Source organism: Artibeus jamaicensis, unplaced genomic scaffold (genome assembly GCF_021234435.1).
Source record: "Artibeus jamaicensis isolate MK-2021 breed Jamaican fruit bat unplaced genomic scaffold, CSHL_Jam_final contig_482, whole genome shotgun sequence".
Lineage (NCBI taxonomy): Eukaryota > Metazoa > Chordata > Mammalia > Chiroptera > Phyllostomidae > Artibeus > Artibeus jamaicensis.
This window is the reverse complement of record NW_026521857.1, coordinates 4,074,236-4,146,324: the sequence shown is the minus strand read 5'-3', so window position 1 is coordinate 4,146,324 and position 72,089 is coordinate 4,074,236. Positions and strand designations below refer to the sequence as shown.

Below are 72,089 nucleotides of genomic sequence, written 5' to 3'. Positions count from 1 at the left end.
CCTATACCAGTGGCTCTCTCCCCAGGTTCAGGAGTGATTCCTCCCTTTGCGCCTTCAGCACTTAGTTTGGTAACAGCTCCTTGCTCTTGCCAGCTTCCGTACTTACAGTACCATTCCTGGTAGGATTCCCTTAACCCCAACCATACATTTGTAAATAGCTACACTACCTTCAGTCTCAGTGAGCTCTCTGCACACTGACTGAAACAAGTAAATTTTTGGTACATTTTTAAAAAATGTCTTTATTCTACCCCCACTTTTGGGTAGAGGATTTTAGGTTGAAGTTCATTTTTCCTTAGCACTTTAGGGACATTCTGCCTTTCAGCTTTCAGTGTCACTTTGGATGACAGGAGTATGATCTTGATTTCTGACCCTCTGCATGTGACTTGGTTTTGCTCTCGGGAACACCTGAGGGTCTTCTCTTTATCCCTGGTACTCAAAACTGTCATGATGAAGTGCCTTGATGCACGTTTTATTTATAGTGCTGTCCATTCAGCGCCCCTTTCAATCTGGAGAGTTCTTGATAGTCTCATTATGTTGCTTCTCTGATAATTTTCTCTCTCCCTTTTGGTTTTCTCTGTCTCTTTTGAACTTTTTCAGTTGAAAGACAAATCTCATGGACAGATAATTAATTCTCTTAAGTTTCTTCTTCTATTTCAACTCTTTTTTTAGTGTTTCAAGAGACTTTACAATCTAATCCATTTCATTTTTATTTGCTTATCATAGTTTTATACTCTCAGTTTCCTTTCATGAATGCAACATATGTAATAGTATCTGCTTTTGTCTTTTCATGGTTGGGAATTTCCTCATTCAGAATTGCCATTTTATCTTTAAGGATAAGACACCAAATTTGTGACTGCAAGCTCTGTTTGCATGAGTGGGGCTTATTAACTGTTGGATTTCATCTGGATGATTTCTCTGCCAGTCTCTGCAGGTCTTTTCTCTCAACCTGGTCAGTCTCCTCAGTGCAGTGTGTTTTAGTTCACTACTGTCTAACAGAACCTGTGGTGATGGAAGCATCCAAAATGGTAGCCACTAGTCACATGTGGCTAGTGGGTACTAACAATGTGGCTACTGAGACTAAAAAAAGTAAAGTTTTAATTTTATTTAATTTTACTTAATTTAAACTTAAATAGCTATCATTTCAAATAGCTCCACTCTAATTTTTTATCTTCCTGCCAATCTTCTCCCATTCAAGGTAGAGGAAAATGGGGGTCTCTCTTGTTCAGAGTGTAGCCTTTCACCTGAATTTCCTTTTTGTAATAAAGCTCTCATTGTGTCTTACCTATTTGGAGTCCAAAATCTATCTTGTTCAACCTCTCTAAACTTGCAGTCTTTTGAGGCAATGGGGAAAGAATAATCACCTGAAACTGGGTTCAGAGTCTGGGGAAGTAGGTGCTCCATACAAAGAAACAACTAAGTCTTTCCAGGATTCTTCAGGGGGAACCAGGTAGTTTTTGTGGCCTGCTCTGCTGAAGGCTTAAGCATTAGCTTTCCATGGGTCTATAGAGTTGACTGCAATCTACCTTCCAGCTCAAAGCTTTTGTTGACATCAATTATGTGCTGTCATCTTCTTTCTAAGTCTCTTTGTTCATGTGGGTTTGAGCCACATTTTATTTCTTGCCTGCATTTTAGTGAGGTTTCAATAGGGAGAGAAGAATGGGTATGTCAACACCTCCATACTGGCAGCTGATTACTTGGTCTAACATTTCTGCCAAAGGCATGGGATTGTTTATTTTTCCAACAGATTTTTTTTTGATGTTCTAAAATGGAGCTATTGTACTAGTTGCCATTACATTATTTACTTTAGCAATTTGTGCGCTATCTGGTGAGATAGCCAGAGTGTGTTGTTTTATTTTTATGGCACTATCCTCAGACTTCATCTGGTGGCTCTAACAAGATAGTCTAGGGTGTTTGTTTAACAGAAACGTCTCAGTCTTACTTGTCTGCTCGTACAAGTGAAACCATGCTTATAAAAAGACTCTCCCTAACTGCAGAAAACTGAATTGTTTCCAAGATTCTTTTCTTAATTATTTTTTTCCCCTGAGTATCCCTAGGGATGCTCACAGGTGTTCCAAAATCAGTTCTGGTCATTTATGAACTTATTGCTGGCCAAGCCAAGACCACACAATAGCTCCAGGCAGGAAATTTCCACTGGGCTGTCACTGTGCAGTCAGAATCTTTCTACCATGGCCAGTGCAGAGAGTGGTGACATTGTTGGTGAAAATGGGCTTGCCTTCACCTTCTCCTAAAGGCAGAGAAACTGGAGCATCTCTCTTAGCCCCCAAATCAGTCATCTTGGGAGGTGAGAGACAAGTTCCAAGTTAAAGCACTTGTGACTGGAAGTTCTCAGATCTTTCTGTGTTAAGGCTTACCTGGTACCCTGATGTGGCTGAGCTTTGACTTTCCAGGTGAAGCCCTGACAGACCTGTAGGGACAGGGCTCCGACCAGGCAGTGACCCCTACATGCTCTTCGTAGATCTTTATCAACCTGTCCAGATAAAGTCTCCATGGTAAGATAGAATACTCCCTTCCCAAATTCTACATTATATTATCAGGAATTGTGCAGCAAAACTGCACAATTGTCCTGCACAATTATCTATATCCTAGACTGGATATAGTCTGGCTCTATCAACTCATACAATACTTAGGCCTCCACCCCAGCATTTACCTTCCTCTCACTTTTCACTGAGTTCCCTATCTGAGACTCTGTGCTCTCTACCCAGCTTCAATCTGGGACTGCTACTGATTACCAGACATGCTTCAATATTCTATAAATTCAAGGAATATGAGAGCCCAACTGCATTGTCCACCATGGAGCTCCTTAATAGTTCCTACATGGATATCTAAGTATGAATAGACTCAGGGAAGACTCCCTCACTCCCAGCCCCTCTGTCCCAATGCCACCAGCCAGCCATGTCCCACTGGTGAGTCCAACTGAGTAAGTGGAGGGTAATTTTATCTAAGGCAATGGTCTCCAAAGTGAGCTTCATGAGATGATATGATCATTGAAAATAGAATTTATATTTATTTTTAATGTTATGTTTTAAATTTTTTCTGCATGCAGATGTAAATAAACATCCATGAATGTTATAATACCTGGTCAAAGGTTTTTCCCAATGGGGTACAGTTTTATTAAAGTAGGCAAATCAGTAGTGTTCACAATATGGACTTGGAGGACCCAGAAGTCTCCCAGATACTTCATTATGTTAGTGTACTTAATAATTTACATTTGAAGGTCACTGTGATACAGTTTTGTGTGGATATTATGCTGTTTACCCTTTCTTATTTATCAATAGGGTGGCAAAACTATTTTGCATTCAACTTTCAGAAAATTTACACAATGTTTGTCTACCAAGAATTTTAGGTATGAAAGCAAGATTAAAATTTAAAACATAACATTTAAACTTATGCTATTTTTACTGTTGGTACCTAAATCTCACCACCTGTACTGAGATAAATTTTCAGTATTTTTTCAACTTGTGAAACAACTCTTTCCTTTATGTTTCTTTATACTTACTGTGTGGTTAATTCTTTTTAGTTTCAGAAAGCCTATTGTTTATCATTTCCTCTTTGAATTAAAGCTTCAAAAATTGGGACAACCCTAACAAATGAACCCATTCATCATAGTAAACTAAACTCTATCCATATTGAGGTCCACTTATATCCTGCTGAGTGGAGGTTCCCAACTTACCAGACCCTGGGGCTAGCTTACTGGGGTAGAATCTTGTGAGGTTACTCTCAAGCATGCAAGAACTGATTAAGTAGAACAAACACTGAGCCACAGTATCAATATGACAAAAGAATGTGTGTGGAAAGAATGGGAAGGGCTTGACTTTGTTAGTTACGTAATACCTTAAAGTCAATGACTTATATGCCATCAAGGACAAAATTCAAGGTTTCTTCTGTCTAGAAGTGGTGTGTTTCATTCCTTACCAGCCTCCAAGAGAGTACCCCAGAATCCCCACATCCTGAGACTCAGACCTTGTATTGTCTCCTTCCACACTGGACTGTGGGTGATCTATGTGGGCAAGACAGAATGTGGCAAAAGTGACAGTGTGCCACATCCAATCTGTGGATTTTGTCTTGTTTGTTCTACCTCATTTTTTTTTCGTCTCTCAGACCATCCATTTCAGCAGAACCAGGCAGCCATGTGTCAAAGATGTGCTAACTACAGGTATACACAGGTAAGACACATGCCCTCTTTTTAAAATAATTCAGTCTCATGGGAGAGGCAAAATGTTCTCAAGCAAATGCAGTGCACTCTACTAGATACGATAGCACTGGAATGAGCTAACCATCCATGGAGTCCTAGGGAAGCCATGTTTCAGCTCTGCTTTTCTGGAGAATTGCCTTTTGAATGGGAAAAGAAGAACATAGATGCCCTTGAGGCAAATGAATAAATGGGAGGAATAAGGGGGTCCTTTCAAGCAGACACCTGGGTATGTATATAAAGGCAAGGAATTGGGTTCAATGAATATTTATTGTGAATAAAAGAAGTTATTAAAACTTTTGCTCATGGCCCCCTTTGAGAAAAATAAAATATGTATGAGAGAAAAATGTCTGCCTTCTGAATTCATGTATGTTACCAAGACTTGAAGCCATGAGCTCACTTGAAACTCTTAGACTGATGCTGTTCAATATGGTAGCCATTAGATACATATAGCCATCTGTTCATGAAGCATGGCTAGTCCTAACTGAATGTGAGGTAAATATAAAGTACACACCCGAACATGAAAACTCAACCCTAAAAAAGGTAAAGTATTCAGTAAATTACTTTTTATATTGCTTGCATATTGAAACGATAGTTTTGATAATTTGGGTTATATTAAAATGCATTGTAAGATTTCATGCTTCTTTTCGTGTTTTTAAAAGGTGGTGCCAAGTTGGCATTTCTCTGTGTGGTCTTTGTGGCTCTTATTTTCTCCCTTTTGGACAGTACTGGTTTTAAAGCTGCTTCTGAAATAGCCTAAGAGAAGCTCTGACATCAGTACTGTGGATGAGAAAGAAGGACTGGGTTCAAGAGATGCAGAGAGCACCACAGCAGATGTACTCTCCCTACATTCACTCTATGCTGATAAGGTCTAGTGTGAGGCCTGGGGAAAGCTTATCTGGAGACACAGTAGTTTCAAGGCTCAGAATCCAGAGGTTTTTGTGTGGGCTGAGCAGCCCTATGACATGTGGTGTTGACATGCATTCTTGGAGAATAGTGTGTGATAATGCTTTAATTATCTGCATCTGAAGCTTTTTAGTTCAGAATGCTCTGGAGCATCTGTTTCTCTTTTGCTTCCAATATTATAGCATGGATGTGAGGGGGAGAGAAAAAGTCTGTCTTCTTTGGACGAGTTGAATATCTTCCTGGACATAGTCCACTTATTCTTCTGGAATTTCTGAGATTCCAGCAAATGTCTATCACTCTGTAGAGTTCAGATTCTTGCTAGGTAACTTCTGGGGTAACCCATACCTTTTTGACTTCTGAGAGACTAGAACTGGGTTTTACTGGGCTGGCAGAGACAATGGTGGCTTCCTAGGCCTAAAGACCCACTGGCCCATACCTCAGAACTGACAAAGTTAACTAGTGGAGGTCACTGGGCCATTGATTATGCTCTGCAATGAGCATAAATTGATTCTATCCCAATTTCTGGCACAGTTTGCTATGGGACCTTGCCAAAATATCTTTCTGTGTCTTTATATTCTTATTGGTTAACCAGTTTCCAGATCTGAATAGCCAGAGTGCTCTGCAGATTTACTTCACAACATTTTTTAAGTGCAGTGTCAATAAGAACATTATGCTTTTTCCGGTACAGGGCACTTTGAGGGAGAATAATCATTGGTATTCCAGGACCCCTCTGTGAAACTGAAATATTAATAGAAGAGGACAGTGTTTAATTCTGGGAATGTTGCAAGGGGTAGAAATGAACTTCATGTCACAGGATCTCTCTTGTCCCCTGCAGCTCATTCCAGATAGTTAAGGAATATGTGGTCCGTCCTGGTTCCACACAGCACATCCAGGTATGCAGTCTCTCCTACTGTGAAGACATATGTAGAGTTGTAGGGAATAACTGTTGTAGGCTGTTAGGGCTGCCATAACAAAGTCTCTCTTCTTGGGTGGCTTAAACAACAGGGATGTATTGTCTCACAGTTCTGGAAGCTGGAAGCCTGAAATCAAGGTGTAGACAGGATTGATCCCTCTGAGGGCCATGAGGAGAATCTCTTTCATGCCTCTCCCCTAGTTCTGGGTGGTTTGGTGTCCCAGGGATTGTCCAGATCTCTGCCTTCATCTTCACATGAGACTCTCCCTTTGGGCACATGCCTGTGTCCAAATTTTCCCTTTTTAGGAAACACCAATCATGTTGAATTTTGGCCCGCCCTAATAACCTCATTTTAACTTGATTGCCTTATGAAATAAGACCCATCTCCAAATTAGGTTACATTCTGAGATACTAGAGTTAGGACTTCCACATGTGAACTTTCAGGAACACAATTCAACCCATAATAAACTCTATTCAAGATTAGTATTGATTTTTTTGCCTTATGTTATTTTTATGTACACACGGTGGATTTGATTAACTTCCCTTTGTTGAAGGGTGAGTGTGAACTGACCTCACTTTTCTATAACTGCTACCATTTGTGTTCTCTCAGTCCCTTCTGCTCTGTGTCCTGCTTCTTTAAGCACATTTTACTTTGATTCCTCAACATTTTGTTTATTAAAATGGCCTCATTTGGACTTTGTGTTTGGTGGTATGATAAGTATGGTAGATTCCTTACAGCACTCCCCACAGTGAAACAACTAAAATATTGATTTTTAAAAAGAAACATCTTTTTAAGTGCACTTGAAAGAAAAAATCATCAGAGTTTTCTTTTTTTTCAAAGTCTTCCTGTTTTTTTTTTAAAGATTTTATTTATTTATTTTTAGAGAGGAAGGGAAGGAGAGAGGGAGAGAAACATCAATGTATGGTTGCCTTTCATGCATCCCCTGCTGGGAACTGGCCTGCAGGGAACCTGCCTGCAACTCCGGTATGTGCCCTGACTGGGAATCGAACCGCAATTGCCTGGTTCGCAGGCCCATGCTCAATCCACTGAGCTACACCCCGTGTTTTTAAAAATTAATTTATTGTATTTTTAGACAGAGGGGTAAGGAGGGAGAAAGAGAAGAAGAGAAATATCAATGTGTGGCTGCCTCTCATGTACACCTTACTGGGTACCTGGGCCAAAACCCAGGCATGTACCCTGACTGGGAATCAAACTGGTGACCCTTTTGTTCACAGGCTGACACTCAATCCATTGAGCTGCACCAGCAGGGAAGACTTTTCTTCTTAAATAATTTTTTTAAATTTTAGAATAATTTTAGGTTTACAAAATTTGTAAAAATAGTAGAGTTCCAGTTCAGTTTTTCCTAAAGTTGTTACCAACTTACATCCTTATGGTTCATTTGTAAAAACTAAGATAATAACATAGGTATATTACTATCAGCTAAACTTCAGGCTTTATACAGAGTTCACCAGTTTTTCCCATTCCATAATCCAGTCCAGGGCACCAAAAGGCATTTAGTCGTCATGCTACTCCCTGCCTCTACCCCCCACTTATGAAGCGTGGAGCCTAGGGAGCTACAGGCCCCATTAGATTAAAATAATCTTCACTGATTAGGGACAAAAAAAGGGACAACTAGAAAATGTGTCTGTCACAAACCTAGGGTAGAGAAAAGAACATTTCTCATGAGATCTGTAATGAAAAGCCAACCTTTACATCAATTTTCAGTAATTCACACTATCCATGTGGGCTGAAAAAACTCCATGCATAAAAATGTAATTTAACAAAATCCTGGGTTAAAATCACCACTAGGTATAGTCAGTATTATACTTAGTGTTTATTAGTATTTATTTAGTATTATATTTAATATTTATATAGTATAATATGTAGTCTCTCTATATATCTCATTTATGTAGCATAAATAGTCTAAAAACAAAAAATATATAATGAGTGAGATTTTTAAAAATCAATGATTAAATCAATGATAAAATCATTTTTAATCAATGATTAAAAAATTGAGAAACTTAAACCAGAAGATTGATCCTGACAAATCATTCAGTCTGTGTTCCTGTGAGACAAAGATTTGGAAAATATGAAAGAAAGGTTAAGAGAAAATAAGAACAAAGTGAGAAAGTCAACCAGTACTGTCTAAGAGAATCTTCTCTGCTAATGGACAGTTCTCAGTAGCCACATGTGGCAAGTGACTGCTCTGTTGGACAGGTCTAACCGTGTTGCAGTCAGTACGCCAGAAGAAGGTAATTAGAATGGTGAAGAAGTACATGCAACCAGATAATGGCTGAGGATTTTTCCTTACTGAGAGACAGCAATATTTATTCTAGAACTTTCCCCAAAATTTAAGCAAGATAAATAAAAAGAAATAAGTACCATGGTCCATCATAGGCAAAATGCAGGGTACCAAAGGAGAAAAAGAAGGCTTGTACAGAGTAAGCAGCCAGTGGGAAAAGCCAGATAATCCACAAGGGAATGCTGATTAGACTGATGTCTGCTCCTCTCAGCACTGGTGAAAACTGCTGGACAAAGGAACATTATCCTCAGTGTGTTCAGAGAACGCCTGTCGATTTACAGCACTTTCTCCAGTGAAACCACCTTTTAAGGGTGAGGATAAAATAAAGACATTACAGACAAACCACATCTGACAGAGTTTACCAAGAAAAGACCTCCACCACAGGAAATTCTGAAAGATTATTTTAGGCAGAAGGAAAATTATTACAGGTGAGAGGTCCAAGATCCAAGTAGGAATGATGAGCAAAGATGCTGATAAGTCTAAATAAAGACTCTAAAACCATGAAATGATGTCTAGTTTCTGTGGGAAATTAGATTAACTAAATTAAAATATCACAGAACAACAGCATATAAGTTGGGAGAGGCTTGATGAGAGAGAGTGAGAGATATAAGACCATTATCTTATTGGAGATGAAAAACAGACCACCACTTTTAAATTTTAAACATTTATAGGCTAAAAGTAAAATAGAAAAAGGAAACAATAATAACCCATCCAAGGGATGCAGAATACTTGGGCAGCACAATTAGCAACCTTGATCAAATAGACCTACTTAAAACAGGGCACCTTGCCATAGGAGAAAATACTTCATTTTCAAATACATGGGATATTACTGCAGATTGCTTCAATGTTAGGCTCTAGAAATGGATCACAAAAGTCTACTCACCCTTAATGTGGTCTCAGGCAAAAATACATGTTGAAATAATATAGTGAATACAATCTAGAAAAAATCCATTCATTTGGAAATTAAATGTACATACCTAACATATATACATAATTTTAAAAAAGCTTATGGGTCAAAGAAGACACACCAATGAAAAATTTAAAATATCTGAGACTGAATAATGAACACATCATAAATCAAAATTTGGGAATGCAATTAAACCAACACTTGGAAAGTTAATGTTTACATTAGTAAAGCAGGAAGGATCAAAATATGGAACTAACCATCAAACTTAAAACATAAGAAAAAGAACAGCAGAATGAAACTTCCAAAATAGTAGAAAAAAAACAGATATCTATTAATATGACATGGTTATTATCCTCCTTTATTCAACCAATACTTACTGGGCACTTGGTACATAATAGGAAACCACAAAGTCCCTTAACCCTCAAGGATCTCTTTTGATGGGAAACCAGATAGTACATTAAAAAAATGAATGAATGGATGAATAGCATAATCTCAAGTAGCAAGAAGTACATCAAAGCTGAAGAACATACAGCAGAGGAAAGCAGTAGAGGGTGAGTTAGAGGTGGGGAGTTGGTCGTGGCTATTTTAGACTTCAGGATTTTTTCCAAGGACAGGAACTCATGTAGCATTAGGAAATGGAAAAACCCCACATCCTAAATAATAGAATAATGGTGGGCTTCTAGCCCGATGCCTCTGCATGAGACCCTTTGCGGCTGGGCCAGGGCTGTAGGGAGGGAAGTTGCCAACATGGGTAACAGAATGTGACAGGTAGATAATGGCTTTGAAGGACTTAAGATCCAGAAACTCTTTCAGAGCCCTCTCCCTGATTCTCTCCTTGCTGTCTCCCATGTCCTCATATTGCCCCTGGCTGTACTGACTCCTTGGCCACTCCCCCGCCACCAGCCTTTTTTGGAAGCCCTTCACTCTCTGACTGTTGCCCCTCTACCTGCTTCTGTCACAGGCTGTGTCCGGCTTCTCCAGGAGCCTTGTGGAATGTATGGAATATCAGAAGGGTAGTCGTAGCATTTGGTTCTGAGTCCAGCTTTGTGACATTGGCTAAGTCACCTGCTAGGCCTCTTTCCCCTCATCTATCAAACATGTTGATCAGTTCATGATCTGTAGGAGCCCTTCTAGTGCTGTAGCCCTCAATGCTGGAAATTTAACTGGTGCTAAGAAAAACCTGAAAAATGCAGCAATGTGGGGAAATGCATATCCTTCCCAGAGCACATTTACATTTTTAACAATGTGTTTCTACACCTTAGCCTACAGAAATGGAGCCCCATCACCTTTGGGGTAAAATGAAGAAGATAGGAGAGAAAAAGATGCTGCTGCCTTTGTGTGTAACCCAATGGCCTCCCCAGAGAAAAGAAGCCACAACATGATTGCAACAGGAGAGATCAGCAAAGACTTCACACAGAAGGTGGCATTTGAGTAGGGTTTTGAAGGACACTAGAACTTTTATAGGGGAAAGGACTTCTAGAATAAGGGAGTGATGTAGTCAACACCAAGGAGGTAGGGGAGTGGGTGGCACACATGCTCCAAGCATCCCTGGGCAGGGCAGGCAGCAGGCCAGCAGCAGTTGAGAGTTGCCTGTAGGAAGTGTATAATAACAGCAACCTTTGTTTTCACGCCAGGTACTGCTGTGTGATTTACATACTTTTAAAAATTCAATCCTCAAACTAGTTCTATGAGGTTGGGTACTACCATCATCCGATTTTACAGATGATAAAACTGAGACCTAAAATAATCTCTGAAGTGGTAAAGCTTGGATTTGAATGCAGGTCTAATTATAACTGACACCAGAATTAGAGAATTCAACAGAGCCGAGAGGTATGAGAGCCAAAAGAGCAAGCAAGCTAGGAATTTGGGGCGGAGAGAGTCAGCAGATGTGAAGAAATGCTGGGTCTGTGTATGATGTGACCAGTGAAGTCATGAGTTGGCCAACTTTGGCAGTTTGGTGCCTGTTTTGGAGTAAAATGTTCATAATGGAAGTTCTGCTTGACAGATGATGGCTCTGGAGGGAATCATGAAGGAAGACAAGTATGTACTCTGCATATTCTAAATGCAGTTACTGGAGAGAGAAGAATGGTGCCAGACTTGTCATTCTGCCTCTCCGGCAGGCAGCCGTGGTCTGTGCAATGGTACGCCACTTTCTGAGAGATCAAACACGCACACATATACTCATACTCCTGAATTTGTAGCATTAGCTGACTTCATAGCGTAACTCTCCCGCATAGCTTATTTCAAGGTAACAGCATGATGTTACTAAACATGACAGGTTCACAGTCACCTGAGAACCTCTGAAAGCAGGTCAGCACCCCCAGGGCTATGTCATAGGTCTGGGTGAGGTGGTGGAGTGGTGGGCTCTACAGTACATTGCTGTTCTCCACTATATCTTCTTATCTGATAGAATGCCTCTTCTGTGGAAGGATTTGCTGGGGGCACAAAAGGTATGAAACTGACCCTGGATGGATAGTTCAGTTGGTTAGAGTGTTGTCCCCATATGCCAAGGTTGTGGGTTCAATCCCTAGTCAGGGCATATACAAGAATAGACCAATGAATACATAAGTGGAACCACAAATCAATGCCCATCCTTTCTCTCTCTTTCTCTTCCCTCCCTCCCTCTCTCTCTCAAATAAATAAATAAAAATAAATTATAAAAGAAGATGTGAGACTAAAAAAAGGCAGAAGTTAGATGCTCAAGAAATAAAAATTGACATGAATGAAAGAATGAACAAATGGCCCTGCCTCTGAGAAGATCAAACTCTCTCTCAATGTGTGGCTGTGCCAAAGCTGGCATTTCCTTCCACAGCTTAAGGATGTGCCTCCAGGAACTTGGAAGAAACTATATTCTCTAGTGGTCAAGAGCACAGTCCTGGATGGAGACTGCCTTGGTCCAAGTACAAGTCTACCACTAAGCACAAAGTCTACCCACCTATTTTGTATGTGACCTCAGACAAGTGCCTTAAACCACTGTTTCTGCCTCAGTGTCCTCATCTACAAAATGAGGATAACGTGCTCACATCACAGGGCTGTTATTAGGGTTAAACTATCACCTGTAAAGCCCTTAGAATGGTGCCAGGCATGTAGTGACTCTCAAATCATTGTTTTCATCATCATCATTTGTGATTATTACTCTCATTTGCTGTTTTTCTCTTTTCTGTGTAAGTGAAAGCTATAATTAGCTCACACAAGTTACAGTTTAGTGTCATTTTTGCTTGACTTAAAAATACCCCAGGTTTAAAATAACTTCTTAAGTTGAATATTCCTTAAATATAACTTTTCCTTTCTGGGGCTCAGAGTTGGCCATCATAGCCCAGTGTTCCAAGCATTTGATATGAGCGCTTGGGCAGTGAATGAATGATTAACATTTTAGCACAGAGCATTAAGTTCAGCATGGTTTAATAAATGTGCAGACATGCCCATATCTTGTGGTAGTGGGGGTCTAGGGGATAATCTGGATAAATTAAATATACTAATAATCCCCAGGCCTTATTTGGCCCGTACTTCACTGTCTTGCTCCTGATAGGCTTATGAGTTTTCCTAACCTAGAACATCAGACAGATGGTTTAATAACTGGCTTTGTAGGGTCCTCCCCTCACCCCACTGCTGAGTGTTTTGGAACTGCTCTAACAAGCAGCAGGCGACTGGGAGATTTTCCACGTGGGACAGAGAGCCATTGCGCAATTGAAAGTTAACTTAACTTCTGATGAAAACCCTGCTTCATTACCAAGATACCTGGAGAACACTCTCACATAAGCAAAACGTGTAGTGGGGTTCTGTTCAAATTAGCTAGTGTGTTTATGACACCCAGAGACCTGGTGATATCAGAAAAGGCAAGTGCCATTTTTCTGGATTAGATGGAGCCAAATACACCTAATCAGTTTCTGACATTTTCACAAGCTGGTAGGGGTGGTGTGGGTAGGTAGAGTCATCTTCTTACTGTCTCAAAGGCCCTACAGTCAGGCTTCAAAGGCTCATTTGTTCAACAAAATGTTTGTTGAGCCAGAGAGTTTTGGGCACTGACGACAGTGTAATAGATAAGACAGACAAGATGCCTGCCTTCACAGATGTTACATTCTAGAAGAAGAGACCAGAATGAGTAACAGATCAATGTAAAATATGACCTCAGCTGGTGAACTAATGAAGAAAAGGAAAGCAAAACAAAATGGAGAGAAGGGGGATATGGAGAACTATTTAGATGTGATGGTGTGGGAAGGCCTGAAACCTGCATGGAGACCTGTGTGAGTGAGGAAACAGATCACCTGACAAGCTATGTAAGAGAGAATAACAAGTGTAAGGGCCCTGAGGCACAAAGGAGCTCAGTATGCTGAAGGCATAATGCAAAGGCCAGCAAGGCTGGAGCAGGGTGAATGAGCAGAGAAGAGCTGGTGCTTTAGACGAAGGAACTGGAGCTGCAGGCAGGGCCCAGAACATGCTGGGTATGGGAGGGCAGGGGAGGCAGTCTGGATTATCTTCTAAGTGTGAGTGAAAGTTTTGGGGAATGATGAGTTCTGATGTATCTTTTAGGAAGCTCCCTCTGCCTACTGTGTAAAGAATAAGACCAGAGAAGGACAAAGTGAGATAAGTTATTTGGTTGTTTTAAGTGTACCCAGGATTTGTTTTAATTAGATTTGGTTAAACACACGGGTACAGAAATGACTGTCTTGGGAGAAAAGTTTATATTCACAGTTTTTTTTTTTAAAACAAGAGGTATAGCATGACATGCAGGGACACGTGGGGAAATACTGAGGTTGGTCAGAAGGAAGAAAAAAGGGGGGAAATGTAGGCATAGCATTCTTTGTGGTTTTCCCGGGAAGAAATGGGAAAGGCAAGTAAGGAGACTTAGGATTGGCTAGTCTGAATCATTTTGATGAGCTCTGGGCATAGGGTCTGTCCCTAGTTTTCTGGGACATGGCCCTGGAAAAATTAGGGTAGATGGAGCATGGACCACAAGTAGAAGGACACAATAAAAGATGTAGTTGAGGACCTGAGATTTAGGTTGGTTAATTTGCATTTGAAAAGTGTGGTTGCCTGTGAGTTGATTACTATCTCTAGGAGTTGGCTCATCCTGAGAGAAGTCCCTCCAGAGTCAGCAAGCCCCCAGATGTTAAAGCATCTGAATGCAGGAAATAAGAGATATGGTTAACACAGTGGGAAATGATGGTTTTTAAAGACCCTGCCAGGAAAGAGGCAATTGAATAATAACATAGAATAATAAGGCATTGTTTTCCAAGGAATGAGACAGAGTCATGTCTGTAGGAGAAACATGCATTCCTACACTTGAATTCTTGGTGTTCAGCAGATGCTTTGATGTTTTTTCAGTGTTAGGTGTATTTTCTTCAGAGTCTTTCCAGAGAACATGGCCAGAGTCTAGTCAGTGGAGAGAAATCAAGCTGTAGGTAAAATCAACTTTTCATTCCTTACTATGTGTCCCCATAAGAACTCCTGTTTCCATTTCCTTCCAACCTGTTTTCACTGAAGAGCCGGCAGGCACCCCAACTCTCAATGGAAGAATCTACTGACAGCCAGCTGAAGCTTGAGGCAGCAGAATCTTCAACCTGCAAGAAAAAACTGGACTCTATTAATGTAAGGGTGCAGGGGCTCTGAGGAGAAGGGCTTTAAGAGTATACTGTGAGCAAGACTAGAGGAGATAGGAGATGTGGGGAAGAGGGAGATGTCCATGTGGTCTCCCTAAGGAGGGTGAGAGAGTAAGCATTTGTTCCACTGTGTGGAATAAGAGAGAGAAGCTAAGTCAAGGTACAGTTCCTATCTCCACCCAGCCCCAACTCTGAGATACTAACTAATCCCTTTAATCAAAGATCAACTTAAATCTCCATTGGCATTCACTCTATATTTACTCTGGCTACACTGGCGCAGTGGAATTGGGAAAGGGATAGCCCCTTTTCCAAAGTCATCTAGTAGTCAATGACTGGCCCACTTTGGATTGCTGAGTGAAGAGCATAAGACTTTGTTCTGGTTTTCTACCTAACCCCAACCTCACTCTAGCTAGAAATACTCACCTTTTCCCAGCAACAGAAGTGCTATACAAGTCTATTTTTTATTCTTAGAGTCACAATATATCAGGATCTAAATGTCTCCTAAGGCCATCCAGTTTCATTTGATGCCTGATTTTCCTGTACATCATCTCTTGTAGTGAGAACCCAGCTTCCAGCCCAATATAGCCAGTGATGGCGAACTCAGCTTCCAGAGGGGGCTGGTTTGATTTTCAAATAGCTTATTGCTAAAATTTGGTTCTGAATATGGGAAGTCTTTCAACCTTCTGAAAGCTTCTAGTGTAATCACTTTGGAACAGACAAGATAAGTTTATTTCCCTTTGTATAAGACAGTCTTTCAATTATTTGAAGACAGGACTCATCCCTCTATGTCTTCTCTTAATAAGCAAGACAATTCCTAATTTTTTTTTGTTGACAGCTTGGTTGTATGTTTCTTTTCACCTTACTGGTTATTCTTCCTAAAATATATTCCAGATTTTATGCCTCACTTTTAACATATGGAACCTAGGAATGGCTACAAAACTATCAGGTATGATCGGGGCAGCACAGAGCGCAGGTTGTTTGTGCTCCTCTTCACTAGAGATTCTTCACTTATATTAAAACTGTAGGTGGTCACTTTCAGGTGTTTTTGCAATCATATCATTTTTAACTGGCATTAAATTAATTGCTTACGAGGACTCTGAAGGCTCTTAAAAATGTCATCTGCCTTCATGTTGAATTTCTGTCTACGTGTACAGTAAGATTTTAGGACTCAAGTGCTGGCCAATTAACCCTCTTAAATCTAATTATTTTGGGCTTTTACTTATCATTACAGTCCATCAAAATCTTTTTAGATTTTGATTCTTTTGTTAAATATCTACATTATCAACCTAATCTATGCATCCTGTAAAAGTGATGAGTATGTCTTTTGAATATTCATGTAAGCCACTGGTAAAAACATTGAGCACACACAGAGCTATGAACTATTTCTTTGGCAGATCACCAGGACTCTAGGAAGCCCTCACTAGATATGACATAGATCCATTAATGAGTATTCTTTGGAAATAACTTCTGAATAGTTAATAACCCACTAAAATGTTCTAGCATCCAACTCTTTTTTCTCTATCTTAACCACAAATATGTCATTAGAGATATCGCCAATTGTTTTGCTGAAGTCCAAATGTCTGAATGGAATTGTGTATACACTGTCTTTATCAGCTACCCCCCACTGAGGTTTGCAAATGGGCTGGACTTGCGCTTCAGAACCCATGCTGAGTCCTATAATCACTTCTTTGTCATTTGGGTGTCTATTATAACATTGCTTTAGTAATACATTCTGGAATCTTGTCTGAGATCTATATCAAGCTCAATCATCCATAGTCTACAGAATCCATTTTCTATCCATTTTAGAAAATTTGAAAGATATTTACTCATTTCTAGCCTTCTAAGCTCTCTTGTCTTCTTTCCAAATAGCATGCCTATCCTGTCTCTCTGCTCTGCAACTAGTCCCAAATATAGCTGAAAAAATATTTTGTTTTTGTTGTTTTATTGGTTTGCTGGCCTTCTGTCATTTTGATAAAATTCTGTCTGTGTCACTTTCTTACACACTCACTTGGTTTATGTCCTTCTTCCTACCCTGTCCTTTAAAATCTAAGCTTCCACAGCAGTGGTTTGCAACTATGATTGGATATTGGTATCACTTGGGGAGTTTTTTAAAAGTGGCTCGTGCTGGAGCCTGGATGGGTTGCTCAATTGGTTGGAGTGTCATCTCCATACACCAAAAGGTTGGGGGTTCAATTCCAGTTCAGGTCACATACCTAGGTTGCGGGTTTGATCCCTGGTCAGGGTGTGTACAGGAGGCAACCGATCTATGTTTCTCTATCACTTCCATGTTTCTCTCTCCTCTTCCTCTCTTTCTAATAATCAGTAAACATATTCTTGGGTAAGAATTTAAAAAATGACTTATGCTTGTTTCTCACCCTACACAAATAGAATAAAAATTTCTGGGAGTGATGGGAGCATTTGCATTTTTTTGAAGTCCCCTAATGGACAGCCAGTGTTGGAACTAAAATGGAGTGACATACTCATTTTGTTTGTTTCTGTTTTTATTTGCTGGTTTTTGTTATTTTTTATATTTGCCTTCTTTTTATCATTTACTTGACCTGTAGCTACATTGTGAGATTTAAATGTTGGGGGGAATTTCTGAGACATTTTGAGTACAATGAACCTTCCTTTTTCATGCTGCAGAATTATGCTTTTCTTTACCTTTGAATTTTCATCTCTGAATTGTGCTATCTTCATGTCCTCTGGCTCACACTATGTGAGCTCAGTGACCTTTTCCCTAAGACCTCTTTGATAAACGTTATTCTAGCAGGTCAAAATTAAACCTGGGAAGTAGTTTTTCCATTTGTGTGCTTGTCTTTTTAGGAACTTAGCAACACAACTTTTATGTTGCTAAATGAGGCTTCTAATAGATGTTTATATCGTTGAAATCCCCCATCATTACCAAATATGCCAATATGGCATTAAAAAACACTGTGTTAGGAATCCATCATCTTTTTTATTCACCTGGCCCAAGAGCCCAGTATGTATATTAAAGATTCACACACAAAATCGATTCCCAGAACAACTTGGAGAGTTGTAAAAATACAAATTTTAAGATCCAATCCCTGAATTTATGATGTAGTTGGGGCTCAAGAAATTGCATCTTAAAGGTTTCCTAACCAATTCTGATGATTGGATAGATTTAAGATACACTGAATTGTTTCACAACAATATCCCCTCTATTTCTGTCCCTGTATCTCTTTGCTCATCAGCATGCATCCATCTTCAGGTTCATGGATTTCCACAAAGATGTCTGTCTTCTTGACATAGCATTCTCGTCAATCTTTTTTTGAACAGGCCTATTTGTCTTGAGTAGAGCATATGCTTCCATCAACATATTTCAATTTTGTGTCTCTTCTTTCCAAGCTTGGTGAGACAAGTTCATGTTTATTGCCCTATGCTGTAAGAATCTCTTTTAAATTATCTCCAATTCGTTTTTTTATGCTCTGCTGACTGGCATAAAGTAAGACTTCTAAGATTATAACAATTTTTTTCAGTCTCCCACCCCTACTCAATTGCTTTCTGCTTAAAAAAGTAACCAGATACTTTCTAATTTTTTCTGTGCTATATCTTCTAATTTTTGCAGCAATTGGTTTTACAGATTTATTTGGACACTTTTATTTCTTCTCATCTATAGTTAATGTTTAAGACATTCTTTTCCCCCTTTCAGTTCTCTTTCCCTTTAAAATCTTTTTATTGTGAAAATGCTAAAAATAAAATTACAAAGTACAGAGAATAATACAATGAACCTTCGTGTATATTACTTGGCTTCAGTGGTATGTCCGTTGATTCCTTTGTGAAGCAGATGTTGAGATGGAGTCAGGAGAGTAAAAGTCTAATTGGGAAGTTATACCCATGGAAGAAAATGGGAAGAAGCAGGATTGGGCAGAGGGAGCCACTAAACAGTGATACAAATCTGACAAAGTTTGTCACAGCCCAAGAGGATGTCCAGGACCAATACTGTCTTTGGAGGAAACTGGCAGAAGTGGCTGTGCCTTTGTACCACAGCACAGTCTTATTTAATCATTGGCTGTGGCCACCCTGATGAGACTGTGATGTCTGATGTAAAATGCCTTCAAGGTTTATTCATGGTTTAGCATGTATGAACAATTCCTTCCCTTTTAAGGCGGAATAATATCCCATTGTATGGATATACTCCACTTTGTTTTACACATCCATATATATCACAAAAATAAAATAAATATGCAACTTCTGAGAAATTATACACATCTAGCAGTATGCTTTATTTTATTTTAAATTATATTATGTTTTTTCTTTTTTTAAATTTATTTATTTTTTATTGATTATGCCATTACAGTTGTTCTATTCCCCCCTTCATTCCCCTCCACCCTACCCCCCGTCCCCACCATTACCCCCCCTTTAGTTTATGACCATGTGTCTCAAGTTCTTTAGATTCTATATTTCCCATACTATTCTTGCCCCCCCCCCGTCTATTTTCTATCTACTGTCTATGCTACTTATTTTCTGTACCTTCTCCTCCTCCCACTCCCCTGTTGCTAACCCTCCTTGAGATCTTCATTTCTACGTTTCCACTCCTGATCTAGCTGTCCTTTTAGTTTGCTTTTGTTTTAGGTGTGGTTGTTAATAACTGTGAGTTTGCTGTCCTTTCACTGTTCATGTTTTTTAACTTCTTTTTCTCAGATAAGTCCCTTTAATATTTCATATAATAAGGGCTTGGTGATGATGAACTCCTTGAATTTGATCTTATCTGAGAAGCACTTTAACTTTCCTTCCATTCTAAATGAAAGTTTTGCTGGATAGAGCAATTTTGGTTGTAGGTCTTTGGATTTCATGACTTGGAATACCTCTTTCCAGCCCCTTCTTGCCTGTAAGGTCTCTTTTGAGAAATCCACTGACAGTCTGATGGGGACTCCTTTGTAGGTGACTGTCCCCTTATCTCTTGCTGTTTCTAGGATTCTCTCCTTCATTTTAATCTTGGCTAATATAATTATGATGTGCCTTAGTGTGTTCCTTCTTGGGTCCAACTTCTTTGGGACGCTCTGAGCTTCCTGGATTTCCTGGAAGTCTATTTCCTTTGCCAGATTAGGGAAATTCTCCTTTATCATTTGTTCAAATAAGTTTTCCACTGGTGGCTGTTCCTTTCCCCTTTCTGGTACCCCTATAATTTGGATGTTGGAGCGTTTAAAGATGTCTTGGAGGTTCCTAAGACTCTCCTCATTTTTTTGAATTCTTGCTTCTTGACTCTTTTCTGTTTGGCCATTATTTGCTTTCTTCTGGTCCACTCCATTGATTTGAGTCCCAGTTTCCTTTTCATTGCTATTGGTTTCCTGTGCAATTCCATTCATTTCAATTAATTTCACCTTCATGTGTTTCTCTAATTTGTGGCTATAATCAACCAGATCTGTGAGCATTCTGATGACCAGTGTTTTAAACTGTGCGTCTGAGAGTTTCACTATTTCTTCATTGCTTAGATTTATAGGCTCTGGGGCTTTGATATCTTCTTGAGTCATTTTTGGCCTGTTCATGCCCGTTAAGTATGAGGAGTGGAACCTTGGACTCCCAGGTCACTGGTTTGTGACGCTGTATGTGGGGGCGGGGTCAGAGGGGGGAAATGGTGGTGCCCTCCACTGCTGCTCGCCACTGGGGCCTGCTGGATCCCGTCCAATTGCCCACTCCCTCGCTTGTCTATCTGCGCATGAATGCGAGACCACAGTCAAATCTCGGCCCTGCTCCCTGGCTGTTTCCTCGTGGTCGCTCGCTCAGTCACTCACTAGGTCCAACCCTGTGCCTGGGATCTGGCCACCTAAGTCCACCTGACCGAGTTTTCCTGTGCAACCCCTCTCCGCCAGATGCCGGTTTCACCCCTCTTACCGGTCAGGCTGAAGAATTTGTTGTTATCAGACTTCCGAAAAGTTCAATTTTCTGTGTTCTGGCTGTGTTTTCTGTTGCTAATATTTAATTGTCTCTAAACTTGGTGGTGTGAGAAAGCACGTTGTCTCCACCTATGCCTCCATCTTGGCGGAAGTCCCTCATTAAATTATATTATGTTGATTATGCTATTACAATTGTCCCAATTTTCCCTCTTTGCCCCCCTCTACCCAGCACCCTCCACTCTCTTAGGCAATTATTCATGTCTATGGGTCATGCATATAAGTTCTTTGGCTACTCCATTTCCTATGCTGCACTTTACATTTCCATGGCTATTCTGTAACTACCTATTTGTACTTCTTAACCCTCTCACCTCTACCAGGTCCCTCAAATTGCCCTCCCATCTGGCAACCATCCTAATGTTCTCCTTATTCATGATTCTGTCTCTGTTCTTCTTGTTTGCTTAGTTTGTCTTTTGGATTCATTTGTTGATAGATATATGTTTAGTGCCACTTTGTTGTTCATAGCTTTGACCATTTTCTTTTTTCTAAATAAGTCCCTTTAACATTTCATTTCATAATGATTTGGTTATGATGAGCTCTTTTAATTATTTCTAGTCTGGGAAACTCTTTCTCTGCCCTTTGGTTCTAAATGATGGTTTGGCTGGGTAGAGTAAACTTGGCTATAGGTCTCTACTTTCCATGACTTTGAATATTTCCTGCCAATCCCTTCTGGCCTTCAAAGTTTCTTTTGAGAAATAAGCTGACAGTTTTATGGGGGTTCCCTTGTAGGTAACTAATTGCTTTTCTCTTGCTGATTTTAAGATTTTCTCTTTCTCTTTAACTTTTAGCATTTTAATTATGATGTGTTTTGGAGTGGGCCTCTTTGCATCCATCTTGTTTGGGATTCTCTGTGCTTCTTGCACTTGCATGTCTATTTCCTTTACCAAATTAGGAAAGTTTTCTTTCATTATTTTTCCAAATATAGTTCCAAATTCTTGCTCTTTTTATTCTCCTTCTGGCACCCCTTGGATTGCTTGAATGTTGTCCCAGAGGCTGTTTACACTATCCTTTTTAAAAAAAAATTCTTTTTTCTTCTAGTTGTTCTGATTGGTTGTTGTTTGCTTCCTTATGTTCCAAATCATTGATTTTATTCTCATCCACTCTACTGTTGTTTCCCTGCAAATTGTTCTTTATTTTAATTAGTGTATCCTTTCTTTCTATCTGGATCATTTTTATGTGATTAAGGTCCTCACTAAGTTCCTTGAGCATCCTTATAACCAGTGTTTCGAACTCTGTATCTGGTAGATAACTTATCTCCATTTTATTTTTATTTTTTTTCTGGAGTTTTGATCTGTTCTTTCATTTGGACCATGTTTTTTTGTCTCTTGATTTTGGCAGTCTCCTTTGTTTTTATGTTATTTGGCAGAGATGCTATGACTCCCTGTCTTGGTAGCAAGGCTTAATGAACTAGGAGTCCTGCAGAGTACAGTGGCACAGCCTCCCCTATCACCCAAGCTGGGCACTTGAGGTGTGTCCTTTATGTGACCTGAGTACACCTCCCTCTTTCAGTTGAGCCTTGATTGCTGTTGGCAGATCAATGGGAGTAATTTACCTAGAGGCCAGTCAACTTCAAAGATTGGCTTGGTCCACTGACCACCAACCTCTGCCCTCCATGGACAATGAGCTGTGCAGGCGTACGGCAGTGGTGCTCCAGCATGGTCTGTATCTGTCTATTGGGTGCACAGGCTCTGGGATTTCCTTGGTGGTGCAGGCCAAGGTCAGCCCCAACCTATGTTCTTCCCAGGGCCATCCTGCCTGAGCTATAAAACAGTCTGAGATGGCTGCTACTTATGCTGGCTCGGATATTTCCAGGAGAAGCTAAGCTGTGAATCTAGGCTTGTTGCTGCTAGTGCTGGTCCTGGGGCCACTTAGCTAGAGGTATGGGGATTGGGGGTTGGGAGCTCACTGAAGCTGGGTGTTACGTGTTTGAGAGGATTTTGGAAGTTGCAAGGCTTGAGCCAAGACCAGCCATTCATATGGAAAAGTAGCTTGGGTGGGTCCATAAATTGGGTGGAACAGGGTCTCAGGGGATCTCTAAGAAGGGACAAACAGTGTTAGCCAGGTTAATGGAGTCTCAGATATGGCACTTGCCTGCCAACTTTGTGGCTCTGTTGGAGAGGGTTCAGAAAAGGGTCAATGGCTTCTGCTTGCCTTTTTGTCTGGGAGAAAGCTATCTCCCAGTTCTTGGCTTGATGTCAGACACCTTTGTTCTTCCCTGTATGCCACTGGTGCCTCTAAAGCTGCTACTCTGGTGCTAGAGCTCAGATGGAGTAAGTCTGAGTAAGTCTGCATGTGGGTTCTTAAGAAGAACTGCTTGGGAATCCAGCATTTTCTTCCATCAACTCAGTCCTCGCTGGTTTTTGCAGCAAGTTATGGGGATTAATCTTCCTGGTACTGAATCCTTGGGCTTAGGGTCCTGGTGTGATGCTAGGACTTCTCATTCCCCAGATATCCTTGCAAAATTTTTATCCACCACAAGTGGATGTGGGACCAGCCTGTTCTGTATCCCTGCCTGTCTTACCGATCTGGATGGATGTGGTTTCTTTAATTTTGTAGTTGTCAGACTTCCATTCAATCTGATTTGTGACAACTCTAAATGATGGTTGCTCTATAACTTATTTTTTATTTTGATGTGGTTGTGTGGGGAGCCATGTTTACCCATGCTGCCATCTTGACTGGAAGTCTCACTCCATTCATCCTTTGTGAACACATAGTCTAAACTGCATAATATTGCCTGCTTTCACTGGACCTCTCCTGGTACCATCTCTGGGAAGCAGATGCTGAGTGAAGTTAGAATGCAATACATCTGTGAAAGGGAAGTAGGGAAAGTAGGAATTGGTAGAGAAGCTGTCAGACTCCCACACCTGTCTGATAGAGTCTCTGCCTTCCCAATGGAGAGCTTTGGAGCAAAGATTGTCCATAATAAAAGTCACAGTTAAGTTTAAATAGATAACCCCTTGCATCACAGTCTTGCTCAGCATTGGCTGGGGCAACCTAGAAGAGAGCACCCAGAAGAGAAGAGCATGGCCTTGGCTCAAAAGCTGAGGTGGACCTAAAATAGTTAACTTCTGAAGGCTGTCTCTAACCTCCCTCTTTGCAGCTAGGCCAAGAGTTCCTTTTTAGTGGTAATCAGCATACCTCTCTGTCTTCCCAAAAAATATTGTAAGCATTTTTCCAGTCTTGAATTATTAAAACATTCTTGATTGGTCCAGTGAGGCTCTGGAAAAATTCTTTATCATTTTCATAAAGTACGTACTATCTTCAGCCAAGATGCCATTATTCTGGTATCTTAAACCATGGCCCAGCAATCTAGATCTTGCCCACATTGCCACCTGCAGAGCCAACTGATCAGCTCTTCAGTTCCCCCCTCCCATCTGAAAACCTAGCTACTGATGTAAAGGAGCAATGAAAATACTACCTGGGCTTCTAAGTCCTTCAGTTCTTATTTCAAATTTCATAACCCTTAAAAATATATTCCTGGTGACTTTAAACGACATTATATATATCCCTAGGAATAGTAGAGATAGATGAGATTTATAAATATAATAAATCTTGGAGGGCTTTTGGTCATCCAACATACTTGATTCAAGAAATTCAGTCATGGCCATTCTACTAGAAATTCTCTCCATTCCTCAACAGAGTTTCAATCCCATAGCATGCATGCCCTTTTTGCCTTAAGCCATCAGGGGATTCCCTTATCATTATCAAGGATTGGTCAGACTCTTCATCATTTCACTTTTTTTCCCTGTATGTTTGGGTCTTACCTTCACTAGATAGTTTCATATCACTTACAGAGCTCTAAGGATAAAAATTTTCTTCCCTCGGGCATTTTCCTGTTATGTTACATTTCTTTAATCTTTTTCTCTTGACTCCAGTTTCAATTTTTTCTCCACATTTTAAACTTTCTGGTTTTCTTTTACATTATTCCTTGCATTTTCCCCAAAAGTACCCCTAATATGTAGCATACAAAGAGAAAGTTCTTGCATCCTCCCCCGGTCCTCAATTGTGAACAGTGGTTTGCATTTGCAATGAACACTGCTTCCCCTTGCAAACATCTTCCATGCAGTGCAGGTCACAGGGAGACTTCTTGCTGGCTTCCACTCTTCCTGTTAGGATTGAGAGTCCAAAGGTAAGAATACCCATTTCATACTCTGGAAGATCTCGCTCTCAGGGCTACTCTTTACAACCACCCCATCATCTGATACTCTCGCTATTGCTCTGGTCAGAGAAAATCACTTGGTAATTCTGCATCATCAAATTACCACCAATTATAAATGTTTGCTTAATGTTTATTGAATTGCCAATAATTAATACCACTCTGCTACAGCTACCAGATTGCAAAATGCCTAGGACCCAGAGGGAAAATCTCTAAGGGTTTTAGTGATTCCATCACCTTCTCTCATATGCTGCCTCCGCTGCAATGTCACATTTAATCTCTGTCTCCCTGGGCTGAGGCCAGCAAGAACAATTCTTCTAAATTGACTATCTGCACATGCAAAATGGGATCAACATTTTTGTCTGAGTTAAACAATCAATTCTTAGAAAAAAGTAAAACAATCAGTTTGACTCTTTCTCTTCCCACTTAATTGTTGAACTGAATTGACTGATCAAATAGCGACAGATCCTAAAGTAATGAAAACTACCTTTGACACCTAGTCACATAATGCAGGGAGCTCTTCTCCAGGAGTCCTGACAGATTCTTTATTATCCTGCCTAGTCTAGAGGATATCTGAATACTTCCAGTGATGGGAAAAGCCTACTCACACTCTACTGAGTCCATTTATTAATAATTCATCTGGGACAGGTTGTCCTGGACTTAGTATGGAGGTGTTTAATGGACACACACCTTAGTTTTATAAAAAAGTGTTCCCTTCAGCTTAGTCTCCTAGAACGGAGTCCAGAAACTATAATTTCACACCTATCTGAGGCATTTCCTTCTGGGTCCACAGTTTTGCTCCAGAGGACTCCTTCTAGTGCCCCATAGCCACCCCGACCCACACCTCAACAGTCCCTGGAACCTTTTCACTGTTTCCCAGAACCACCTGCACTCCACGTGTGTAAGGGCCTGTTGAGCATCACCAAGCGCTCTCTACACTTAAAATCTTCCTGTGAAAAAGGGAGGCTCAAGTAGTGACACTATCCTTGTGTTAATGAGGGGGGGTGATTGGACTCTATGACATGATGGCATCATTGTACCACCATCACCAGCAGCCACCGAAAGGCTTACCTTACTGTTTCATTCAACCACTTATTCATTCTCTGTCTTAGCATACAAGGCAATGTACATGATGCATACAATAAGAAAAGAAAAATTTAAAGTGGTTATAAAAAAAGATGCGCCAAAATTGAAACAGGTTAAAAACTAAGAAAAAATATATATATTACAAAGCTTTATACTTTTGCTTATAATTTAATCACAGGTTTCTTTCTAAGCTTTCCTGTAAGATGCTTTGTTGGTAATTAGCAGGGCCCATGAAAGTTAATGAGTACTTATTGCATACTAAGTGTTTGCTAGGCATCATGTTTGCAATGAATGACATTTGAGTTATGAGTCAATTACAAAAACAAAGGTTTCTATTTTTCAACCATTCTGTTGGCAACAATGAAGAAGAATGGTAACACCTGGAGGGAGGTGTGGGAATAGGCACTCTCCGGCTCAGCTGGTAGGACCGGGAAGGCACTGCCTCCTTGCATCAAAAGCACAAATGCCTTTCAGCCCAGGAAGTTCATTTCTAAAAGTGTATCCTAAGCAAATTCTGGACAAGTGTAAAAAGATATATGTCAAATAATATTTATTGATGTCTTGTTTTTAATAGTAAAAATTGAAAGCAATCTAAATGGATGTGTTGAGTAGAAAACTAATCAGTAACTTAAAATGAAATGGGGCCATTTCTACACTGCCCTGGACAAACATCCATGATACACACCTTTTTAAGGTGAACAGATTATGTATAGTACAATCACTTTTTCACAATAAAGGAAAAAATATGTAAAAATATCTAAAAATATTTTAGGTATGCATCTAAAAAGTTAATAGTGGCCATTTCCAGATGGTGGGATCTTAAAATAATTTTTTCTTTGTACTTTTCGGTATTGTTCTAATTATTTTACAAAGAGAATCTACATTACTTTTATTATCATAAACAAAAAGAAAATGTTTCTGGCTCTGAGGTGATAGAATTCATCCAGGTGAGACTTCTTATTTTATAGGTGAGAAAACGGTAGTCCAGAGAGCTGATGATAAGTCTTTTATTAAATTTCTTTGTTTTTGCCCTGACTGATGTAGGTCAGGTTGGGCCTTGTCCCACCAAGTGAAATGTTGGGGGTTCGATTCCTGGTCAGGGCTCATGGGTGGGCTGTGGGGTTTGGTCTTGGTTGGGGCACATATGAGCATATGAGAAGTAACCTATTGATGTATCTCTCACATTGCTGTTTATCCTCCTCTCTTTTTCCTCTCTCTAAAAATAAATAAAAAAATTTAAAAAACAGGGTCGTTGTAATAAAGCAGTACACATCCATGACCAGCAATGGACTTTATTTTATTTTATTTATTTATCTTTAGAGGGAAAAGGAAGGAGAGAGGGAGAGAAATACCAATGTATGGTTGCCTCTCATGCACCCCCTACTGGGAACTGCCCTACAACCCAGGCATGTGCCTTGACTGGGAATTGAACCTCCATCCTTTGGTTGGCAGGCCCACACTCAATCTACTGAGCTACACCAGCCAGGGCTTAAATGAAATCTTTTTAAAGATAAAAATAATTTCTTTTAAAAAAGTTTTTAATCAGCAAGTGATAGGGCAACTTTATTGATTGATTGACTGATTGCTCCCTTGCCAAATACTAGTTGGCAGTATATGGTTAGGTTCGTTTTTGGGCTCTCGATTCTATTCCATTGGTCTGTGTATCTGTTTTATACCAGTACCATAAAAAGCAAAGGATTGCAACAGTAAATCTATAGTGTAAAAATACTGTAAATGCACAGTGGGGAGATGTGTAGTGGGTTATATAATAAGGGTATCAGCCTTCCTGTGGAGGTCTGGAGAAGGACTGAGCATTAATACTTGCCCCATTTAGTTCAAGGAGCTGACTCCAATTCAAACCGACAAGACCTGGCTATGATGGTGCTCAAGAATGAGGGAGACAAGTCTGTGACTTATAGGGTGCTCACTTTGTGCCAGGAGCTTCACACACCTTGTTCATTTGAGTCTCGGAAAGCCCTGTGGGATGAAAACCATTATCCCTCATCGACAGATTAAACCCTGAGTCAGAAAGGATTGACTCACCCCTGGCCACATGCCTTGTGAGTAACAGAGCCAGGGTTTAAGTCTAGAACATTATAGCAAGTGGGATTCCTTGATTCCCTAGTGAATAGGGAGTCATCACTCTTTTAGAAATGTAGGGAGGACGAGGAAGTCTAAAGGTGGAAGAAGAGAACAGAGTTCCCAAAGAAGTGAGGGAAGAGAAAGGATACAGAATTGAGACTTGGTTAATTTAAAGGAAACTACAGATTGCGCAGCAGGGTCAGCCCTGGCCTGTCTAACCGTCTGCCTGAGGGCAAAATAAGAGAACTAAAAGTCTTGCCATAGGTGGAACACCACAGTGACTATTACAGGAGTGAAAGTAAATATATTTACCCACTGGTATGGCACAAACACCAACTAATCAGAAGGGTCAAATGCCCAGAGCCAGAGGAGGCCTCACCTGCCCTGGGGTGGGGGGCTTCAGTCTCAGAACCAGGTGAAATCTTCCAGATCCAGAGGTAGGGTGGCACCTGGAGCTGGGGCCCTGAGGATGGCACTAGGGATGGAGACAGGGGTGAGGGACATCATCCATGGACCAAATGGCACAAGTATATTTCAACATTTTTACAACTGTACCCAGGCCTACCTGTTAATACTATTTTAATGACAGCTTAGCCTTAGGTAAAGAATAAAAAATAAAAGCCAACAAATAGATCAGTGTTTCTTGGGTGAAATTGGGCCTGAAATCTTGTCATTTAACCCATAGGGTAATACAAAGATGTACGGACCAACCTGCAAAATGGGGAAAATGTCTGGTTTCTTTTAAAAACAGATCACATGGTCTGGCATCCACAATTTCTATCTGGTGATAGTTACCTGGAGCTGAGTAGAAGCTCCCTCCTGTATACAGGGCAGGCTTCTCAGGGTGATCGTGATGGCAAAGCATGGGTGGCCTTTCAGCTTGCACAACCATCTCACTGTAGAAACAATTTCTCCATGTCTATTTCTATTTCAAGGTAGAAAGCAAAAGAAAGATAAGAGCAGGCTATTTCAGGAAATAGGGGGATAGCATGAGGTCTGTCCAAAAAAAGTCTAACCATTATTAATATAACAAGAACAATTTGCACAACACTGATGTAACCTGGTAGCCAAGGAGAGTGGATTGGAATGTGCATGTGTGAACAATGAGGACTTCATTGTACTAGTCAGTGGGGGTGGTAGACGCTGTTGAGTGAGCATGTGTACTGTGTGGCCATCATATTCAAAACGACTAAGCAAGTAGAGCAATGAATCTGTATCAAATTTTGCATTAAGCTTAAACATTCCTATGAGGAAACTACTCAGATGATTCAGAAGGTCACAACTATGGGCAACTGGTGATTGGCAGCTTCCTCACAACAATGTGGCTGCTTATACATCACATCTCATGCAGGGTTTCTTCAAAAAACATCATATTACCCAAGTGATTCAGCCCTGCTAAAGCCCAGATTTGGCTTTTCCCAAAACTAAAATGTCCTTTGAAAGGGAAGAGATTTTAGACTGTCAATGAGATATAGGAAAATATGACAAGGCAGCTGATGGCCATTGGGAGAACTGGGTAAGGTCCCAAGGTGCCTACTTTGAAGGGGACTGAGGCATCATTGTCCTATGTACAATGTTTCTTATATCTTGTATCTTCTTCAATAAATGTCTCTATTTTTCATAGTACATGACCGGATACTTTCTGGACAGAGTCATATTTCTTTATAGCAAACACTTCCTACTCATTTTTAATATTACAAATTTGTGTCTGTGCCAAAACAACAGACTTGTCCTACTCATTCATTTGTTCCCTGCCTGGCTTCTGTGGGTGCTGAGTTTGTGACCCGTCATAGACTAAGTTCCAGATTGTTCTCTTGATGCCCACTCTGCAGCCCAGCTTGGAGAAAGCTAGAGATGTGAATCTGCATTTTAACACCATGATTCTCATGCAGGGGGCCAGGTATCACACTTGAGCAGGGTTGGCTAACTCTTTCTGTAAAGGGCCAGAGAGTAAATATTTGAGGCTTTGGGGACCATATGCTCTTGGTAATAAGTATGTAACTCTGCCGTTCTAGTTAGGGACCCACCAGAGCTGGTACGTAAATGAACGTGGCTGGGATCCAGCAACACTTTATTTACACAGTGGGATCCAAACAGGTAGAGTTTGGCCTCTGGGTTGTAGTTCGCCTACACTTTTAGAGGATAAAATAAGATAGCTTGTGACTGTGCTAGGTACTTGGGGGTACCTTAGCCTGTTTCCCCCCCATTGCAGGACCTGAGACAAAGACTGCCACACTTGGTGCGTGGTTTATTCAGCAATGGATCTCAGGAGACAGGGCTGAGGCAGGGCCCTAAAAAGGAGAAAGGAGATTCCATACAAAGATGTGTCATTGATTTGGCCACCACTGGGGCAACTGGCTGCTTATTTCTCAGGACTCTCTGAGAAGCCTGATGGAACATATCTCAAAACTACACACTCAAGAGATGTCCATTTATCAGACAGCTCATATCCTCCATAGGCTAAGTTTGCCCCATAAGTTTTCAACTCTCCTGGATTTCCATGAGCACTTGGAGGTGGAGAGTGGGCTCTGCACGTGTCCTGGAGTTAAAGAAGCCCAGGGCTGAAAAGTGTGCGGTACATGCCTCATGTGAGGCACAATGAGGTTGTGCTGGCAGGAAACCTCCACAGATGGGTCATTACTGAGGGAGTGACTAGGATTAAGAGGTGAGCCAAAAGGATATGAAGCAGTAAATAAGCAGGGTTTGATTCAGTGACCATTCGTTTACCCTGAATTTTAATTCATTTAGTTACTTTAATTAATTATCGGTATTTTAGTTTATTATTCTCAGCAGGGGACCTAAGAGGATAGCGATGGTGCCTTGTCGTGCCTGGAAATGCTGTCAGCCCTTGAGGCCACATGGAAATCTCAGCTGTAGAGCTGTCCACTTTTAAGGGTAGCAGAGCACTAGTTTTGATAAAAATATGTAGATATTTCCTGTTTTTTTAAATTCTATTGGAGTATTCATTTACACAAATATTTATTAAGCATTAATCACTGCAACAATCCTGTTTTTCAGTTACTGTCCCTTGCATTCTACAGATAAAGCTGGAGCACAGAAAAGTAAAATAGCATGCCCAATTTAACAAATATTTCTTGACACTTTATGTGCTAGATTCTTTAGTTACTAACCGGCAGAGAAGACTTTAGATCCAGGCCTTCCAATTCACATTCCTTGTTTTCTCTAGTACAGATTTTGAAGGAAATGGAGAAACCATTCACTCAACCATTTCTCCCAGTAAAACAATTTTTCTTGGTGCATCCCTGATTTTGAAGGAAATGATAACTTTCCTGCCAGCTTATTTTTTCTTTAAAATGTGTTTAGTGTCCATTTACATACTTTATCAACCTTGATTAGGACTCATCTGGATATAAGAGAAGATATTGAGGCCCATAGGGAGAGCCATCCACCTAGTCATTTGCGTGGCATGTGTGGGGCCCTTTAAATGAGGCCACTATGTGGACAAGGAGCCTGGAAAGCAGATAAGAGGGTCAAGGAGGGCCTTGGCAGTGAGCAGAGCTGTTTAATGGCCTCAGAAGGCCAGACGTCCTAGGATAACTGTTGTCTCTGTTAAGGGCATGCAACCTCTCTGAAAGTCACCTCTGTTGAACTTGGAGCAGTCCCTGAGAAGAGAGTTCTACTGGAGTCGCTTCACTTGGGTCCTCTGAGCCACACTGAAAATTAGATGGTGTAGCAAAAGGGCAGCTCGTGGGGACCAGTAGCTGTGCGCACATTAATGCCGACCTTGTTGGAATAACTTGCACTCTTCAGCGTTCGCAGCTGTGGAGTCCCCAGGGAGTTGTCTGGCTACATGTGATTTTACATATCTGACAGCTAAATCAGAGATCCAAATGCCAAATCCGGTGCTCAGGAACATTATGTGGATTTGTGACTCTCCCAAGGGGATGTTGGATCCATAAAGCAATGAATGGATTACAATGAGGCATAAATATAGCATTTTCATCTGACATACAATCCCGCTCTTTTATTTCTCACATTGTTATGTGAAGGAAATCTATACCCTCTCTTTCAGGTCTGTTCTCAGAAATTACAATTTTTTTTAAAAAAAGAGCTTTAAGGAAAAAATGCTCTTAATGCATCAGGAATAAACTAAGAATGAAATATGGTAAGTATGATTACTCCACTGAGGTAATTTGCCATACAAGGTAAACTCTAGGATCACACACATTGTCAGGAAGCAGCAGTTTCAGGCCAGTGTGTTAGCTCCCTCACCAACTAGCTGCGTGAATTTGAGCAAATCAGTTCATCTCTGTGGCCTCAGTTTCCTCATTTGCCCAGTGGACTCCAAAGTTGTGGGCACACATTCCCATGGAGTGGGCAAAATGACCCACTGTGTGGTCCAGGAGGGACATCATAGAACTTTCTTTGAACTTAAAAAATTTCTAATTACAAACATGTTTTTCCAAGGCACAGTATATATTAGCACAGTAGTACATGTCTATTGTTTATAAATGAATAAATATTCATATACTGAAAGGGTAGGTTGAAAGTGCTTTACTGGTAGAAAGATGTGGACAGAAAGTTTGGAGGCCACTGACTTGACCCATCCTGGTCATTCCACCGATGACAGGAAGGCCCCTGTGGATCTCATAGTCCATGATTCTGAGTATTTGAGAAGCATCCTCAGTTGTTTTCCTTAGATTCCCCCAGTGAGGCTGAGTGTATCAGCTGTCCAAGGAAAAACATGTGTGCCCATTTGTGCTGGGCTGCAAACGTATTGGTTCCAAAACCACAAGATGCAGTTAACGGGCCCCTCCCAGCTATGCCTTGCACGGTCAAGCACAGCACTGCTCCGTACTGCAAATCATCTTAATCTCCTATATTTGCTTCTACTCTAGAGTTCACAAATCAATATCAAAAGCAATTTTATATGTCTGTACTGAGGGAAACAAGACAGGAATTATTTTCCTATTTTATATGTGAGGAAAGAGATTCAGAAAGGCCTACGGACTTCCCCACGGCCACCAGGCTAGTATGTGGCAGGTCCACTGCCAAAGTCCTCCTTCTCCCATCAGGACTCCAGGACTCTTTGCATTTATAACCAAGTGCAAATGTGCTGCCTGGATCCCAGGGAGAATTAGGTGACAGTGTGTGAGTGGGCCAATGTAAAGGCAACCCCCAGCTATTTAAATAACAACGCAGAGCTCGGGGCCCACTGTTGGCAGATCAGTCGCATCCTTCTCGTGTCCACAAGACCTCACGTTATTCAGGGAGGCCTGGCAGAGAGGGGAAAGCAGATGCATGGGTTCCTCATGCCACCAGCTGTTGTGGGTTGCTCTGCTGCAGTTTCTGACAAGTGCTGTTGTGAGTCTTTCTACACGGTTGCAGGGAACAGCTCGATAGGAACAGCAGCAAACAGCCTTGTTTACAGAGGTGCGAGGGAACAGAAAACACATATACTTAAAAGAATGTAATTTTAAGAAGGCCTTCTGTCCAGCCAGGTGTGTCAGCACTAGAGGATGCCAGGTATGGCCCCACACCCCTGAACTGGGCACCCTGTGCCCTGTGAGGAAGTGGGACCTGAAGCCCAGGAAAGAAGTGTTTCCATTGCTCTTGTTCATTCAAGCATGTGACAGTGACCAGCAGAAACACTTTACCCTTTTCACCCTAAAGGGGCATCATTGTGGTAAGACATGTAATATGTTTTGCTAACCATTGATGGTGTGATGGTTGTGTTAGAATTACAGTGGTTAGTTGTCTATTTCTTCCTTTAGATTGCAAACCTCTTAAGGGCAGAGAGGTTTATTTCTATATCCCTAGAAATTAGAGTCTAATCCATAGAGATATGCAGTATTTGTCTATACTAACTGAATAAATTGTAACCTTCATGTTGGCTGTTCATCTGTGAAACCTCTTTTTGCCGGGAGTTAATTAGCCTTACTGCAGGACTCAAAACCTCCTAAAATTCACCATAAAGGATTACTTTAATTAATACTTGACATGATGCATATCACCAGTAAAGGATTACTATCATAATATGTAAAGAAGGATTACAAATTGACATAAAAAGGCAAATAATTCAACTGAGAAATAGATGGACCAACATGTGAACAGGAAATTCACAAAGAGGGAAATTTATGTAGTCCATATACAAAAAAGCTCTCCTTACATGTAATTGTGGAAATGCAAGTTTAAAAGTCTGAGATGCTGTTTTACTCCCCTCAGAGTAACCAGCGTTTAGAAAATCTGACCGTTGCACTTGTGGGCCATGCTGTGGAGCAGGGGACATCTTGCATATTAGTGTTAAGCTGGCACAAATACTTGGAAGAGTGCTTTTGGCACCAACAGGGAAAATTGAACTTGTACAAACCCAGCAGCAGTTTTGCTACTAAGATATATCTCAGCAGTCTTCCTCAACCATTTATGAAGAAAATTAAGCACTAATGTCCAGAGGCATCATTGTATGAAATGAATTAACTTTTCATTTATGCATCTGTTTTGAATGGTGCTAGTTATACACCTTCAGTGGGAAATTGAGAAAAGAGTTATTCTAATTATCTATTCTCCCTGTTCCGTGGCTCAGAAGAGGAACCCGGGTTGAGAAAGCCTGTCCACTTGGCAGGTGCAAAAGAAGACATGAAGAATGTCAGGAGAGCATTATTTGTAAATACAGAATTTTTTTTCCAAAATGACTTAAATGTCCATCATGAAGAGAAAAATATCATCCCTGGCTGGTGTAGCTCAGTGGATTGAGCCCTGGCTGCAAACCAAAGGGTTGTTAGTTCGATTCCCAGTCAGGGTACATGCCTGGGTTGCAGGCCAGGTCCCCAGTCAGGGGCGCAGGAGGGACAACCACACACTGGTGTTTCTCTCCTTCTTTCTCCTTCTCTTCCCCATCTCTCTAAAAAATAAATAAATAAAGTCTTTTTTAAAAGAGAGAAAAATATTATAGTATATTCCTGCAAGGGAATGCTGTATCATTAGCATAAAAAAAAACAGGTGACCTAGAATCACATGTGTTAATTAAAGCAAATATAAAAAATTCTCATGGTGAATGTAAAATCTAATTGCAATAAAATACATGTAGTATGATTGTATTTATATGAAATTTAAAAATAAGCAACATATCATATTTTGCTCATATATACTTATGTACATAATAAAAGTTTTTAAAAAGTATTGGGCAGTGATAAACTCCAGAGTCAGAACAATTACCATTTGTATTATTCCTTATAGTATATTATTATATCATAATATAGAATTATACATTGAATATACTATATTTTATATAATATATAACATAATATATAATAAAATATGTGATATACAGATATATATTATTAATATATTATATTACTCTTTGGTTTGTTTCCTTTTTTTCCTAGGGGAGAGCATGAATGCAGTCCCCACTGTTACAAAGTATGTAGTCAAGTTTCCCACATCTGGGGAAATCACAGGGGTCAGCACCCCATAGTGCAGTGGATAAGCCTCGCCCTGGAAAAACCCCCTTTGGATCATGGTATCTCTCCTACTAGGTAAGTATATTTCCTATATTTTTGATTTATGTAAGTAGATGATTTTAATAATGCACTGTTAAAAATATAAGTGAAATAAATACTAATCCCCTCCTCCAAATCCAGCTGCATGATAATCTTTAATTTTTTAAAAAATTTATTGATTTAGAGAGAGAGAATGCTTTTTTGTTCCACTTGTTTATGCATTCATTGGTTTATTCTTGTATGTTCCCTGACTGGGGATAGAACCCACAACCTCTGCATATCATGACAATGCTCTAATCAACAAAGCTACCCAGCCAGGGCTGCATGTAAACAATTATGATGAGTGATTCTCCTTTCAGCAGACAGAGAAAGTTTTTCTTAAAATTGTTTTTAAGAAAATTATTTTTAAGAATCTGACCATTTCATTTCTCATTTCAAAAACGTGAAAACGTATGCTGGTTTTTGAGTGCTGCTTGACAAAGTCTAAATTCCACAGCCTGGCATTCAGAGCTCTCCACAGGCTGGCTCCAGACCACTTTAGAAGCAGCTCTCCAATCTCTCGTCTTTAAGCACTTTACATTCCATTCAGACTGGAGTGTTTGCCACTTTCCAGATATACCCCCATACTTTCCATTTCGTGCTTTTGCCAATTACATTTTTACTTCCTGAGAACTCATTTCCTCATTCTTGCAATTTGATGCTATGTACCAAGGCCCTAACAATACGCGTACTCCTTCACACAGCAATTCTCGTACAAGAAAAGTAATTCAGGACATGTACAAAGATTTAGCTTAAGAATGTTTACTGTAGCATTGTCTCCAATGTTAAAATATTTAAAATAACCTTGCACAAGGAAGGTTTAAATAAATCTATTTCACATGGGACACAGCACTTAAAAGTGAAGACTCTGGAGCCAAAAGGCAGACTACCCGGGTCAGGTCACAAGTCTAGAACATTCTGGCACACTCCAGCTTTGGGATTTTAGCCTTTCTGTGCTTACTACATATTTGAACCTGTGAAATAAAAATCAACCAGTACCTCCATTACAGAGTTGTTAGAGCAACTAAATATGTTAATATTTGTTAAAGCACTTAAACATCATCTGTCATGTCATAAATTTTTTTATAAATAGCTAGTTCTGGACATACCTCATCCTCAAACTCTTGAAGCAAAAGAACATTCCAGTATACTTTGTTGTCCTAAACCTACAAATAGTGCTTAGTGTTTAAACCTAGTGTGGTACTTAGCACAGTTAAAGGTTCAAGACATGTGTGTTGAATGTTAGAATCAATACTATTGTAGCTGAGTGCGTTTTAATTTTAGATTCTAAAGTATTGAATACATTTTAAGGTGTCAAATAGAAGAACCCAGGAGTTGGAAAGATAGTCTTTCAAGGACAATAAATAGGAATAGGCTATGATAGAAAACCAAGTCACTCTAGAAGGAGTGTGGAGTGGACAAAGAGAAGTACATGGGTTCTGGGATCACCAACTCTGAGTCTGCCGCCCACAATTTTCTAACCACCAGTCCAGGTTTTTCCTTCTGTCAAAGGACAATAATACCCACCCTTGTAAGAATTTAGAAATAATAGTACTATTGTGTTACTACGTACCAGGCACTGGTCTAATTTCTTTTCCCATTATCTTATTTGATCCTCACAACAACCCCATGGGATATTGTTGTGGGTTACATTGTTCTCCAAAAAAGATATACTGAAGTCCTAACCCTAGGTAACTGTGAGTTTGACTGCTTTTGGAAATCGGGTCATTGCAGATGTGATCAAGATAAGATGAGATCAGGCTGGAGTAGAGTGGGCCCTTAATCCAACGTGACTTGTGTCCTTACAGAAAAAGGAGATTAAGACATGGACACAAAGAGAATATCATGTGAGGACGGGGGAGGATTGAGTGATGTGTCTATAAGACAAGAAACACCAAGAACTGATGGTGAACACCAGAAGCTGGACAGGACAGGAAGGATCTTCCCCAAGAGCACAGATGGCAAACACAAGGCCCGCTGGCTGAATCTGGCCCTCCACCTTGTTTTATCTGGCCCTGCACCCTGTTTCTACCCAGCAGCAACACCGAGCTCCTTGCCCCTAGTTAAGGAATAGTTACATTTACACAGTCCTAAGATTATATTCAGCCCTTTGAAGGCAACTGTGAGGCTGATGTGGCACCCCCCCCCCCACCGGTGAAAATGAGTTTGACACCCCTGCCCTAGAGCCTTCAGAGTGGGGATGGCCCTGCTGACAGCTTGATCTCGGACTTCTAACCTACAGAACTGTGAGAGAATAAATTTCTGTGGTTTTAAGCCACCAAATTTTAAAGCACAAAATTTGTGGAAGCTTGTTACAGAAGCCTTAAGAAACTGATGCAGGCATCATTTTGACAAATGTAGACACTGAGGCACAGAATAAGTAAGAAACCTGACCAAGCTCTCAAGATTTGAAACAGGGCTGACTCCAGAGTCTGTGCTCTTAATTATTAGATGATATTCAGCTGGGTTCTGGGTAACTACATTTCTGAGGGGTTGTGCACGAAAGTTTTTATTCTCAACTTTTACATTTTGATGTACTGCACAGTATTCCATTTCTAAGAGGCATTATTCTGTGTCATGGTTATCTGAAGTTTGTCCTCATTAGCTCGGCTGAGCCTATGTTCAAATCATGCAGTTTTCACAAGCTTCACATAGCAAGGTCCCCAAGCCCAGCTGGGTACAGAAGGCTGGTAACGACATTCTTCCTCCGCGGCTCCTGGGGAGAATGTTCAAACAGTGTATGCTTCCCAGACTCCTGCAGAAGCACACTGCTAGGTGCAGAACATTTTATAGCCACTCTTAGAGGACTCCACAGGCTTAAAGAGAAAACAAGGAAGTGAGTGAATGAAATCTGAATTACCCCGAAATTTCATTTTGCCCAAAAGCTTTACCTTCCTCTTCCATCAAAATGATTTTTAAAAAATTGTGAACACTAAAAATATTTTCAGATTTGAAAATTGTTTTTGTTTATTCTATTCTCTCTCCCCCTTACCCTCTGCCTGAGAAATGCAGGGAAATGAATGCCTGAGAAAGAAGACTAGATGAGCTAAGACCATCCAAGACTGGATTTCCAGTTCTGGTCTAAACAAGGCTTTGTTTAATTAGCCATAATTTATAGGATACAGGTTTACTGGGTAGCCACTGTCTACTTCCCCCTTTCTTTTTACCCTGTGACCTGCAGCTGTACCAAGAGCCTCCCTGACCTGCTTCCCCAGAGAATGTGTAGCAATACAATCCATGCAGGAGTGCTGGCGCTTGGTTTTCAGATGCAGGGCAAAGAAAAACCCATTCATCGACTTCTGTGGGCTCCAGGCTGCAGCAGGTTGTTATTCAAGTTGAAAAAAAGCTTCTATCCCTGAGGGAAAACTCCTCTGTCCTGGCAACCATGACCCTGACTCAGAGTGTAAGCTGAGCCCAGGCACACCTGGACATCTGACAGATGAGCCAGGCACAAAAAAGCCTCTGCTGACAAGCTTATCGGACAGCAGACACCTGCAGAGGGGCCCACACCTTTTTTTTCAAGAGGGCCTACACCGCAGTCTTGATCCAACAGGTCTGTGCACATGGTCAAAGGGAGATTACCTGGAGATTCACAAAGGAGTTGGATTATGCCAAGCCTGAATGTCATGCTTGGAAGGAAATAGAGTATCCCATTTATAACACAGGCTCTGTTTGATGGAATTCGTTGTACAGCTCTCACTGGTTTTGTTCCAAATCAAATTCTTCTTTGTCTTGGTGAGATAAGGGTGAAGGCAAAGGCAATTTTAGCTTCACTAAGCCTACTAAGTGCCTGCATAGGAGTAGGAGCTTTCAATTTAACGTCCTGTTTAATCCTCCTGAAAACCCATGTGATGGAAGTGGGGTTACTGTTATCCTGATTTTATAGACGGGAGAGGGTAAGACACTTTGTGAGACTGCATAACTAATTAGGGGCCAGATAGGATTTGAAAGTAATTCTCCCACTACCAGCTACTCCTGAGCAGAACAACTGCGGAGCCTAAGGCCCTGGGGTTTGGGGCAATTCATTCTGTTTTGGGTCCTTCATTAGTAGGCTCATATTGTTATGCATTGACTTCATGGAGAGTTGAACAGCAGGCGTGATCCTGTTACCCAGAGCTCCAGGCAGATGTGCAGAATGGCCTGGGCTGACCTGAGTAGACGCAGACAGGGTTGTCCTCAGACTCTGTGCTAGCAGGAACTACAGGCCAGTGGTCCCACTGTATCGATTTAGAGGCATATCCGTGTATACTTTAAAACAGTGGTCCTCAAATGGGGGCAGTTTGGTCACCCAGGAAACGTTCAGCAATCTGGACGTCTGGAAACATTTTTGATTGTCAGAACTGGGAGTGGGTGTGCTGCTGGCACCTAGTGGGTGCTATGGAGCATGTCAGAATGCCCCAGACAGCACCACAAGAAAGAACAATCTGGAACAAAGCGTCAGTAGTGCTAAGGTTAATTCTGCTTTGAAATCCCATCTTCACCATGTATGTGAAGTTCTTAGTACAGCGGCTGGCATGTGACCATCGACAAATGTGAGCTTATCATCAAGCGTTACTATGTGTTGCTGAATCTGTGATCCTCAGTACCTGACAGCTGGGGCCCTCACGGGGGAAGTGAGGAGGGACTGGATGTACTCTTCCTTCTCTTAGTGGCTGCACAGGTCACTAGAGCCAGCTTGCACCAGAATCTGGCCACCTAGCTGCTCCACTAGCACTAGTTCTCTCTTAGGTATAAAACTTCTCATAAGCTGATACATTCACTGAAGGGTTTTTCTTGCTTTTTAGAGAGAACATGGTATGTGACTAGCAGTGGGTGACATGAAATGACCTCTGGAAAAAAATATCTATTGAGTCTGAACTCCCCTTAGGCATGGGGTTTGGGGGCTCCAAAGGCAGCATTGCCAAGGGAAAAGAATACAATTTGGGGGGTCACGATTGGCTTTTGAATGGCAGCTCAACCACGTCTCAGAGCTACCATTTCCTAAAGTATAAAGTAAGAGTACTAATTTTTACTTTCAAGAGAGAATTAATTGAAATAATGAATGTAGTGCCGAACACAGCAGTGGCATAATAGACACTTATATTGTCCCATGATTAGGAAAAGATTAGGACAGGCTGGCCTTGGAGAATTGCCTGAGGTATGGCCTATTTGTTATAATAGTGAGCTGTATGCTATCAGGAGGACTTCACCCACATTTTGCTGGTCCCCACACACCCAGGCACCTGCCTGTGCAGTTTGAGTGGTACCATGAGTTGTGATGGCCTCTCCAGGGCTGCCTGGGAGTTCTCAGAGGTAGAGTTGAGCCAGCCCTTCCTGAGGTATGTCTTGGAGATTAAAAAAATACCTAGAGGGCGTAAGGAACTATGTGGAAGAATGCAAGCCATGACCCTGTTCTCCTGCCACCTGGCCAGGGAGGCAGCTACTGTGCATAAGATGGTGTGGGACTCTCAGTTGCTCCCACATACTAGCTGTGTGACTCTGGATGAATCACTTACTGTTTGAACCTCAATGTCCTTCCCTCTAAGGTGGATCATAGAATGGGCCATGGTACAGTATGAGGAGTAGATGATGATGATGATGATTCATAATCAATATGAATATAAATGGCTATAGTGTTAACTTGATAAAAGTTAATATATTTGTTTTTGTTTTACATTTTTTCACTTTTATTATATTGATATTGCTTTTACAGTTGTCCCAGTTTTTCCCCATGTGCCCCCCTCCACCCAGCACCTCACACTCCTTCAGGCAGTCCCCACACCACTGTTCATGTACATGGGTCATGTGTAGGTTCTTTGGCTACTCCATTTCCTACACCGTATTTTACAGTCCCATGGCTATTCTGTAACTACCTATTTGTACTTCTTAATCCTCTCACCTCTTCACTCTTTCCCCCATACCACTCTCTGATCTGATGACCATAAAAATGCTCTCTGTATGCATGGCTCTGTCTCTGTTCTTTCTGTTTGCTTAGTTTGTGTTTTAGATTCAACTGTTGGTAGATATGTATTTATTGCCATTTTATTGTTCATAATTTTGATCTTATTTTTCTTAAATGAGTCCCTTTAACATTGATATAATGGTTTGGTGATGATGAACTACTTTAGTTTTTAGTTTTTTCTTCTTTGGAAAGCTCTTTATCTGCCCTTAGATTCTAAATGATAGCTTTGTGGGTAGAGCAATCTTGGCTGTAGGTCCCTGCTTTTTATGACTTGAATATTTCTGACAATCTCTTCTAGCCTGCAAAGTTTCTTTTGAGAAATAAGCTGATAGTCTTATGGGAACTCCCCTGTAGATAACTAATTGCGTTTCTCTTACTGATTTTAAGACTCTCCCTTTGTCTTTAACCATTAGCATTTTAATTATGATGTGTCTTGGCATGGTCCTCTTTGCATCCATCTTGTTTGGGATTCTGTGCTTTCTGCACTTGAATGTATTTTTCTTTCACCAAATTAAGGAAGTTACCTTCCATTATTTTTTTCAGATAGATTTCCAATTTCTTGCTTTTTCTAGTCTCCTTCTGGCACTTATCGGATCACTTAAATGTTGTCCCAGAGGCTACTTAAGCTATTCTAAAATTTTTTGGATTCTTTTTCTTTCTCGTTGTTCTGATTGGTTGTTGTTTGCTTTCTTATGTTCCAAATCATTGATTTTATTCTCATCTTCATCCACCGTACTGCTGTTTCCCTGTAAATTGTTCTTTATTTTAATTAGTGTATACTTTGTTTCTTACTGGATTTTTTTATACAGTTGAGCTCTTCACTAAGTTCCTTGAACATCCTGATAACCAGTGTTTTGAACTCTGCATCTGATAGATTGCTTATCTCCATTTTCTTTAGTTCTTTTTCTGGAGCTTTGATCTATTCTTTCATTTGGGCCACATTTCTTTGTCTCTTCATTTTGGCAGCCTCCCTGTGTTTGTTTCTACATGTTAGGTAGAGCTGCTGTGATGCCTATTCTTAGTAGCATGGCCTAATACAGTCAGTGTCCTATAGGTTACTGTTGCACAGCCTCTCCTATCACCCAAGCTGGGTACATGAGGTACACCCTTTGCGTGGGCTGAGTACACTCTCTTGTAGTTGAGCCTTGATTACTGTTAGCAGATCAGTGGGAGGGATTTGCCTAGGCCAGTTAGCTGCAAAAACTGGCTGTTTCCACTGACCACCAACCTCTGGCCTCTGTGGAGGATCAGCTGTGCATGGGTAGTGCAGTGGTGCTCTGACATGGTCTGTAGCTATTAACTGGTTGCACTGGCTCTGAGATATCCTGGGTGGCACAGGTCAAGGTCAGCCCCAACCTGTGTTCTCCCCAGGGCCACCCTGCCTAAGCTATAAAGCAATCTGACATAGTTGCTACTTGTACTGGGCTTGGAGATTCCCAGGCAAAGCTAAGCTGTGAATATAGGCTGGCTGCTGTTAGTGTTGGGTCTGGGGCACTTAGCAAGAGGTATGGGGGCTGGGAGCTCACTGAGGCTGGCTGTTCCTTATTTGAGAGGATTTAGGAAGTTGTGAAGCATGAGCCAAGACCAGCCATTCATAAGGAAAAGAGGCAAGGGTGGGCCCCTAAATTGGGTGCCACAGGGCCTCCAGGGATCTCCAGGGTGGGGCAAACAGTCTTAGCCAGGTAATGGAGTCTCAGATATGGCACCTAACTGCGAGCTCTGTTACTCCATTGGGGAGGGTTCAGAAAAGTGACAATGGCTTCTGCATGCCTTTTTGCTTGGGAAAAAGCTGTCCCACAGGTTTCACCTTGATGCCAGACACTTAGTTTCTCACTGTATGCTGCTGGTGCCTTTCGAGCTGCTGCCATTGTACTGGAGCTTAGAGGGAGTGAGTCTGAGTAAGCCCATGTGTGTGGGTTCTTTAAGAGGAACTGCTTAGGGCTTTAGCATTTTGTTCCACTAACTCAACCCCTGATGGTTTTTGTAGCCAGAAGTTGTAGGGATTTACCTTCCTGGCACTGAACCCAGAGCTGGGTGGTCTGGTGTGGGGCTGGGACTCCTTGCTCTCAACATAACCCTAATTTTTATCCACCCCATGTGGATGTGTGACCATCTTGCTCTGTGTCTCTGCCCTTCCTACTAGTCTGGATGGATGTGGTTTGTTTAATTCTGTAGTTGTCAGACTTCTATGCAACTTGATTTCTGATGGTTCTGAGTGATGATTGTTCTATATTTTATTTGTAATTTTGATATGGTTGTTCAGAGAGGTGAGCAGTATTTACCTATGTTTTATATTTTCTTAAGAAATGAATAAATTCCTCATGCAACTAATGATCTGCCTTAACGGTTGTACTTAACCTGACTAAATATTTTCCTGTCCCCCATACTCATGGATGTGATCCTTCTGTCCACATAGGCTAGCCACCTCCCTTTCTCTCTATATATCCATTTTCTTTGCAATCTGTAGTGGGTGACTCAAAGTCACCTTTCTCTTTCCATCAAAATTCTCTCCCTCTGTACCATAGCTTCAGTCTCATTTTTTTGAGTCACTATATCTTTCCTAACAGCTTCTCTCATGATCACCTGAGGACCAGAGAATGATTGTTTTGCCAAATGGAACCACCATACATACCTCTTGTGGCTTCCATGAAGAGCCAAGGTATAGAACTTATGGGCTTCCTGCTTTGTTTAGAATGTTTGTGTCTGGGAATATCTATTAAACAGAGGCAGTTAATGTTCCTCAGTTATCTACTGTATACTTTAAGTATTCTTTGCCCAGATTTCAACTCATGTTTACCCTTGAACAACACAGTTTTGAATTATGCAGGTTCACTTATATGTGGATGTTTCTCAATAAATACCTGTACTATTTTCAATTGTGGTTGAGAGTCCACTGTGTGTATGTAGAGGACCCGATGTGTGCATCAATTCATACCCTTTTATACAGGGGACACCCTGGTATTCAAGAGGTGTCCTGGAACTAATCCCCAGTGGATCCTGAGTGAAAAGTATGTTTAGGGGGAGTTAAAATTTATACATGCATTTTCAACTCTGCAAAGAGTTGGCACCTGTAACTCTTTGTGATAAACTTTCCTCCCCCCTCCTCCACCAAATTCCCCATCTCATAAAGTTCTATGAAAATTACTGAAGACATGGACAGGTGGACATTCATACTTCCTCATGGCATTTCTGGGAATCTATGAGATCTATAGTCCCCTCAACAGAATTCTGATCACAAGAACACCTTGCTATTTTCACAGTGGGGAGGGAATTGGGCCTTATTTTACTTCTCTTCTCCTGAGTATTCCCCAGCAAATAGGTGCTCTGCCTTCAATAGGTGCATTTATTCTCACTAGCCAATCTATGGGCTCTTATCCAAATGAAATGTCCCACAATGCCTCTGACTCCAAAAACTTGTTACAATTACCTTGCACATATTTTCCAGTCCCTCATCTATTTAGTTGAGAACTGCATGCTGGCTTCAATTACTCTTCAGCTGGTTTTGTTTATTTGTACTTTGTTTCATTTTAGTTTTTGCTTTTACTTTGAAGAGCATTCTTCCTGAGTGAGTACAAGTTCTCAGAAGACATTCACTGAACCTCTGTCTTCTTCAGAGTAGAGCACAGGCCTAGGCAAACAGCAGGTGCTCCATCAAGTGTTGCTGAATCCAGTGGAATTAAACAACCTCCTACCTTTCTAGTCCATCTTCCTCCAAACTGGACCTGATGACTAAGTCCAGAATGTAGCAAAACAGTCCTGAGTGGGCGTTTTTAAAAAGAAAAACAATGCAGGTGAATTGAAAAGTGGAAGAGGATGGCAGGCATAGGATGAAAACCCCAAGACTGACAACCACTCCACCTGCTCCTTCAGCTCCCAATGAAAAGAAACCAAAGCCATCAGATTCACTTCAATTGCTCTCCAGGCCTGAAATGGCTTCCTCCCCAAGGACTTTAGGAAAATTCAATTAAAGGTTCCATCTGCGAGGCAGCAGCTGAAGAGGAATGACTGTTTGGAGGCACATTTTCATCAGAAGGAGCCCCTGTCCTTTTAGTCCACCCCTCCTGCCTGCACCCCTCCCCCTCTGGCTTATTAGGCCTAGCCCTTACCTCACAACCACAATTCTCCCCAATTAGGCCAGCTCAGAGAAGCAGCTTTCATCCACTCCTTTCAGATGCATGTACGGTAAAGACTTGGCACATCCCACAGACACCAGCCTTGCTGGAAGAGAGCAAGAAAACCCACAAAAAATCCCTCAGAGGTTGGGGATTGCAAGCCTCTGGCCCAGTTATTCCCATTGCATCAGCTGGCCTAGCGGCCAGGCCACTGCTGGGCATGAATTCTGCAGGCTCCTCCAACCCAAAGGCAAATGCCATTAAAAAAATAAAAGTAAAAGTCACAGCCAGGCAACCTTTCTGGCCTTCAGAGAGAAGGAAAGAGAAAGGCAGAAGGGAGGGTTAAATTGAGCCTTCCCCCTCCTAGGCCTTGTCACACATGGGGTTACCTCCCTGTGTTAATGTTTCTTTTGGATAATAGAGTGGGCCACACTGCTGGCTGCTGGGATGGTGAGCTTGGTGGCAAAGGGGCAAGTGAGAAACCTACCATCCTCTGGCTAAGTCTGCTTTGCCAGGATTTGCTGTGGCTATCTAAATGTGAAAAATGGTCCTTCAGGGACCTAGTGCCTCTTTCTTCAACCCACATTCTCTTCAAAGTAAGCATCACTCATGAGACTGTGCAGCAAGGCTGAGCACAGACCCTACAGAGTGTCCTGTTGTCCTATAAGGACTCCTTGTTTGCCCTCTGATCTTCTCAGATTTCTTTCCTGCTTCTTTCTGCAACCTTATGATTATTTTTGAGTAGAGAATGTAGGGAAAAGGACAGCTCACTGCCTTCCTCCATCAACTCAGGTGAGAGGAAGTAGAATCATTCTGCTATGAGAAAGAGTCAACTTAATGCAGACTCTATATGAGACCGAGTGCTTAGAATCCTAATATGTGGGTGCAGGATGGTACCTGTTCCCTAGGGCTGCCTCAGACTGGGGGTTTAAACAACAGAAAGGTATTTTCTCACAGTTCTAGAGGCCAGAAGCCTGAGATCAAGGTGTCAGTAGGGTAGGGTTCTTCTGAAGCTTCTCTCTTTGGCTTGCAAATGTCCATCTTCTCCACTATCTTTACGCAGTCCTCCTTCTGTGCGTGTTTGTGTTCTCATCTCCTCCTCATATAAGAATATTGCTCATATGAGATCAGGGCCCACCTTACTGACTTTATTTTTAACTCAATTATGTTTTTAAACACTCTATCTCTAAATATAGTCACATTCTGAGGAACTAGGAATTAGCTTTCCAACATAAGAATGTGGGGGGAAGGGGCACAATTCAGCCCATGACAGTATGCCTCAGTAGTGCTGCCTAAAAGTGGGCTTGTTATTAGTCAGCTTACTTGTTTCACCTCAGGACTTTGAGAACTTGGAGGCGATATCAACTTTAGAAAGGACTGAAACCTTTTCAGGAAAGGCCTTTAGTAGGTGGTCCTAGTGTATTCTTATTTTATTCAGTATAGAATAGAGTTTGAGCACCTATAATTATATATAAAATTGGATTCAAGAGATTCTATTACCCAAACAATATTAATACAATCAAGACAGAGTTTGGAAAACCTATTTCCTATCCTGAGCTGGCTAACATATCTCGCACAATTTGTATGTACAATGGAACGAGTGGCCTCATCCCCCTTTCCAGGTCCTTATCCATCACCCCCACCAACCCCACCAGACCCCCATCGCTCTTCAAATGTGGCCTCGTTCAACATTCCTTTCTCCAAGCCTCTGCCCATGTTGTTCCCTCTTCTTGAAATGTCTTTTGCCTTCTTAAACTCCAGAGTGTCATGGAAGGGAAGGAGAGAAAAAATTAATTTTATACATTCTTTGACTTCTCTACCAGGAGAAATGGTGCTAGTATAAATACAAGTCATTGGGTGCTGCTGATTCAATTTTCTTCCCATCACTGTTCCCTCTTCCCTGCTCCCAGTCACAAATGACTCACTAGGTGATAGAAAGACATAAAGCTTCACTGCCCCACTATAGTGCATGTATAGTGTTGTGTGTGTTCTGCACCACTGTGCCCTGGGCATAGCTCTTCTTAGGAGTCTGAGTAAAGCTCTTCTGCTCCCAACTTCTTTTAAGAGCCAAAACCTCACAGGCTCTAGATCAAATTTAGCGCACTTGTCTAGTTGTCTGCTGTACTTTCAATAGAGGTTAAATTGGACAGACTTAAACACTTTCATTTTACTGAAAGCATTGGTGGCCTGGTGGCCTGGTGGCCTAGAGTCCCAGGAAGTGCCTGGCCCATACTTCCACATTCGATCTGCTGTGTTTTGGGTGAGGAGCTTATGCAGACAGTCCTCTGATGACTGTGAGCTTCAGCCTCTTGCTCACCCTCCTCTTTCCATACCCTTGGCCTCAGACTCCCTGGCAGTTGGCTCTTCCTGTGAGACAGGGCAGTCAGGTGGCTAAACAGTATGGGCTCTCTTTCAGATTGCATAGGTTCAACCTGATTCTGCACTTTTTGATTATATGACCTTATTTATTCACTTAACCTACATGGACCTTAATCTGTAAAATGAGGATAATGACAACTTCATGTAAGGACCTAGAATAGGACCTAGAATAAAGCATGTGTCCTATGTGTTCTTGTTGTTGTTAAAGGTAAAATATTGGGAACTCCTTGATCTCTAATGACTACAATATCTTTAAATTTCAACAAATCATAATTGGAATGTTCAAGAATAATATCAGGAAAAAATCAGCTTTCAAAGCTCTCTAATGTCATATTCTATTCATTTGCCTTCAAGCAGAACAAATTCTGCATCCCTTTTCTCCTGTGATACCAGCCAGCTATCTCCTGCTCTGCTTTCAGGACACACTGGCAGCCCCAGGTACAGCAGGGGGCCTGGCTGTGCTCCCCTGAGATTTAGTTTGGTTATTTGCTGAATTAGTCAGTCAGGAACCCTCTGGGAATTTGTTTGCATGACTAATCTATGAAGTGACATTTGGTTGGAAAGAGATGGTGGAGGGAAGAGTTCTGTAGCTGTGTGATTTGTACACAGGACCACTGGGGGAAAGAATGGCATCCTCCCTTTACCACCATGCATTGAATGATTTGGGGACTTGATGAGAAGAGGGGATGGAAGCTGAAGGGACTATTTTCATGTAAGACTTTATGCTTTGGGCCCAGAAACAGCCAGAAGTTGGGAAGGAAACTCTTCTCGGTGCTTTTGCATAGACCCCATATTGCAATGGCAGCTCAAAGATGAGCAGCTGTGAGCGTGTGAGGACACTGAAGCCTTGACAAGGACATTGGTCACTTGATGCTGGCCATAGTGTGGTGAGCGTAGGGACTATACCATGAGACATTTTGTGAGGCACAATTGTGCAGAGCCTGGGAGGTGAGCAGAGCACACAGGCAGGTTTGTAAGAGACTCCCAGCCATATGCGAAGAGCAAGAAGGAATCTTGGCTAAAAACCCTGTCAGGTTGGGCATTCCTGACTAAGAAGGTCAGAGTTTTGGTTAGCAAAACTTATATGACATATTGGAACCTGGAAGCTATGGAATCCTAAGGACACTGGAGTTACATGTGTTTGTGGTCACATAGTCTTCTCCCTCCAACCCCATGTTAGAAATATGTCCAGGATAGAGTGCCTGCTATGACTGAGTCTAGAATAAGAAGAAAAGAGGAAGGAAGTGCTTGCTGCTTACCTCATTACCCCGGGAATAAAATTCACAACTGGGTCTTTGTCTGTTTCTCTGTGACCCTGACCTTCAGAGTCCATTGCTCTGCTCTTTCTCATTTTTCCTCCTCCCCCCTCTATAATTAGAACAGACATATCAAAGGTAAAGAGGAAGGACTCTCACCATCATTTAGGTTCAATGTTTTACCTCATCAAAATGAGACATGGAGCTGCTATTCATTTACTTCCAACATTTTGGCTTATCTACAAAATGGCTTTAAAATGCTGTAGGTAATAACATATATGAATAAATCAAAAACGGGCTTGACCTATGGTTTTGTAATCTTATATTCAGCTTACATCCACCAATTCTACTCTTAACTTTCATGTCATTCATTTCAGGAAACACACAGTGAGCACCTGCTGGATGCCAGCAGTTATGATAAGCTGGGTTTTTAACAAGCAGTTTACTTAACTAAGTTGAGTTTCTCCAGCATTAGCTGCCGTCACAGTTGATCCAGCAGAGGCAGTAATAAATGCAATATAACAGACACAGAGAGGTTGGGATAAAATTTATAAAATTTTATAAATTTATGGAGGAAAAAATAGGCATGTAAAAAAGAAACCTGGATTACCTGTGATAAGTTCATGGGCCTTGAGTTAGTGAGATTGTAAGAGTGAACTATATATCTTTTTAATTCACACATAACTTCCATATAGTGAAAGGTACAGATCTTAATGGCAGAATGCTGTGAGTTTTCACAAATGACAGACCCATGGAACCCACATCCCTATCAAGCTATAGAACCCCTCTGTTACCCCAGAAATTTTTGTGTGCCCCTTCTCAATTAATATCTCCCATGTTTACCTTTAAGATTTCTAAAATGTCTTTATATTTAAATCAAGAAATATCCTGGACACTTAAAGTAGATCTAAGGTATTATGTTTTTGTTTGGCCATTTTTAGTTCATACAGCAACTACTTTGGACATTCTGAATGAGAGTGTAACTAAGTGCTGCCAGACTTTTTTCTTAGAAAGGGAATTCATAAAGTTGACCTACTGGGGACTTAGAAGGACAACATTTTTCTCTTCTTGGGTTCATTCAGCAAAAATCCCTCAGCTGAATATTTTTATAAAGAAATAAATGTACTTCATCACTGCTGAATGCTGACACTTGAGCCTGCTCCCGTCTCCCACGTGAAAAAGGTGAAAAGTTAACAGACTGCTATTGGGAGCCATCTCTCCATGGTTCTCTTACATTTCTGCAAGTCTTACAAACAGAGACAGTCACAGATTTTATTCTATACCATCGCATATCAGACAGCCTTAGAAAAAGAGATAGTATTTTATTCCAAAACAAAGGACAGATCTGTCCAGTACAATAGAGACAATGTTGCCCTGGCTGGTGAGGCTCAGGTGGTTGGTTGTCATCCTGTAAAATGAGAGGTCACTAGTTCAATTCCTGGTCAGGACACATGCCTAGGCTGTGGGCTCAGAGGCAACCAATCAATATTTCTCTCTCACATCAGCACCTCTCTCTCTCTCTCTTGAATAAGAATAAAATAAACCTTTAAAAAATAATAAAGACAACGTCTTTCTTCAGGGCAGAGGGCAGGTGGTTGGCAGCCTATTATAACAGATCTAGGTTTCCTAATTTGAAGTTCCTCTTTTGCAATGCAACCCACTGTGTGCACAGGCATCCCCTGGCCTTCTGCACATTATCCTGGGGGAACTGGGGCTCAGGGAACCGGAACAAGATAATGATGATCGTCTGAATACTGATAGTGCTGTGAGAAAAAGAAACTGATCTTTGTCTAACTCAGGGTCTCATGTCTTTTTCTAGCATCCAGGAAACAGTTGTAGATGATCTGGTTAGTTTGCAGGTAGAGGAAAATCTCAGACTCCTTGCAGTTCTTGATGACTACAAGCCAAAACTGTGTGTTTGGTGTGTTCTGTTCTACATAAATCATACCTCTGTTCTAATGGTTGGCCAGAAAGGATGGCTTATGAGCTTAGAACATTCACTCAGAGTTTAAGTCTCAGCACAGGTGTGCATGTTCTTCCTTCTAAAGCAGAATGAAACCGAACACTTGGCTACAGAGGTAAGAAGTACATGGCCTGTATGAGTGATTCGCTCCAGCTAATCATGCTCTGCATTCCCAGTCTCTTTTGCCCACTGCCATCCTGCCTTACTTCTGTGAGCTGATTGCACCTGACACCACCCTTAGTGTGTTCTCCATTTACTAGGTCCCCCTGGGAAGGCAGGTCAGCGAACTGTGAGCATTGAAGAAGTACTGCACTGAGATCATGAATCGAATGTTTATTCTGTGCTACAGTATTTGTAGCTTTATTGCTTTATATACTTGTAAGCATAATACACAATGACTGCAAAAAACTAAAATTAAAAGTTATTATAAATAATGTAGAATATTTATAATCGCTCCCCACATGAAGCACTTTTAACATTTTAATTTTACCTTTCCAGGCATTTTCCTGTACATATACATGCTGTGTTGTTCTTCTTGGTTTGTTTTCTTCACCCTTTTTCTTTTTCCCAAAACAGAACTTCCTTTTTTAAAACAATATTGGTTGTAAATATTTTTCCATCTCAACAGTTAAAACATATAACACCATTTTAATAATTGAATAATATTAATGTGTTCTTATTTATTTAACTAGTGTCTTTTCAGTGGATATGTAAGTTGTTCATCATTTTTCACTATTATAAACAGTGTTTTTATGACTTTCTCTGTCTTTAACTATTATCTATCTTCTATCTGTCTATCTCTATTCACTCTAGTTTGAAACTCTCCTCAGGATTAATTCACAGGAATGGAAAATAACTCCTAGAACACAAGCAGCCCACAGAGTCCTTACCACCACCAAGATGACAAAGGCATAATGTTTTTCCCTGTGACACTCAACCCTTTCATACATGTCATTTTTTGTTAAAATGTTAGAATTTTGGCCCTTTAAGACTTCACAATGCATTCACTTTAGTTAGATGTCACTAGTGCAAAACTGTATTAGCAAGAGAAGAGTTAAGGAATGAAGGTTGAACTTCTGTGTTTAGGAAATGTTTGTGCTTAATCTGTACTCAAGATATATTACTAAAATCATAGAACATATTTTTTTGTTAATGGTAGCAGACTAAAGTCATGCGTATAACATGTCCTCCTTCATTAAAATTACAAAAAATTATGTTTGAAAAGAATAAAACCATACAATCATTGGGAAACAGGAAAGGGTATGCTCAAACAGGAAGTACATAGGGTTCGATCCGAGTTTCTCAAACTCAGCACTATTGACAAATTTGGACTAGATAATTCTTTGTTGTGGGGACTGTCCTGTGTATCATAGGATGTTTATTAGCATGCTTTTACTTACTTGGTACCAGTAACCAGCACCCCCAATGCACAAGTTGTGACAACTAAATCTCTCTAAACACTGCCAAATGCACCATGGGGGACAAATTGCCCTGCAGTGAAGAATCATTTGACTTAGTGGATTCAAAGAATTTAAGCCCAAAACACACACACAGGAGGAGGCTGCTTCAGAAGTAAGAGCCTTTCGGAAATGTCAGAGTCAGATGTAGAAGGAGCAGGAGTGGGCTGTGGAGGTGACAGACAAAGTTAGTGATGTGAGAAGACCTGACTGTACAGTAGCTGGGACAGTCACAGCCTTCTCACTCCTGCCCACAAAGACTGGCTAGCTTCAAGAGACTTGCCCCCAAACCGAAGCCCACAGGGGTACAATTTGAATAAATTGAAGGATCTGGGAGGGAGAGCTTGTAGTTTAGATATTAAGGCTGGAGGGAAAAGCAGAGACTGAAATGTTTAAGACAGCAAGGAAGGGGAAAATAAAAATGACAGCTTTGCTGAGGAAAATAAAGACCCCAACACAAACCTTCTTTCCTGGGAAATGGTGAAGCCTCCAGCCTTTGTGCCAGCTCCCCGCCATGGACTGCTCATTCTCGCCACAGTCCTGCAGTCAGGCCAAAGGCTTATTGAGGAAAGAAAGCTTAAATGGTTGCAGAAGAAATGCAATTCAACTACTGTTACTCCTGTACTTATTAATCCACTCATAAATAGGCACAATCAACAATATTTATCCAACATTTGATAAAATCAATGGGTAGAAAGAGAAGAAAGACAAACAAAAATCAGTATGAGTAAAAATATTTTCACCTATTAATAATCAGGTAAATGCAAATTAAACATCTCATTTTTACCTATTAGAGTGGCAAAAAATAAAAAGAATGATAACAGCCAGTGTTGGTAAAGCCATGAGGAAGTGGAGACTATCATATATTGTCAGTGAAAGAACAAAGCTCTTTAGGAAGTTAATTTGGAAATACCTATCAAAAATAAAAATATATGGGCTCTTTGACTCACAAATTCTTCTTCTATAAACTTTTCTACATCCCTGACTGGTGTGGCTCAGTGTGTTGGGCATTGTCCAATTCCTGGTCAGAGCACATGCCTTGGTTGCTGGCCAGGTCCCTGGCCAAGTCCCCAGTTGTAGAGATGCAAGAGGCAGCTGATTCTCTTGCACATCAATTTTTCTTTCCTCTGTCTCCCTCCCTTCCCCTTGCTCCAAAAATAAATAAATAAAATATTACAAAGAAAAAACTTTCCTACAGAAATATCCATGTATACACTCAAAGATATACAAGATCTGTCCAGAATAATTCCAGCCATTGTTAATATAATGAGAATGGTTTGCCCAACATGATGTTACCTGGCAGCCAAGGAGAATGGACTGGAATGCACATGCGTGAACAGTGGACTTTACTGTACTAGTATGTATGAGCAATAGACATTGCTGAATGAGATTGTATACTGTGTGGCCATCACATTCAAAATGACTGAGCAAGTAAAGCAACAAATCTGCATCAAATTTTGCATTAAGCTTGAATATTCCCCCATGGATACTATTCAGATGATTTAGAAGGCTGCAGCCATGGGCAACTGGTGATTGGCAGCTTTATCACGACAATGTGCTCACTCATGCAACACACCACATGCAGAGTTTCTTGGCAAGACATCAAGTCACCCAGGTGACTCAGACCCCTTACATCTCAGATTTGGTACCCTGGGACTTCTGGCTTTTCCCCAAACTACAATTTCCTTTGAAAGGGAAGAGATTTCATACTAATGATGAGGTTCGGGAAAATAGGACAGGGCAGCTGATGGTGATTAGAAGAACTGCGTGAGGTCTCAGAGTGCCTACTTTGAAGGGGACTGAAATGTCATTCTTCTATGTGCAGTGTTTTTTGTATCTTTTATCTTCTTCAATAAATGGTTCTTTTTCATAGGCCATGGCTGGATACTTTCTGGACATACCTCGTAAGTGCAAGGATGTTCAAGGAAGCACTACATGTAAACATAAAAAATTAAAGTGCAACCCAAGTAACTTTCACTAGGGGAATAACTATGGCATACTGTTTATATAGAATATTATACAGCCCATTGAAGGATGAAAAAGACTTAGATGTACTGATGAGGCAAGATGTCACTTTATTAAGTGAAATGAGTAAAGCTTTGAACAGTATGTATATTATGATGTCAGTTATTACTGTAAAAGTCCCTGCACATTCACATGTGCACACACACACTCACATGGTGTATGGAAATGCATGAGGTCTGGCAGGGAGGAGTAATAAAGAAGGGTCATTTTTGTAAGGGCCCCATGATACCTGGTAAGCTTGGGAACAACTTCTACAAAGGAAAGTAAGTAAGGAATGTTAAATATGACCGAGATCATAAAGATCATATTCACTCCATTTATTTAAGGTAAGGAAGCTGAAGTCCCAACCTAAATCAAGAACGTCAGTGTTCTGGTTCCAAATCTTACACTCTTTCCATTTATCTTGTTACTTTTAAACTTCTAAGAGTTATAATTTTTCTTTTAAGCCATTTATCACAGCTGTTATCTTAATCATACTCTTGCTTATTTAACAACCACAGTGGTTTATAACGTATTTACTTAATATATTTTATAAAATAAGCATGCCCTTTGTATAAGATTTCAGGTATTATGGAAAAATTCTTACATAATTTGTTTCTCCATGCATAAAACTTTCACATGATTTTAAATCACAGATTCCCTGTATCAGATTGAGCCATGCATTCGTTCTGGTGATTAGTGTAAACGTTCAGAGTGAGAGAGGGAGACCAGGAGTACTGGGAGGAGAATGGGGACAGAGTCCTGTCCTGGCGGCTCTGAGGGAGATGCATGTTGTTCTCAAAGAGTGCCTTCCAGCAAGGGTGAATGAAGTGTGCACTGGAGAGGAAAATGCAAAGATTCCGATAAACCAAAGGATGACTAAAGGCAAACAAATATAATCCTGTCTGAGAGTGTAAGAGAAAGGGGTGGGAAATGTGGGTGTTTCATTTCAAGGGTTTGAGATATTTAGAATTGGCTTTCAGGTAGGTTAACTTCGAGACAGACTTTGAAGGGATGGAAGCAACTTTGAATGATAGATGCACTTCTTCTCCTGGAAGTATGTCAGCAATTTGAACAGGGTCTCACATCAGATTTCATTTGCCTCATCTTCACTTACTCATTATGGTTGGTCCTAAGAACCTGGGAAATCTGAGCAGAGACAAACAGATGTGGAAAGCTAGCAAATGGTCCTTTTTTCTCAGACATTGACTAACATTTTTTTAAGGCTAAAAATGGACCCTCTTTGGCCTTGAACACAATTATTCAATATCTTAAAATAGATGCAATTTTACACAAGCACTTAGATTTTGACCAAGATGTCTAATACTTATTTACTACCTTTGATCTATCTTTAAAATGACATGTTTATTTTCAAATACAAGTCATTCTATTCAGGGTTTCATATAAATGAAGTTAAAATGTGCCCACACAAATGTGTATGTTTCATGTCATTTAGAGCTGGAAACTTTTCTAACAGAGGGTCAGGACAATCCACAGCTGTCAAAATATCACCAAAATGCTCCATAAGGAAAATATCATGTATATATAGATGCTTTTAATTTTCTCCATTATTTTCTTTACATGACATGGATAATACATTCTCCAAAGGACCATGGCTTCTGGTTCCCTGCAGGTGTGCTGTTCTTTGGGGGGGTAAAAAAATCTTGGCAATAGGTGCTCATTGCCCTCACAAGTACATTCTGGGTTGGAAGGAGGGGAGGGAAAAGGTGGCAGGGTGGAGGTCACCAGCTAATAAAGCCAGGCAGCAGCCCAGACCCCCTGATCAATAGGGATGCAAACAGCTGCCGGGGCAGACATCTTGGTGTCTGCTCTGCTTTCCCTTCCTCCCCAACCATAGCCCATGGTTCTGGTCGTGAGGGTCAGAGGAGAGAGCTTGTCCCTATGGAAGTGACTGTGATGTGAACCTCAACTGTACAAGTGAAAAACATGGGCCTCCACCCCCATCCAGACAACATTTTTACCACAGTGTGCACCCACCAGCCTTGCTTTTGTTGGGAGTTGTGTTAACTCTAGGCCAGCTCCACAGATCTGAGACCCAGTACAGCCACACAGAACTCTATACCTGGGTTTCTTGTTCTGCTATCTCCATCTTGAAATCCTCACTAATTCTTTAAATGAGGGGTCCTACATTATCACCTTGTGGAAACTGGGTTCCAAAATTATACGGTTCTGCCTACACTCATGGATTCCTCACTCTGACTAGGGAATATGTGTGTTTGAAGTGTTCCAATGAAGGTTTTTATCAGAGCTTGCTCAGGCTATTAATTATAAAGAAAAAGACCTTGGTTTCCCCACTGCAACTCACCTTCATGTCAAAAGAGAATTCTCCAGACAGACCTTTCTGTATAATGTCCACCAATGAAAAGTATTTAACAAGAGCTTCAGAGGGAGGCCTGGGGGCCCACAGGAGCCTTGGTCTTTGGTCTTCCTTGGGTAGACACTATCAAAACCCCAACATGGAAGCATGTAGTCATCTTGGAGCCTGCTAGACATCTTATTTCTAAAGTAGATGATTTCACCAAAGCTTATGATTTGAATAATTTAATAGATTTTGCTTTAATAACTTCCAGGTTTATAAACTGAGATTTAAAATAAACAAACCCCACCAAGAGAGTGGGGTTTGTTCCAAACTCTAGTTTGGAAAACTCTAGTGCACTATTGGTGGGATTGCAGACTGGTACAACCACTATGGAAAACAGTATGGAATTTTCTCAGAAAACTAAAAATAAATTTGCCTTTTGACCTGGCAATTCCACTGCTAGGATTATACCCTAAGAACCCTGAAACACCAATCCAAAAGAACCTATACACCCCAATGTTCATAGCAGCACAATTTACAATAGCCAAGTGCGGAAGCAACCTAGGTGCCCATCAGTAAATGAATGGATCCAAAAACTATGGTACATTTACATAGTGAAATTCTATGCAGCAGAAAGAAAGAAGAAACTTCTACCCTTTGTGATGGCATGGATGGAACTGGAAAGTATTATGCTGAGTGAAATAAGCCAGGCTGTGAAAGACAAATACCACATGATCTCACCTTTAACAGGCATCTAAACAACAAAACAATCAAACAAACAAAATATAACCAAAGACACTGAAATAGAGAACACAGGCTGACAGTGTCCAGAGGGGAGAGGGGAGGGAATTTCAGGGGAAAAGTGGAAGGGTTTACAGGAAAAAGTATAAAATACACATGGACCAAAACTAGCGTAGGGTGGAAATGGGAGGAGGGGAAGGGCTGGGTGGGTGCGATAAGATGGGAGTAAAAGACAGAAAATTGTATTTGAACAACAATTAAAAAATTTAAAAAATAAAAACAAATAAAATGAACAAACCCCCAATCTCTTACCTTTTTGTCTACAAAGACATTCTTAACTATAAATTTCCCACTATTCCATCAGGCAGATGAGACACAGGACATTGAGAGGGCTGTGAAATCTTCTTATTCACTGTTTAGTCATGTTCATTTGGAAGCTCAATTAGAACCTTTTATCTATCAATAGTGTTATTTTGTCATTCCTGATCTCAGGTGGAAGAATTGTCAATTCCATTTGCCTATGTAGTTCTGAACACCTCTGGGCATGAGCTAGCAGAGCCAGCTGGTGGGCAGGGTAGAGATAGGTCATAAATTAAAAGAGAATACTCAAAACTTCTCTTAAAAATATTTTACCATAATTTTAATTTTCATCAAAACAATATATGTACATAATTTACAAGGTCAAAGAGTACTACAAGGCATAAGGAAAAAAAAGTATTCCCTTCTTTTGCTTTCCAAACTTCTCAGTCATTTACCCCCAAGGAACTGATTTTAATTCTTTTCAAGTTATTTTGGTATTTCTCTCCTTTCACGATAAGCATGTGAAATAGTAAGATTCATCTTCTTATTATTTCTATATTGTCTAATGTGGATATTATCTATTGACTTCTTATATAAAAGATATATGGGAAATTGCATATGGAAAATGTTATCTTTTTAAAAAAATTTTTATTTAGTTATTTTTCCAGTACAGTTTTTTGTCTATTTCTCCCATCCCGGCCCCCCACCCCATGCTCCCCACCACCCTCCCATTTCCACCCCCCTTAGTTCTCATCCCTGTGTCCTTCATATTTGTTCCTCCAAATTCCTCCCCTTTTTCCCCCTTAAATTCCCTTCCCTCTCCCCTCTGGTCACTGTCCCCTTGTTCTCTATTTCAGTGTCTTTGTTTTTATTCTGCTTGCTTGTTTGTTTTGTTGTTTAGCTTTCTGTTAAAGGTGAGATCATATGGTATTTGTCTTTCAACACCTGGCCTATTTCACTCAGCATAATGCTTTCCAGTTCCATCCATGTTGTTGCAAAGGGTAGGAGCTCCTTTTTTCTCTCTGCACAGAATTCCATTGTGGATATGTACCACAATTTTTTGATCCATTCATTTACTGATGGGCACCTAGGTTGCTTCCACACTTGGCTGTTGTAAATTGTGCTGCTATGAACATTGTGGTGCACAGGTTCTTTGAAATTGATGTTTTAGGATTCTTAGGATATAATCCTAGCAGTAGAATTGTTGGGTCAAAAGGCAGGTCGATTTTTATTTTTCTGAGAAAATTCCATACTGTTTTCCATAATGGTTGTACCAGTCTTCAATCCCACCAACAGTGGGATTTCCCCACAACCTCTCCAACATTTGTTGTTTGTTGCTTTGTTTATGATAGCCATCCTGACTGGTGTAAAGTGGTATCTCATTGTGGTTTTAATTTGCATCTCTCTGATAGCTAATGATATTGAGCATCTCTTCATGTGTCTCTGGATGTTCTGTATGTCTTCCTTGGAGAAGTGTCTGTTCAAGTCCTTTTCCCATTTTTTAATTGGGTTGGTTGTCTTCTTAGAGTGGAGTCGTGTAAGTTCTTTGTATATTTTGGAGATTAAACCTTTGTCTGAGGTATCATTGGCAAATATGTTTTCCCATACTGTTGGATGTCTTTTTAATTTAATACTGTTTTCTTTAGCCATGCAGAAGCTTTTTATTTTGATGAGATCCCATTTGCTTATTCTTTCCTTTATATTCCTTGCTTAGGGGACATATCAGTAAAAATGTTGCTGCGTGAAATATCTGAGATTTTCTTGCCAATCTTCTAGGACTTTAATGGTGTCACAGCTTATATTTAAGTTTTTTATCCACCTTGACTTTATTTTGGTGTATGGTGTAAGTTGGTGCTCAAGTTTCTTTTTTTTGCATGTAGCTGTCCAATTCTCCCAACACCATTTGTTGAAGAGGCTATCTTTACTCCATTTTATGTTACTGCCCCCTTTGTTGAATATTAATTGACTGTAGAGAGTTGGGTTGATTTCTGGGCTCTCTGTTCTGTTCCATTGGTCTATGTGCCTGTTTTTATGCCAGTACCAGGCTGTTTTGATTACAGTGGCCTTGTAATACAGTTTGATATCAGGTATTGTGATCCCCCCTACTTTGTTCTTCTTTCTCAAAAGAGCAGCTGCTATTCGGGCTAGTTTATGGTTCCATATAAATTTTCAAAGTGTTTGTTCTATGTCTGTGAAATATGCCATTGGTACTTTAATAGGTATTGCATTGAATCTGTATATTGCTTTGGGTAGTATGGACATTTTGATGATGTTAATTCTTCCAATCCATGAACAAGGTATATGTTTCCATTTTTTTGTGTCTTCCTTGATTTCTTTCTTCAAGGCTGTGTAGTTTTCTGCATACAGGTTTTTTACCTCCTTGGTTAGGTTTATTCCCAGATATTTTATTTTTCTTTTTGCTATATCAAATGGGAGTTTTTTTCTTGATTTCTGCTTCTGCTGATTCATTGTTGGTATACAAAAATGCCTTTGATTTCTGGATATTGACTTTGTAACCCACTGTTTTGCCAAATTCATTAATTAGTTCGAGCAGTTTTGGGGTAGAGTCTATAGGATTTTCCATGTACACTATCATGTCATCTGCAAACAGTGACAGTTTTGCTTCCTCCTTTCCTATTTGGATGCCTTTTATTTCCTTTTCTTGCCTGATCACTGTGGCTAAAACTTCCAATACTATATTGAATAGAAGTGGTGAAAGTGGACATCCTTGTCTTGTTCCTGATCTTAGTGGAAAAGCTTTTAGTTTTTTCCCATTGAGTATGATGTTGGCTGTAGGTCTCTCATATATGGCCTTTATTATATTGAGGAATGCTCCCTCTATTCCCACTTTGCTGAGTGTTTTTATCCTAAATGGGTGTTGTACCTTATCAAAAGCTTTTTCCACGTCTATTGATATGATCATGTGGTTTTTGTCTTTGCTTTTGTTTGTGTGATGTATTACATTTACTGATTTGTGAATATTGAACCATCCTTGCATCCCTGGGATGAATCCCACTTGGTCATGGTGTATGATCTTTTTGATATATTGTTGGATGGGATTTGCCAATATTTTGTTGAGGATTTTAGCATTTATGTTCATCTGTGATATTGGCCTGAAGTTTTCTTTGTTGTGTCTCTATCTGGTTTTGAAATTAGGATGATGATGGCTTCATAAAAAGAATTTGGGAGTTTTCCATCCTTCTGGATTTTTTGGAATAGTCTGTGGAGAATAGGGGTTAGGTCTTCCTTAAATGCTTTGTAGAATTCTCCTGTGAAACCATCTGGTCCAGGGCTTTTGTGTGATGGGAGTTTTTTGATTACTGCTTCAATTTCTTTTGCTGTTATTGGTGTTTAAATTTTCTGCTTCTTTTTCATTGAGTTTTGGAAGATTGTATTTTTCTAGAAATGTGTCCATCTCCCCTAGGTTTTCAAATTTCTTGGCATACAGTTCTTCATAGTAATTTCTTACAATCCCTTCTATTTCTGTGGTATCGGTTGTAATCTCTCCTCTTTCTTTTCTAATTGTGTTTATTTGTGTCCGTTCCCTTCTTTTCTTGATGAGCCTACTTAAAGGCTTGTCTATTTTGTTTATCTTTTCAAAGAACCAACTCCTGGATTCATTGATCTTTAGAACTGTGCTTCTAGTTTCTATGTCATTTAATTCTGCTCTAATCTTGGTTATTTCCTTCCTTCTGCTTTCTCTGGGCTGTCTTTGTTGTTGTTCCTTGAGTTCTTGCAGGAGTAGGGTCAGGTTGTTTGTTTAAAATGTTTCTATCTTCTTTAGGTAGGCCTGTATTGCTATAAACTTCCCTCTCAGGACTGCCTTCGCTGTGTCCCATAAGTTTTGGGTTGTTGTGAGATCATTTTCATTTGTTTCCAGAAATGTTTTGATTTCTTCCTTAATTTCATTCTTGACCCATTCTTTGTTTAATAGCATACCATTCAGTCTCCATGATTTGGGGTGCTTTGGGTTTTTTTCCTTTGGGGTTGGTTTCCAATTTCAGTCCCTTGTGGTCAGAGAAGATGCTTGGTATGATTTCAATTTTCTTGAATTTGTTGAGGCTCGTTTTGTGTCCTATCATGTGGTCTATCTTTGAAAATGTTCCATGTGCATTTGAAAAGAATGTGTATTTAGCTTCTTTGGGATGAAGGGCTCTATATATATCAGTTAAGTCCATTTCATCAAGGGTGTTGTTTAATGCTGCAATATCTTTGTTTATATTTTGTTTGGAAGATCTGTCCATTTTTTATAGTGGGGTGTTAAAATCCCCTACTATAATTGTGTTGCTGTCAATATCTTTCTTGCAGTCCTATAAGATTTTCTTGATATATTTGGGTGCCCCTATGTTTGGTGCATATATATTTATGATGTTAATGTCTTCTTGGTGGATTCTTCCCTTGAGTATAATGAAGTGACCTTCTGGGTCTCTCTTTATGGCCCTTTTTTTGAAGTCTATTTTGTCCGATATGAGAATTGCTACCCCAGCCTTTTTTTTTCCTGTCTGTTTGCTTGGAAAATTTGTTTCCAGCCTTTCACTCTTAGTCTGTGATGGTCTTTTGTCCTGAGATGGGTCTCTTGTAGGCAGCATATGTGTGGGTCATGCTTTCTTATCCAGTGAGCTATTCTGTGTCTTTTGATTGGAGCATTTAATCCATTTACGTTTAAGGTTATTATTGATAGGTACTTATTCATTGCCATTTTTGTACCTGTGTTCCTCTCTGTCTCCCTTTTTTCCTTCCTTTCCTTAAAGCAGTCCTTTTAGTATTTCTTGTAGAGCTGGTTTGGTGGAGGCATATTCTTTTAGATTTCTTTTGTCTTGGAAGCTCTTTATTTGGCTTTCTTTCTTGATTGAGAGCCTTGCTGGGTAAAGTAGCCTTGGTTGTAGGCCTCTGTTTCTCATTACTTGGAATATTTCTTGCCATTCTCTTCTTGCTTGGAGTGTTTCCATTGAGAAGTCAGTAGCTAACCTTATTGGGGCTCCCTTGTATGTTACTTCTTTTTTCTCTCTTGCTGCCTTTAAGATTTTCTTTTTGTCTTGGAATTTTGCCATTTTGATGATGATGTGTCTTGAAGTGGGCCTCCTTGGGTTCCTCTTGATTGGGACTCTGTGTGATTCCTGGATTTGTGTGACTTTTTCTCTCATCAAATTAGGGAAACTTTCTCTCAATACTCTTTCAAATAGGTTTTCTATCCCTTGTTCTTCTTCTTCTCCTTCTGGTATTCCTATTATTCAGATATTATTGTGTTTCATATTGTCTTGCATTTTTCTTAATCCCTCTTCATTCTTTCTGAGCCTCTTTTTCTTTTCTTGCTCTTTCTGTGAGATGCTTTAGACCTTGTCCTCCAACTCGCTAATCCGAACCTCTGCCTCATCTTTCCTACTTTTGAAACTATCTACTGTGTTCTCCAATTCAGAAATTGTATTCTTCATTTCCTCTTGTCCCTTGCTGATATTTTCTATTTCCTTTTTCATGTTGATGTAGTTTGCAGAGAGATCATTGTAGTTCCCCTGTAGTTTCTGATAGCTCATTGTGAGCTCTTTGAACTTCGTAATAACCAGTGCTTTGAATTCACTATCTGATAGTTGATTAACCTCTATTTCAACTAACATTCTTTCTGAAGTTTCTGTTTTTTCTTTCATTTGGGGATTGTTTCTTTGTCTTCCCATTGTTTGTGACTCTTCTTGTTAGTCTCAGCTTCTAAAATTGATCTGTTCTGACTCTCTGGGTTTATGTTGTGAACTTCTGTGGTATGATACCTGTGAAGTTTAGTGGTGCAGACTCCTTCAGGTATCTTGATGTTCTCCGTCTCCACCTATTCTCATGCTGGTCCTCTCGCTGGTCCCCATGCTGGTCCTCTCGCTGGTCCCCACGCTGGTCGCCTACCACTGCTGAGTGTCCCGCCTCCCGTAGCTGACTCCTCTGGCGCCCAGGTCCGTCACAGGGGCTTGGAGTGTCCGGCTCTGGTACCTGACTCCCCGGCTCCCAGGCCCATTGCTATGGCGGCAGCACAGGGGCTGTGTGTGTCCCAGCTCCCTTAGCTGACTCTGCCACTGTCTGGTGTTTTAGCGTCGGTCACAATCTCTGGTCTTTTAATTTCATAAATGCTGGGTAACCGATAGTTTATTGTGCTATTTCTCTATAGATCTGCCAGGATTTTCACCCACGAGTATGGGAGCTAGAATCCGCTCAGTTCCTACTCCATTGCCATCTTCCCAGCATCCTCCTGGAAAATCTTTTAGGTACCCACACTCACACACACCTGTGCTGGTTCTGCCCCTACATCCTCCCAACAGAATTATGTGATAATATATGATCAAATTATAATTAGTTGTTTATATTATTATGACCAGAAATTTTGTTCATAATGAAGATGCATAATCATAATGTACTATGATTATATTTTCTTTCTTCTACAACTTGGTTTTTCTTGGTTTCTATATTGTTTAATTTTATATGTTCCTGTAACTAATACATCTTTCAGATTTCTCAGCAAAAGAGATACTTTAATTATCTTGGACATATCCCCCAAAGCCTTCTACCCTTTCTGACCTGATGCACAGCTGTTATCTTGGTATCTGTCATTATCATCTTGTAGAGAGTTTCATTTGTTCCTTTCCTTTAGGGGACTCCTTGTTTCCAGACTCCATATCTTCCTTTTTTAGTTTATTCTTTCGTTTATTGAGTACATATTCAGCAAGACATTCTTTAATGGTTCAGGCGTTGCATATTCAAAAATGTCTTTATTTAATCCTCACACTTGTTTGATATTTTGGCTGAAAAAGAGTTTTTGGTTGGAATATTTTCCTCTCATGATTTTCAAGGCACTGCTCCACTGTCTTACATCTTCCGGTATTGCTGCTAAGTCCACTAGAGATCTTGATTTCTAATCCTTTATAACTTGCTTCAAAAGCTTTTGGAACCTTTAGAATGTTCTGATTCCCTTGTTTCTGTCCAGCATCTCATCTAATGCTCCTTTGGGTTTACTGTTGCTAAGTCCAAGGCTCTTTTGCTTGAATTTCTCAAGCAACTAAACCCATTTGCTTCCACAAGCATGGGAGAGGGCAGTCATCTGAATGCAGTAAGACTTTCCGTTAGCCTTTTTGCCAACACATTGATTGCAGACTTCTTACCTCCAGAATTGAAAACAATAAATTTCTGTTCTTTAAGCCACCAAGTCTACTGTACTTTCTCATAGTAGCCCTAGGAAACTAATGCACCATGTGAAATTTTACCTGCTCCAAAAGGTTTAGCCATACGGATTATGTCTGTGTTCATAATAAATTTAAACCAATTCCGTTTTTAAAAAATTTAAAAAATGACCAGAACATACTCATGGGCAGGCACTTTTGCATGTCTGTTGACAGGGCTTTTGTCACCAGAAACTTGTGCATAAATCCTGACCAACTGAAGTTCCCTGGATATAGTGAGCTCTGAGCAACTGAGGCCCACTCCCTGGAATCAGGCAGGGAGCTACAGTATGTACCATTCCCTGGGCCCAAGGGCCTGGCAGCAGGGGAAAGTAGGGCGTGGTGAGGAAGTTCAGGTGGCTAAGCCTGAGCTCATCAGGACATGTTGGTGTAGCATGATGAAGACTGTCCAGTGGGAAAAGGTCAAAATAAGAACCCTTGATAGCCCATACATGCAAGAATGGGCAGAAGAAGATGAGACCACAAAGGAGAATGAGAAATATTTGTCAGAAAGGTGGCAGGAAAACCAGGGAAAATAAGCCTTAGAAGCTAAGAGAAAAGGGGTTTATGGAGAGGGCATTAGCATGGTCATGTGCTCCAGAGAGGTCATGCAATGAAGAACAAGAAAATATGTTTAATTAGTGAGTTGGGAGCTACTGGCCTTTAAACAAGTGATCTCTGTATCATGGAAGCTGGTACATGCATGGAGTATGTGATGAACCAGAGGTTGCAAAGAGGAGAGAATATGAGAAGATATTTTAAAGGGATCTCATGGTACAAGGAATAAGAGAGATATGATGGTAATTTGAACTGGAGGCAGGATTATGGGGAGGGTTTGTTCTCATTGTTTATTAGTTTATTTTTAAGGTTGGAGAGAAAATTACATGTCTGTGTTCTGAGAAGAGGAATTAGTGGAAGGGGAGAGGCTAAAGCTGAATGAAAGGAGAGACCATTGGAAAGCAAACTCTGGAGGCAGAAGCAGAGGCATGAGATCCAGATGAAGTGGAGAATACCATCAACAAGTTTATGCTAATAAATTGAAAATGTAGACAGAGTGAACTAAATATACTTTTTAGGAATACAGATAAATGGAGTAAAATTTATATTTTTAAAAAGTGAAGCAATGATAAATGCAAGCTTCAGTGTAGCAGCTACCTGTGGATAAGAAGGTAAGGGAAGGGGATGGGAGTGAAGGACATAGATAAATGTAAATTACTGTCAGTGTTTCTCATGTTGGATGAGTGATTTAAAGGAGTTTATATTATAATTAGTTATTCAATTTTTTCAAAAGGGTAATGCAGAGGCCAATGGTCAGGGTGTTTGAAGAACCAAGAATTATAATAAATCTAATTCTGTATACTTGAGACTTACAATGAAAATTCAAGAAAAAAAAGTAAGGTCCTTCCTCCATGGCCTAGTGGCTCAGTTGGGTGGAGCATCATCCTATGCACAAAAATTTGTCGGTTGGATTCCTGGTCAGGGCACATACTTGGGCTGTGGGTTCAATCTTCAGTTGGGGCACATAAAGGAGGCAATGGATCAATGTTTCTCTTTTTCTCATCCATTCTCTCTAAAATCAGTAAACATATTCCTAGGCAAGGATTAAAAAAAAAGACAAAGTAAGGTAAAGTACCTGGAGAGAGGGTATAGCTGCAGAGGGGAAGAAAAATAAATGTACGGGGTAAAGCCAGAAAAAAAAATAGACGTGTGTCAAATGCCTACTCTGTGACAAGCAGGACAGTGAGTGCTTTGCAGAGTAGTGGGATTCTGTACTAGAGGGTAAACTTACATTTCCTCCTCTTTCCAGGGTACTGAGTTATCAGAAAGTTACTTATCATCATCACTGATCAGAGGGAAAGTTATCACTGAAGCAGTGAGTAGAGCTGCCTGTGGTACCCCACTACTGTCCAGGAAAGAGTGTGTAAACAGACCTTTTATTTTAAGGATCCTATATTAGTTTGCTAGGGCTTTCAAAACAAAGTGTTATAGAGTTGGTGACAAACAATAGAATATTATTTCTCAGTTCCTGAAGCTGGAAGTCCAAGGTAAAGCTGTGGGAACAGTTGGTTTCTCCTGAGGCTTCTCTCATTGATTGCAGATGGCCACCTCAACTCTGCATCCTCACGTAGTCTTTCCTCTGTGTGTACACACTCCTGGCATCTCTCTGTGTGTCCAATTTTTTTTTTCTTGTAAGGATACCAGTCAGACTGGATTAGGACCCACTCTGACAGCCTCATTTTAACTTATTGATCATCTTTTGAAAGACCCTATTTCCCAAAACAGGGAAATTCTGAGGTATTGGGGGTTAGGGTTTTAATATTTGAATTTTGGAGAAACACAATTGAACCTATAACCAATCCAAAGGAGAAGTTTCCAGGCCCCAGGAGGGGACTGGAAAGAAAGAAGATTTGGAGTCCCCTGTGTCTGTGAGTTAGCACACACCAGGCAGTTCTGACTGAGTACTCAAGGATCAGCATGCACCCCAGAAGGTGAACAAGAATGAATGAAAATGTGAATGAAAAGTGTCTGGAATGGAGGGACCAGCCAACTGGACCAACTCTCCAGCTCACTAAGTCTTTGCCACCAGTGTTCTCATCATAGTCACAGTAACAGGAAACAAACCCAAACCCCCAAGCCCCACATGGACAGAGGCTGGTGGTTCTAGCACTAGGTACTTCCATGGGCGAGGCATGCTGGTTGTACCTTGAAGCACACAAGTGACAAACATAATGAACTGGGCAGGTAGTTAATATGGTCCACAGTGAGCCATTAAGATAACTAAGTCTCAGTGAGGTCATGTAAATTTCCAGAGACCCGGACCAAGTAAGTGAAGAAACCAGAATTCAGTGTAGATCTGCCTGACTCCAAATCTATACGCTTTCCATGCCATGTATATCATGGCAGTGCTTTAAATGTTCCATAAGATAATCTTAGACTCTGTGATGGCCCATTTTATGTGTCAGCTTGACTGGGCCACAGGTGCTAAGATACTTGGTTAAACACTATTCTGGGTGTATGTGAAAAGGTTTCTGGATGAGATTAACATTTCCATCAGTTAATAAACTAGATTGCCCTCCCTCATGTGGGTGGGTCTCATCCAATCCAATGAAGCCCTGAATAGGACAAAAAGGCTGAGTAAGGGAGAATTCTCTCCGTACCTGCCTGTGAGCCAGACAGCAGTCTCCTCCTGCCTTCGGATTCAGACAAACTACACCATTAGCTTTCCTGGGTCTGCAGCTTTCCAACTGCAGATTGTGGGACTTGCCAGCCTCCATAATCACACGTGCCAATTCCTTGTAATAAATTCACTCATATGTATATATATACATATATATGTATATATATACACACGAGTGAATATATATGTATATATATATGTGTGTGTATATATATGGGAACCCACAAAACAAAATTTATTTATTAAAAATTCTGTATTTATTCTTACATGTTTAAACTTTAGTCACCTTCAAAGTACTCTGCATTTGATGCAGTTCACCTATCAAGGCATTTTTTTCCTGCTCAAAACAATTTTTCGAAGGCAGCTATGCTCACCACTATACCACCAACACCAACAGTTTTTGAATTCATTGATTTTTATACCTTTTAGTGCTTCTGCCATTTTTTGTTTCACTCTTCCATATTGGCAAAACATTTCCTTTTGAGGACTTTTTTTATCCAGGGAAAGAAAGAAAAGTCAGTTGGAGTGAGATCTGGTGAATAGAGAGTGTGGGGTATGGAGATTATCCCAGTTTTGTCCAAAAACTGTCGAATACTTGGTGCAGTGTAGGCAGGTGTGCTTGCAAACTACCCATCATGAAAATGTGCAAATGCACTAAAAGAGTATTCACAAAAAATTCACTGAAGCTGAATGCAACCTCGCACAACAATGTCAGCTGCTACACTGATACAGATGGGTTCTTAGAACACTCGCCTAGTAGGGGAAGCCTACAGTACAAGGAGCTCGCCCTCCAAAAGATAATTCTTGGTTTGGGGGGTCTCCCCCTTGTGTGTGTGTGTGCATATTCTATTGATTTTGTTTCTCTGGAGAACCTAGACTAAATATAGACTCCCAAACACTTCATAAACATTTTCCCACATAGGTAGGTTAATGAACTGTTTATAAATCATTCTTGTTAGCCCAATAGAAACATAAAGAAAATATAATTTGATTAACTACTTCTTACTAAATCTAACTGAAAATAATGTTGCTCTTGAAAACGGTTCTCTACTTCAGACTTTTATGTTTTAAAATTGGCTTTTTCATAAACAAAGCTGAATGAAGGAGCATCTCATTTTTTAATTCTTAATATCAAATTTGTACTTGTCAGATTGGAGGATAAAACTGATGTTTGCTGAGCAACTACTCAGGGCCAGATAGCTGCATTATGTCCTCACATGTTATCTGTCACATGATCTTCACAAGCAACACCTTATTTATTGTCCTGCTCATCAGCATGCGTGACAGCAAATGCAGAAGGAACCAGTTCCTTGGTCTGGAAGTTGCTCGAGGGTCAGAACATTATAACTCTGCAGAATATCTATAGCAGACAAAGGGCTAGATTTAAATAGGGATGCATTCAGATGAACATCTAAGGATATTACCAATTGGACACATGGGAAAGAGCAGCATATAATGCACAAAGGATGCCGGCCAAGTGCTTTTTCCCAGATGGTCCCTTCTCATCCTGCTGAGTTATCGGCTTTGAAAAGCAACAGTCCCAGTAAGAACCTCTAACTTTAGATGACATCCCCAATAACCGCTTGAGCCCTGTGGTTGTCAAAACCCTGAGGTGTGGATACAGCCTTAATCACAGTTCTCCTCCGTAGCACTTAAAAGTGTAGTTGATGAATTTAACAAGAAACACATGTTTTCATTTAAATTACAATTAGCAATTAGAGAGTTAAGTGTGCCCTAGATAGAATATATAATTGTTGTTGAGTTTGTGGCATAGCTACTTTACTGTTGCTATTTTCCTTTTATGTTTTTGCTTTATGATTTTAGAGTAAATTTATGCAGGAACTGAGAGAGAAGCCCAAGCTAAATAAAGATGCTGGGTTGGAATTATTTGGCTTCTATAACAAGCTCACCCGTCTAGGCCCACTGCAGACTCATTGTCTAGCATGATTCTCTTTGCTTTACCAAATGTGAGAAGAGAAGACGTTTTACTTGCCCTCTTAGCAATTTAAGTTGGGTGATTTTTTTCAGTAGGGCTCTGGTGTAAATTCTATACTTCTGAGATTTGTCTACCTGCTGCTTGGTATGATTTCCTGGAAATCCAGAGAAAGCAAAGCAAGCTATCTTCTCTTTTAGGTCTTCAAGAATATTTTATAGAGAAATTAATAACCACTTCGGCCTTTTTTTAACTGAGAAAAGAGGCCAAGGAAAGGTGCCAATACATACAATTTGGGGGCCAAATCAGGTGCATTCCAGATGGCAGGGAACCTGGCTGAGGGGCTTGCCAGGGAAATCCACAGGGCTGAATGGCTATAGCCCAGCCACTCTTGATTCATAGAAGGTCTCTGTAGCCAAGCAAGCTGGTGATCTTAACGAAGCCATCTAATGAGAAAGTAATTCCTGGTGAAGAGGACCTCCCTCCAAATAAAATAAAAGGAGAGAGGCATGGTTTACAGTGAAATGACCAATGGGACTGAGTACAGTACAGATCATAGCCAAGAAAAGTAATTGTAGGTGGCTTGGAGACCCAAATACATAACTCCTTGGCACCATCTAAGGAACCACAGCAGGTTCTGAATTTTAGCAAACCAGACACAGAGGTGAGGGGAGATTGCTCCTCACACAGACCATCAGGAATCTGAGGCTTTGGCAGTGTTTGCTATAGCTGGCAGAGTGGCTGCCACTGGAAGACACTGGAAAAAATCATTTCTGGATTTCTTTAAAGAGGGAGGCAAGTCACGCAGGCTGAGGGACTGTAAATAATCTCTGGTTTCCACAAAGCAACATAGAACCTGTCACTTAAAACAACCCAAAATGGATAGTCTTTCCTTGTTTCCCAGTAAATGTTTCCAGGTGAAAATACTAGGCTTAAAAAAAAAGTGTCCCTGTCTATTGTTGCAGGAGAAAAATGGCACGCGATGCGTTTCTGTTATGAAAGTGCACCCTCCACGTGCAGAGCAAACTTCCTCAGGGAGACAGAGAGCTAGGTTCCACTTTCTCCTCCGTGATGTTTTTCATCTGGTGGAATTGTTTGTCTCCAGCGTCAGAGACGGGGAGTAAATTTTCCTCGACATGCTGACAGGCCCTGTGCAACATCTGCATAACAATGGGATTTATTTTGTTCATTACGGACTGCCACAGAGTGCAGGGCTTTATTTCATTCCCGCAGACTAGTTCTGCTCTCATAAATTACATGGCGCACTCTCTGGCTAAGTGGCCGGTGATCTTGGGAGAACTGGCAGATCATCTCTGAGTTGTCTCTGCTTCATTTTGGTGATTTCTGTGTTGTAAAAGTTATGACATATCAGATAGAAGAAGGATCAAGAAGGCTTCAAATAAATACTTTCCAAGCTGAAGACAAATCTTATGACAGAGCCACCGAGGCGTCAGAAAATTCTAAATGCTTCCCCAGCTGGAGAGCTCAAAGGCAGATGCACCTTTCTGTAGAAACCAGTGCCCATTGCTACTCCAAGCATTTGATTTCGGGTGTAGTGATGGAAACTTCATCTTGTTCACTTGCTAAACTGTGATCTGTGTGTTCCTAACAATGGATCTTTCCTTTGATTTTTTGAAAACATAACAGATATATATAGAAGCAGTCCATAAGAGCAAAACCAAACAAAGACCAGAGTTTTTGGACAAAAGCATGACCCACAGAGGAGTTCCTTCAGATGTTC

At 40.6% G+C, this 72,089-nt stretch overlaps 1 non-coding gene across 1 annotated transcript; it reads right to left on the bottom strand.

Annotated features, from left to right (window-relative positions):
- Nucleotides 1-35,418: 35,418 nt before the first annotated feature.
- On the bottom strand, nucleotides 35,419-35,579 carry LOC119051296 (U1 spliceosomal RNA). The gene has a single exon (XR_005082898.2). It is a non-coding gene; the product is annotated as a U1 spliceosomal RNA (small nuclear RNA).
- Between the last annotated feature and the right edge of the window lie 36,510 nt (nucleotides 35,580-72,089).